Source organism: Oryctolagus cuniculus, chromosome 3 (assembly GCF_051225735.1).
Source record: "Oryctolagus cuniculus isolate XC-2025 breed Fujian yellow rabbit chromosome 3, ASM5122573v1, whole genome shotgun sequence".
NCBI classification, from domain to species: Eukaryota; Metazoa; Chordata; class Mammalia; order Lagomorpha; family Leporidae; genus Oryctolagus; species Oryctolagus cuniculus.
In genome coordinates, this window is record NC_142869.1 from 57,402,373 (window position 1) to 57,463,320 (window position 60,948).

General features: G+C 39.7%; 1 protein-coding gene across 3 annotated transcripts; it reads right to left on the reverse strand.

The window, feature by feature from the left end:
- Positions 1–14,929: 14,929 nt before the first annotated feature.
- Positions 14,930–59,849, reverse strand: NUP35 (nucleoporin 35). 3 transcript variants are annotated; one of them, XR_016231484.1, is made up of 10 exons: positions 59,756–59,849; positions 55,167–55,337; positions 51,631–51,758; positions 48,849–48,906; positions 23,073–23,214; positions 21,558–21,665; positions 19,786–19,855; positions 18,230–18,358; positions 17,119–17,283; positions 14,930–15,586 (listed from the first exon to the last, which is right to left on the reverse strand). XR_016231484.1 is itself a non-coding variant. In XM_002712326.5 (9 exons), exons 1-9 carry the CDS (start codon positions 59,793–59,795, stop codon positions 15,509–15,511), a joined length of 981 nt encoding a protein of 326 aa, XP_002712372.1. In that variant the 5' UTR covers positions 59,796–59,849; the 3' UTR covers positions 14,930–15,508. The 3 variants fall into 3 exon arrangements, 2 of the variants coding, with proteins under 2 accessions (XP_002712372.1, XP_089185161.1); XM_002712326.5 differs by lacking the exon at positions 21,558–21,665; XM_089329035.1 differs by lacking the exons at positions 14,930–15,586; positions 17,119–17,283; positions 18,230–18,358; ... (1 more) ...; positions 21,558–21,665; positions 23,073–23,214 and adding an exon at positions 30,445–31,653.
- Between the last annotated feature and the right edge of the window lie 1,099 nt (positions 59,850–60,948).

Below are 60,948 nucleotides of genomic sequence, written 5' to 3' on the forward strand. Positions count from 1 at the left end.
TGTGAAGAGCCTTTGGGGGAAAATTGCAAGCACCATGCAATGCAAGCCTTGGAAAGCAACAGAGAAATTTTCCTCTAAAATCATGAATAAGGCAAGGATGCCACCCCAGATACCACCCCCTGTTCTATAAAAGGATGACCTTGGATTTTATTAATTGAAGCTGTCTACCATGAAGTTGCCCATACTCCCATCTGACTATGTACTTTCCATTTGCCTAAAATATCTTGCTTTCCTGCTCATCTCTATTTCTCCACATTGAATTCTTTCACACATGAAGACAAGAACTTGGACCAAGTCTAGCCAGGAATTCTCCCACATTTCTGCTTTGTTCCTGATTCACATTATAAAACTAACAGTGGCAAGTAACACTCACGCTGCAGCCTGAATATTTGTTGCCTTGAATTCTCCTCTGCCAAAAAAAAGGCCCACCATCTTTAAGTTCAGTTTTCCACAAAGTCTCTGGTCATGGATACAATGAAGATAGGTTCTTAGCCAGCACATAAAAAAAGAGTAGTCTCTACTCTAATTCCAAATAGGTTTCCATCCGAGACCTTATCAGCATGGCCTTTATTGTCCATTTTTATCAGCATTCTGAGCTTTAATGCCACACCAGAAACACCCATAATGCTCTGCTTACAGTATTCTAAACTTTCTCTAGTCTGTTTCTCCAACAATTCCAAAGGCTCCTCCACATCTTCAGATATAGCTAATATAACGACCTCATTCCTTGGCACCAATTTTCTGTATTAGCTTTTTGTCATAACAAATGCCCAAGACAAGCTACTTATGAAGGAAGGTTTATTAGGGCTCACAGTTTTGGAGGTTTACAGTTTGAGACCACTTGATTCTCACTGGTTCAGCTGCCTCATGAGGCCAGAGGATGGCAATGACAAGTGTGGAGTGTGGAGAAAGAAATCACATGACAAGGCAGAAAGGGAAGACAGAGAGAGACAGACAGCTGACTTAGGCTTATATAACCAACTTTCTCCCAAGAATTATCTTCTCAGAGTAGCTCCCAAAGTCTTAAGGATCTCCCACTAGGCCCACCTTTTTTTTTTTTTTTTTTTTTTTAATTTGACAGGTAGAGTTATAGACAGTGAGAGAAAGAAAGGTCTTCCTTCCATTGGTTCACCCCTCAAATGGCCCCCACGGCCAGAGTTGCGCTGATCCGAAGCCTGGTCTCCCATGCTGGTGCAGGGGTCCAAGCACCTGCACCATCCTCCACTGCCATCTCGGGTCACAGCAGAGAGCTGGACTGAAAGAAGAGCAGCTGGGACTAGAATTGACAACCACATGGGATACTGGCACTGAAGGCAGAGTATTAACCAAGTGAGCCACAGCGCAGGCCCCCAAGCTCACCTTCTAAATGTTATAATTGGTTCAAATTTCCACTGTCTTTAGTATTGTTAAGCTAAACTTTGAGATCTAATGTCTGTATAAGTGGGGACGTCAAATTATGTTCAAACTTCAGCAATATCTGTGTGATCTTATGTGACACTTATGTATTCAGTGTTCTTACCTTGAGTTACAGTTGCTGTGTAATTGACTACCCTCTAAAACTTAGTAGTTTAAAACAACCACTTGCTACATAACAAAATCTTGTGAATGAGTAACACAGGGAAGGCTTGGCTGTATAGGTGCCCTGCTTCACATGACATGGAATGGGTTGTTGTTCTGATACTCAGCTAGAAGCTCTACAGCTGGTGCTCAATGGTCTGACAACCCGTTCACATGCTTGGTTTCTTGGCTGTGTTCAAGTCCTTCTCGCACTTCTTGTAGTCCCCTACACTTCGTGTAGTTTCAAGCCATCTCTCCCACAAGATAATAGATTTGGGCTTCAAGAGATCAGGGTCAAGGAGCCAGCATTATGGCACAGCAAGTTAAGCTGCCACTTGTGATGCTGGCTAGCATCCCGTATCAGTTTGTTGGTTCAAGGCCTGGCTGCTCTGCTTTTGATCCAGTTTCTGCTAATGTGCTAAGGAAAAGAGCAAATGATGGCCTAAGTGCTTGGGCCCCTAGCACCCACATGGGAGATCTGAATGAAGTTCAGGGCTCCTGGATTTGGCCTGGCCCAGACCTGGTTGTTATGGCCATTTGACAAGTAAATCAATAAATGGAAGATTTTTGTCTCTCCCTCTCTCGTTCTATCAGTCTACCTTTCAAACAAATAATTTAAAGAAAAAAAAAAAGAACAATAAGAGATCAGGTGAAAGTTGCCAGTCTTATTGAAAACTAACTAAAGCATAGCATCATTTCCACTGTACTACATTGGTTAAAAAAAAAAAAAAAAAATCACAGGACTGATCATGAAGGGTGTAGAGGCTACCTTCTCCCTGTTCCATCCAGGAGGGGATAGTCATTTTATGACCCAGCCTGGGGTTCCCTCTGTGGTTTACCATTGTAGTTACTTGAAATATATATATATCCTTTTCAGGGGAAAAAAACATTCATAGGGAAAGAGAAACAGATCCCACTTTTCAAAAAAAGGAATGTTAAAAATTTGTAGCCATCTTCATATACATCTTTTGAAATTAGGCCAATAGCAAATATATTAACTAACCTAGCTTACTACTTAATAATAATGATTAATGATTAATGTTTAATGGGTTCCTAGTAAATGCCAGGTATGGTTCTAATTAATGTATACATATTAATTCATTTAACCTAGTAATCCTATGAATGATTATCATTATCACTATTTTATAATGATGAAAATGAGGCACAAAAAAGGCTACGTAACTTGCTCAAGGTTAACAGCAGGTTAACAGGTTAACAGGATTTGAAAATAGTCTGAGTCCAAAACTCATGCTTCTAACGTTGAGTTTTCATAAAATTTCTAGTCTACTAACTTTAACCAGCACTTTTTAATTAACCAGTTACTAGTACAGTTAATATGAACTGTATACATTATTGGACTGTTTATTGAACATTGACTTCACAGTATGAGTTTTATAGTTAGATAACCACTTTGGAAACCCATTCAAAACTATGTCACAGGGATCACATTCATTTCAAATTATTATCTTTTAATGAACTAGCTAAAAAATAAGAGTAGAAATAATTTTATTCGATTTATGTACATACCTGTAATTAATTTCCAAAACCAGATCTGTTATAGTATCCACATCTTTCCTTCTTTAGCATTCAGAAGTCTTACAAACTCGTTAAGAACTTCAACTACAATTAGTTTTCTACATCAAGTAGAAATTCTGACCCCTCTAGAAGCCTGTCTAGCCTGAAGCGTCTGCAAAACATTTACCTAGTCTACTCTACTTCACCGGTTGCTGTACGGATGGGAAATGTATTGCCAAGTACTTGAGGTTTAAAGGGTAATTCAGATTTAAAACTAACTTTCTAATTTATGAGAATGTCTTCACACCCTAAGTCACAGAGCTATTGCCAATCAACTAATAGGAAATGAGAGAAACAGAGACTCACCATTCCCATACTACCAGAACATGAAAGTATCCTGCAGTATTATGAACAGAAGAGAGGAAGAAGTATTCTAAGTGCCTGTCACTTAATTTCCGTTGGATGTTTGAGATACAGATGAGCTAGAAAACACAAAGCTGAAAAACAAAACATGAAAACACAATGTCATCTAGCTCAAGATTTATTCATAACCATGAACTTTCCCTTTAGTTTGAATTAGATTAATAAAGTTATATTTCAAAACATAATAGGTCAGGGGCCAGGGTTTTAGAGCAGTGGGTAAAGCCACAGCTAACGAAGCCAGTATCCCACCTCAGAGTACCTGTTCAAATCCCCATTGCACAGCTTCTTATCCAGGTTCCTGCTAATGTGCCTAGGAAGGCAACATAAGATGGCCCAAGCGCTTGAGCCCCGTCACTCATATGGGAGACTACGATACAATTACTGGTTCCTGGCTTCAAAAAGGCCCAGACCTGGCTGATGTGACCATTTGAGGAGCAAACCAGTGGCAGAAAGATCTCTTGTGTCTCTTCCTCTCTCTGTTGCTCTGCCTTTCAAATAAATAAATCTTAAAAAAAAAAAAAAGTTAAAATTTATCTCTACAAATCACAATGTAATGGAATGCATTCATTCTTTCCATTACTCTTTCTTCACAGTATAGAAAACAATGGGAATGAATACTCAAAAGGGTTATGTGACTAAAGGAAGAATATGGTAAACTCTGAGTAAACAGAAGTAAAGTAAAAACAGTGGGAGAAGATAATAAGTAAATCAATCATCTTGAATCTCAGACAAAAAAATAAAAGCCCCATGTCTATTTCTGCCCATTCTCCAGAACCTAGCATAATGAGCAGGACATAATAAACAAACATTAGGCAAATGAATGATCAAGACTTTTAATCAAGATCAAGCAACAAAGGAAGGCAAGAAGGGTAAGGGCTCTCTAAATAAATTGATAACATTACATAAACACTTGATTTACCTTTTGGAGGAAAGGCAAAAAACATTTCTGTTTTTTAACTGTATATTTTCAAGTTACAAATTACTATATTTTTAGTCAATAATGGGTTCTTTGTAGAACCTTAGTTCCTAAATATACTCCTACATTTCTACACACCAATACTAAAAAATACCATTAGGAACAAACATTATGGTTCCCATATGCAAAAATATATCTGTTCTTGTGTGGCTGCCCACACACACTCCTACATCTTCTCATGCTGGGCAAGGTCAGTTAATAGGGGGCCCTAAAGCCATAGCTTCACTACATACCTTCCCATTAGGAATCCATTTCAACTTTGTGACATTCCCATATGAATAATTTTCAAATTTCAATGAAAGTCTCGAAAAATAATTTATCATAAGGATGACTGGGTAAAATGGATAAATTTGGCCTATTATCAAACACATATCTGAGTACAAGCTGATGTTACCATTTATATTTGAGTTGAAACTATCTCACATGAATTCAGGTCTGATTAGTATTGGAAGTGGAAGTGTGTATGTCTTTGTAAAACGAAAGACTAGTTCAAGGCAACAGAATAAACACACACTTGTGCTTCACCCACTTCCTTTTAGCCAACCTAATTAATGGCAGGAAAGGAATAAAAGATTAAAGGAGTAACTGGTATCAACAAATTTTAACAAACTGCAAGCTCACAAGCAGATGCAAGTACAGACAGATATTAATAGCAGAACATACAAACACATGGACCTCAAAGAAACTGGAAGTCATTTTTCAAAGCAGAAACTTGGTGTACACATTACTTATTTCCTCTCAGTTCCAAATCCACTCTTCTTTACCCTACTTTGTGATGATGCTGGAACTGGCTTTGCAGACTATATTTCTCTTTTTCATTTAGTTTGGTAACCAAACTCTACCAACAGAGGGTGCAGGTGGAGCAACGTAAGGGGAGAAGAAAAAGAACTGTTTGCAATGCAGTTGGACTGAAATCAAAATTGAACAGGATAATGACAATGGATATAAACAAATGAGAAGATTCATTTAAAATTGGAAGAGTGTAATTAGAGCCAGAAAACAGCAAAAAGCAAGCTGCCAAATTTCTTAAGAAAATATCAGAAAAGGAACCACTGTAAAGTTTTAACAACGTCACTGAAACTTACCGTTCCTAAAAGTTCAGGAAAATTAATTTCACATAAAAATGAGCAAAAGCCAAGTATTGAGTTCAAATACCCTCGAAAAGATGAAAACTGTAACCTTTTACTGGAGCTCAAAGATACCAAGAAAATGACACTAGCATGGAAGAGTAACATAAAACAGAATTACAAAACTAAGAAATGAGAAACAATTTAAAAAAAATTGATGAAGAAAATCAGTTCAAAATAAAGACTAAAAGGACACAGGATGAACAAATACAAGAAACAAAGCCTTAAAGGGAGTAAAAAGGAATATTGAAAAATTTAGTATGAAAAAGATAAAAATTATTTCTTAGTTTCTCCTACTTTCCATTAATTTTTCTCTTTCCTACTGAAGTGGACAAGATTATATACCCCAAAAATGTTCAAGACATATGGTTTGGATGCAGCTTGTTCCCTAATAATCCATGTATTAGAAACTTGGTCCCCTGTGTGGTGGTATTATGTAGTGGAAAGACCTTAAAGAGATAACTGGGTAAGATTGGGCACTGCCCTTGGAAAAAAAATGATGTAGTTCCTGTGGAATCATGGTTAGTTTAAGAAAGCACTGTCATAAAAGAGCAACACCAGCCCTACCCACCTGTCTTTCATCATGATCCTGCTGATGACATCCCCCATGGTGTAATGGAGCCAGAAAGGCACTCTATAGTGCCAATGCATGTTATTTGCACTTTCAGCCTCCAAAACTGCAAGTTAAATAAAGCTCTTTTCTTTATACATTACCTAGTCTCAGGTATTTCATACACCAATGGAAAACAGGCTAGTACCGTGCTTTACATCTTAAAATTTAAATAATAAAATGCATTTCTTGGATTACCATTCTTTTCTGTGCTCCCAAGCACTCCCGTATTGTCCAAACATTAGCAACCAACTTATCAACTTCAAATACTACCTTTTTTAAAATTTTTCAAAACACAGGTATTTACCTAGACTCTATTTATCCTTTTGTCAAGAGAACAAATTTATGTAAGAAAAATAATTTTTCCTAAAATCAACCCACTACTCTTTATTGAAGTTTAGTAGAAAATTAATTATATTCCTATGGAAGTTAATAACACTAACGAATTATAAAACAATGTGGAAATAAATGTATGCAGCAGTGGTGCAGAGATATATTGGAGCGAATGTGTAGACCATCTTTTTTAAGCATGTATTTAAGAGAAAATGATGGAAGCAGTTATTTGCTACAGCAGTTAAGCCAGTGCTTAGGATGTTCACACCCCACATCAAAGTCCCTAGGTTTGAGTTCTAGTTAGCCTTCCAATCTGGTCAATCTAGTTCCTGCTAATGTGCACTTTGGAAGACAGATGCCTCAGGTTCTTGTGTCCCTGCCACCCGTAAAGGAGATACCAGGCTCCTGACTTAAGATTGGTACAGCTCTGTCACACACACTTAGGGGAGTGAACCAGGGGATGGAAGATCTCTCTTTGTCTCAATGCCTTTCAAATATATATTAAAAAAAATAAATAAAAGGGAGGGGCTGGCTCCATGGCACAATAGGTTAATTCTCTGCATGCAATGCTGGCATCACATATGGGCGCTGGTTCTAGTCCCAGCTGCTCCTCTTCCAATCCAGCTCTCTGCTGTGGCCTGGAAAGCAACAGAACATGGCCCAAGTCCTTGGGCCCCTGCACCCACGTGGGAGACCAGAAAAAAGCTCCTAGCTTCGGATCGGCGCAGTTCCAGCCGTTGCAGCCATCTGGAGAGTGAACCAAAGGAAGGAAGACCTTTCTCTCTGTCTCTTCCTCTCACTGTCTGTAACTCTACCTCTCAAATAAATAAATAAAAATCTTAAAAAAAAATAAAATGGAGAAAATTATGAATATCAAAAGATAGTCAAAAAAAATCCTACATATGAATAATATGGGTTTCTGAAAATGAAGGCTACAGAACAAGCATAAAAAAAGAAAACAATTATTTGAAGCTGTATAAAAATCTTCTGGATCAGTATTCTTAGAAACAATATTAAAGATTCTTATCAACTGCACGGTGTATCTGAGAATACTGACCCAGAATAACAAATACCAAGACACATTCTAGTTAAATTTTTTTAAATATTTTATGCATAACAAACACCAAGATATATTCTAGTAAAACTACTAAATTTTAAGTTTAAAAATATTTTTTGTGGCCAGCGCCATGGCTCAATAGGCTAATCCTCTGCCTTGCAGCGCCGGCACACCGGTTCTAGTCCCGGTTGGGGCACCGGATTCTATCCCGGTTGCCCCTCTTCCAGGCCAGCTCTCTGCTATGGCTCGGGAGTGCAGTGGAGGATGGCCCAAGTCCTTGGGCTCTGCACCCGCATGGGAGGCCAGGAGAACCAGGGGCTTCTCCTGGCTTCGGATCAGCGCGGTGCGCTGGCCGCAGCGCGCCAGCCGTGGCGGCCATTGGAGGGTGAACCAACGGCAAAAGGAAGACCTTTCTCTCTGTCTCTCTCTCTCACTGTCCACTCTGCCTGTCACAAAAAAATAAATAAGGAAAAAAAGACTGACTTATAAGAAAAACTAGATCATCAGATGTTTCGACAGTAAAATTACAAGCGACAAGAAAATGAAGCAATGTATTTAACACACTCAAGCATACACAGATCAGAACTTTACATTAAACAACACGATTTTCCAGTATAAAGAACAAAAACATAAGTCACATGTAATAATTCAGAAAATTCAGATTTCAAGCTTTTGCTAATGTAAGACAGATTTCAACCAAAGTGAATGAGGAGCTTACATAAGTAAGCACACTGAATAGTTATTTGCATAAATGACAGAAAAAGTTAAAAGAAAGAATACAGTACTGTAACAGCAAAATGCCCAGATAACATAGATACACTACAACAATAACAAAAATGGGTTGGGGGAAACAGGAATGGGGAGAATAGAAGCAAAAAAAAAAAAAAAAAGCTTATAACCATTCTCAAAAATCCTATCAATAGATGCAGTTGTTATTCTTAATATAGGGAGAACCTACAGACCTTTGTGTATGAAAAATGAGAATTGAATTACTAATAATCGGACAAATTTTGTAATTACCTATGTCATAAAAAAGTTAGACTTCCATTCTTATAACAAATGCATATACATAAGAACTTCAGTTTGCAAAAAACAACTGGAGTCCCCTGATTTTGATTTCTATAGGTAAAACCAATTTAATCAGAAAGAGCAATTCCAAGCACTCAGATACTGATACTGAGGAATGCTTTTCCCTAAAAGAAGAGGCAGGGCTAAGTGGAGAAATGCCTCATTCTAGGCAGGGACCAGAAAATGTAAATAAGATGTCCATACAGTATGTTGTAATAAAAAAACTGATCAAAAATTACTAAGGTCAAAGCTAAAAGGATAAGGAATTGACTTGTGCCAACAAAGAAGCTCCGAAAGTTGGTATGATTGGACCTTTCATATGTTTGTTTATCATAATGGACTGGAACCATCAAATCTGTTTTATCTCAAGAGTTCATAGGAAACAAAATTATTGGTCACTTGGGAATGAGAAAGCATGAAAGGGAACTCTAAAGCTTAAAAATCAAGTATTCTTTTTCCCCTAGGAATTATATCATTTGATCACAAAATATCAGAGCACTAGTGTCATTTTATAAAAACACTGTAAAATAGAATATTATATTTCTGTAAAAATTAACAAATTATCAAATTAACAGTTCATGAAATAACACAATACTACTAAAGACTCCAATAGATCAAATCAGAATTGGATCAAGCCTCTGGATCCAGCTGACAATGTGTACAATACAGGGGCAGAATAACATGCAGAATTGTGCCAAAAGTACACAATCAGCAAATCCTCAGTGTGGGAAACTCTACACTTCAGCTGACATTGCTTTCTCAACAAAATAAGGAAACAGAAAGAATACAGGGAGAACCTATAGAATTAAAAGAGAAAAGATACACATGAATTTTTAAGAGAAAAACTATATAGTCTATGAATTTACATTTGGAAAATATAATAAATTCATATTGTTTGTGGGGCAGAAGTCTGAGTTTGGAATGGGACACATGGAAAGAAATATTAAAATACTATTTCTTGATTACATAGTAGATATAAGGTTCATCACCTATAATTTATTAAGCTATGTTTAATTTTGTATATGTTTTATCTATTCTGTAATTTGAATGTTTTTCTTAAAGTAGAAAGGGGAGAGCAACCACCAGGTATTGCTTGATTTTGAAAGATCAAGAGTGAATACATGGAAGATTGTCATCACCTGCTACACAGAAAAATCACAATCATTTGCTCAATTTCCAAAAATGTGTCAATTCTAAGACTAAAATGGGAGCCTTATTTTCAAAGGAAGGAAATTTGAATACCACAACAAGTATACATGGTACAATTCTCTCAAGTCTTCCTCATTTTTCAGAATAACTACACTAAAGAAGACAGGTATTTCAACATCCATGTATTAGATGAGTCTTGGTTGACATTGATAAAACAAAATGTTCATTGTTCTTGTAAGAGTGGGGCCAAAAGAAAACCAGGTGATAAATGGAGTCTTGCCCATATCTGTCTCAGAGTAGGCAAATCACAATAAAAGTCAAAGAAATCTTGATTATCTAGATATTCTGTAGGATATCATGCTGGTTCACTCCATCATATTCATTGAACCAGTAAGAAATAAGCAGCAAGAAGATTCTGGGAAGACTGTGGAGTAAGAAGTACCAAAAATCTGTCTCTCCAGATAAGAAACAACTGTGTTACATGAATTTGACATAGTAATCCCCCCTTATCATGGGAAATACAGATCCCCCGTAAATGCCTAAAACCACAGATAGTACCAAACTCTTTATAGTTTTTTTCTATAACATATTTATGATAGTTCAACTTATAAATTAGGCAGAGTGAGAGATTAATAAATAAATTAAATAATATACAATAAAAATTAGTTAAAATTTATGAATATTTCTGGGATTTCCCATTAAGCATTTTTGGACTGTGGCTCACTGCAAGTAAACTGAAACCACAGAGAGTAAAATCACAGATAAGTGGGACTGCTGGACATAAACTATTTTTAAAAATTGTGCCATCTATTGAAGGCTTAGAAGCTAATTTTGGTCAATTTCAGTCTGAGTCACTAAAATTGCAGGAAATACATTGATGGTTTAGTAGGGGTACTATAGTACAAATAACTATTTTGAAACACTGGAGTCTACTGAAGGCTTGCAACTTTTAGGAGAAGGCATGGAAGGCAATTTTGGTCTATTTTAGTTCCTTAGTACAGTAAGAGCTACCCATTCCTCACTACCAGCCTCATGGCAGGCAGCTGTGCCTGTATTTCTCAAACAAATTACAAACACTCTGTAAGAACAAGTGTGGACAAAAAAGAGGCCCTGTCCTCTTCATATCAAGGACCTGCATTCGGATCACTAACAACTACTTCTGATCACAGAATTTCAAAGAGGGAGTGGCTACTATTGTTGCACCTCCTCCTCTTGCACACAAGCCCCTTGTTTTCCAGATGATGTGACTTCTAGAAGGGGGAATTAAGGAGTAAGTACTCCTTTCCCCTCAATTTGTTTCTTCTTATCCTTTAGGAAGCCAAACATTAAAGACTGGGACATTCAACTACAACTGAAAACCCAAGGAAAATTATAAAGTGAACATGTATGCCCAGGAAAGGTGCAAACTCAAAAAAGTCCTGAGAAGAACTTCTGGCACTGAGAAAAAAGCAACCAACTTTGGGAAAGAGAAAAAACTGACTGCCAGAGTGTACACATTATAGATTCAAATGTCCATGTCTCAACAACAAAAAAAGAAATTACAAAGCATATAGACTGGAAAGCATGACCCACTCAAAGGAAACATAAATCAACAGAAGCTGTTACTGAAAAACACTAGATGGCAGATCTGCTAGACAAATATTTTAAAACAACTGTCTTAAATATACTCAAAAAAATAATGATGTGGAAGAAATTTTTTAAAAATGAAAGTTTCAGTAAATAGAGAACCTAAAAAGAAACCAAACAGAAACTCAAGATGGAAAGTACAAGTGAAATGAAAAACCTGCTAGAAAGATCTGAGCAGACAGAGTAATAAATAAGCATGAAGACAACAATGGAAATGATGAAGTTTGAGAAAGAAAGATTCAAGTAAAGTGAACAGAGCTTAAGAGACCTGTGGCGCATCATCAAGTGGACCAACATACACATTGTTCAAGTCCCATAAAAAGAGAAAGGGGCAGAGAGGATACTAAAGGAATAATGGTTGAAAATTTCCAAAATTTGATAAAAGTAAAAAACAGATGGTCTCTAATGTACAATGATTGGACATATGATTTTTCAACTTTCTTGTTTTTTGATTTGTATTTATTTGAAAGGTAGAGAGGGAGAGAAAAGAGAAAGAGACAGAAGATATCTTCCATCTACTGGTTCACTTCTCAAAAGCCTAAAAATACCAGAGCTGAACCAGGCCAAAGCCAGGAGTTCAGAACTCAACCCAGTTCACCCATGTGGGTGGTAAGGACTTAAGTTCTTGAGCCATGATCTGCTGTCTTGCAGAGTGCACATTATCAGGAAGCAGGAACTGGATATGGAGTACCTACAACCAGGTACTTCAAAATCAGTAAACACTCATTCCAGATGCTACGCCAAACAGCTGACCCTGAGTTTTCAACTTTATGATGATGCTAAAGCAATATGCATTCAACAGAAATCATATTTCAAATTTTAAAGTTTGATGTCTTCCCAAGCTTGTGATATAAACTATGATATTCTCTTGCAATGTTGGGCAATGGCAGAAACTGCAGCTCCCAGTCAGTCACACAATCTCCAAAGTAAATAATTGATATTCAAGTATACCGTGTTGCTAGGTTATGATGTTCAGTTAGATATTTTAAATAAATTTTCAACTTATAATGAGTTTACTAGGACATAGATCATCTGTAAGCTGAAGAGAATCTGTATAAACAAGAGCCCAACAAATTTCACAAAAGAGAAACTCAAACCCACATCCAGTCACAATAGTATCAACTTTTCAAAGACAAAGATCTTGAAAGCAGCAACAGATAACCAATTAATTGTATAGAAGAGAGTCTCTATAGAATTATCAGCAGATAGCTCATTAGAAACTGGAGGCAAGAAATAAACAGACTGATACAGTCAAAGGGCTAAAAAGAAAAAAACCCATCAAACGAAAATTCTGTATCTGGCAATACCATCCTTTACAAGTAGGAGGGTGGGACAGGCCTTGGCACAGAGGTTAAGATGCCATTCAGGATGCCCACATACCTGGTTTGAGTCCTAGCTCCACCACTTCCAAACCAGCTTGTTCCTTATGCCCTAGGAAGCATAAGATGATGGCTCAAGTACTTGCGTCCCTCCAATTCATATGGTAGAACTGGGTTGAGTTCTGGATTCAGACTGGCCCAACATAGCTTTTGTGGGCATTTGAGGAGTAAACTAGGAGATGGGAAATAAATTTCTCTCTCTTTTTCAAGTAAAAGTGAAAATAAATTTTAAAAAAATGAAAAGTTAAGATGTCTGCAGATAAACAAAAACTGAGTAGTCTGTTACCACTAGAGCTGCCTAGCAAGAAATATTCAAGAAAGCCACGCAGAATGGAATCAAAGAAACCAAGACAGTAACTCAAAGCAACAAGAATTAAAGATCTTAATAAGGGTTAAATACACAGGCAATTGTAAAAACGGGCACTGTAACAATCGTATGTAACTCCACCTTTTCTGTTCCACATGCCTGAAGACACTATGAATATATTTTTTAAATTATGCATCTAAAACCTAGTATTATTCTAATTTTGATTTATAAGCCTATATATTTTGTTTTCTTCATAATTTAAGGCTAATGTATGTAGAAGAATTTACCAAATCATTATGCTTTAGGGCACACAAAGTACAATGATGAATTTAGTAACTCCACAACTGAAACAGGTGGGGATAGTATTAAATGTAATAATCCCAATAATAAACAGAAAGAGCTATATATAGAACAGACACAAATGGAAATGAAAGAGGAATTTAAACATTTCACTATAAAACTCATAAAATACAAGAGTATTTTGTATGAAATGAACAAAAAAAATTATAAAACAAACAGCAAAATAACAGAAGCAAGTTTTAGGATATGGAATAAATGGTAAAAAAGAAAACAACTGTGGTAGCCAGTGCTGTGGCATAGTGGGTAAAGCCGCTACCTGCAGTGTCGACATCCCATAGACGCCGGTTCAAGTCCTGGATGCTCCACTTTCAATCAGGCACTCTACTATGGCGTGGGAAAGCAGTAGCTGATAGCCCAAGTCCTTGGACCCCTGCACCCAAGTGGAAGACTGGAAGGAAGCTCCTGGCTTCTCATCAACACAACTCCAGCTGTTGCAGCCATCAGGGAATGAACCAGCGGATAAAAGACTCCCTCCCTCCCTCCCTCCTCCTCTCTCTCTCTCTCTCTCTCTTTCCACCTCTGACTCTCTGCAACTCTTGCCTTTCAAATAAATAAATAAATCTTTAAAAAAGAAAAAGAAAAAGAAAGAGGCCGGCGCCCTGCCTCAATAGGCTAATCCTCTGCCTTGTGGCGCTGGCACACAGGGTTCTAGCCGGATTCTGTCCTGGTTGCCCCTCTTCCAGGCCAGCTCTCTGCTGTGGCCAGGGAGGGCAATGGAGGATGGCCCAAGTCCTTAGGCCCTGCACCCCATGGGAGACCAGGAGAAGCACCTGGCTCCTGCCTTCGGATCAGCGTGGTGCGCCGGCCGCAGCATGCTGGAGAGTGAACCAACGGCAAAGGAAGACCTTTCTCTCTGTCTCTCTCTCTCACTGTCCACTCTGCCTGTAGGAAGAGAAGAGAAGAGGAGAGAGGAGAGAGGAGAGAGGAGAGAGGAGAGAGGAGAGGAGAGAAGAGAGAAGAGAGAAGAGAGAAGAGAGAAGAGAGAAGAGGAGAGAAGAGAGAAGAGAAGAGAAGAGAGAAGAGAAAGAAAACAGCTGTGGACATAAGACATGGACACTCACAGGGCTCCGGAGTGGAGCAGAGAGGAAATTAATATAGATTTCAAAACATTTAAGAAACAAAACAACAAATTATATTGTGGGGCCCTAGTTCAGACTATGATTTGACCAAATGAATTGGATACTAGATATTAATATGTTACTAAATCTGCTAGATGAGATACATTATAATTATGTATAGAAATACTTTGATATATTCTCAACTATCTAAAGTAAAATGGTATCACATCTGAGATGTGACTTAAAATAAGAGACAAGCATCAAGTACTACAAAGCTTAACAGAAACTAGATTACAAATATATGGAGGTTCATGATGTATTTTCTCTATTTCAACTAACATTTAACACTTTTGTTAAATAACAAATCACTCCTTCAAAAAAATGTTCAAAACACATCATTGACAAAGTTTATTATCAAGAAATTTTAGTAGTAGAGTTTTTAAAAGAATGTTACAGCTTCAGGATACTGAAAAATGACAATCCATGACAGGACATATACAAAGATAATTAAAATATTAAATACGATCTAAATTAAAAGACCATAATTCAAATCTCTAATTGTAATCTTTGTGTCTTGGGAGAAACAGCTGCAGTTTCCCTTCATGAAATTCACTCCACCTTCTCAGAAGACTAAGAGACCTCATGACAAGTTTAATTATTTAATTTTCAGTGATCAATGCAGAGTTTCTTTGCTTAAGCATGCACTATCACAGAAAGCACAAAATCCTATTTATACGGATTTTTAGTTTTCTTCAAAATGTCTCGAGCAGCTTTTAGAGTGCAAGCTACAAATAGCCTTATCCTTTAAAAAAAAAAAAAGCTTCTAAAAGAAGTATGAGATAGATATCCAATACTGCCAAGAGTGGTTATATAACTAACCGAAGAAAACTGGCAGTACTCTGCTAACTCTGTTTTAATGTAGCAGCCTCCTCTTCAGTAGCTGATTTCTTAGTTCTTATTATACTACCAGCCGAACATGTACTCCATTGCTTTGGATACAAGACTTTCATCTTTTTTTGGCGTCTGTCTGTCAGAAATAACCTATCAAAAAAACACACATACACACAAAAAAACTGTTAGTTGATGATTTCTTCACTGTCCTAGTCAATTCTAGAGTTAATGGCTAAATAAAAAGAGAAATATTAAAATGTATTTATAGCATTCAATTGTCTATTCTTAAAAACAATGTTATGCTTTCAAGAATAGCAAAATTAGGGGGTCGACACAGTGGCACAGCTGGTTGGTACCAGTTCAAGTCCCACCTGCTCAACTTCCAATCCAGCTTCTTGCTGATGCACCTGGGAAGGCAACAGAAGATGGCCCAGATACTTGGGTCCATACTACCCATGTGGGAGGACAGGATGGAGCTCCTAACTCCTGGCTTTGACCTGGACCAGATCTAGCTGTTGAAGCCATTCGGGGAGCAGAGCAGTAGATGGAGTACCTCTCTTCTCTGACTTTCCCTCTCTCTCTCTGACACTCTTTCAAATAAATGTTAAAAAAAAAAAAAAAAAAAAAAGAGAGAGAGAGAGAGAGAAAAGAGTAGTACAAATCATAAATCGTATTCCTTTGACAAAGCATCTGCTACTTAAGTTAGATATCTAACAAATATAACAAAAGCTGTAAGCAAATGGGGACTTTAAAATATCCGTAAAAAAAAAAAGAAAAAAAAATGTCCAGAACAGTCTCCAAATCACAAGGGAAATAAAAAACTGAACTAATACTACCGATCATACTTAAAGCACCAGGTGCTTTATGTACTATGTTTCAGGTTCTGTGTCAGAAACTGATTAAGTTCTAAACCCGAGGCTAATATTCAGTAAGAGACAATAAATACTGAATCACATAGTTCTACCATTCTTCAAGGAATATAATCAGCTTCTTTACATTTTCTTAAATTAAAATTTTTTTCTCTCTGAATAATGGGAGCTGATCACTTTCAATAACCAAAGCTACCACCACCTATGATGATACCATCAGATTTACTCATCAATTTAATAGTTTTAATGCCTGAGATGTAAACCACAAACATTCTATATATATGAATATACAACTAAGAAAAAACTGTAACTTTCAAAATATTTAAGAAATGATTTTTTTATCACTTCTCGGCCTTTTGGCTAAGATCAAGTGTGTGAAGAAATGATGATTATTTTTAATTCAAGATAACTCTTCAATGGCCAAGATTCTAACTTTAAAATAAGAAATTTGAGAAGTTTAAAGGTTTCATCAAGGCAACCACTTCCACTGTTAATAGCATACAGACCAATCCAGTGAAAAAGTTACAAATGCTATATACTCCACATTTAAAATACAACTTTTTCCTTTTTTTTTATCTTTTATTTAATAACTATAAATTTCAAAAGTCTAACTTTTGGATTACAGCAGTTTTTTTCCCCCCAAACCACCCTCCCACCTGCATACCATCCCATCTCCTACTCCCTCTCCCATCTCATTCTTCATTAAGATTCATTTTTAATTATCTTTATATACAGTATATACTTAGTATATACTTAGTAAAGATTTCAACAGTTTGCATAAGGTACAACTTTTTCACACAATGCTTAAAATACCTGATAATCACTAGTAGAAGCTTTATATGCTGTAGCAAGAGGTCTCATGGTAGAAATTCTGGGAGTACTCCCAGGCTGTGTTGGTGTACCTAAGGTTTTGATTGGTGGTGTAAAGGCTAAAGATGGGGATGACAAGGCGTATCTGTCACTGTTTTCCATAACGCTCTGTGGAAACAAACAATTCCTTGTTTATAAGTGTAATACATAATTTACAAAAATACATCCAACTTAGCAAGAAAATTTTATCCCCTAGCCTCTGCAAACATCTGATGTACCATGGATAATAATACAACCAACAGTGACAACAAATTTTAAGAACAGCAACCATCTCTGCTATGTTCATTGGGTATATACCAGTTATCAACATAGAACCATTTCCCATTATTTACATAAAGAATGTTCACAATGATCTTTACAAGCCACAAAGAAAAGATTAAATTGTACTCATTATGGGACCGGCGCTGTAACGTAGCAGGTAAAGCCGCCACTTGCAGTGCCGGCATCACATATGGGAGCCAGGTCCCAGCTGCTCCACTTCCAATCCAGCTCTCTGCTATGGCCTGGGAAAGCAGTAAGACGGCCCAAGTCCTTCAGCCCCTGCACCCACGTGGGAGACCTGAAGAAGTTCCTGGCTCCTGGCTTCAGATCAGTGTAGCTCCGGCTATCGCGGCCATCTGAGGAGTGAACCAGTGGATGGAAGACCTCTCTCCCTCTCTCTGCCTCTCCTTCTCTCTCTGTATAACTCTTTTAAGTAAACAAATAAATCCTTAAAAAAAATTGTACTCATTCTTTATTAAGTATATCTAATTTTCAAACATTTTAAATAAAAAAGACTAACAAAAACCCATCTGAGCAGTGAACCAATGGATGGAAAATCTCTCTCTCTCTCTCTCTCTCCTCTTCTCTTCTCTGTCTCTCTGCCTTTCAAAAAATAAATAAATGTTACATAAATATCTGGCTATCAGAAAGATTACTTTAAATGTCATCACCAACTACAAAGAAAAAAGAAAAGGCACAATGAAGCCAAGTGATATAAACCATCAATGTCAATACTTAGTCTTGTGTTCTTCACATAAATAAAGCTATTTGGCTTACATCACCAATAACTTACTTTGTCTATACATGGCTTCACACCAATCATGATGGATTCTCCAAAAATTCTCCCATCTTTGCTTAAGGCTTTCCGGGCCTGCAGTTTAGATTGATAATGAATATGCATCCAATTTCCTGTGTTAGACATCTGCAAGAAATGAAGTGGTCTCTTAAAATACAAACATAAAAAATGTATACCTAGTGAACCCGACTGGAAAATAGAAACGTAAAAATAAAATTACATTTCCATTTTTTATTTGATGCCCTGTACAAAGTTGTACACTAGGGTTGAGCAAAAATCCTATGGAATAGTTTCAATAATTTCTACGTAGCTCTCAATGCTCTAAAATAAAAAACATATGGCAATATTCTCTGATACCAAAATAACTCTCCAAAGATAATTGTTTCTAATTAAAAGGGTATATCAATACTTCCTATAAATTTTTTAAAATTATAGTCACTAATCTGATTTTGTATAGCAGTTAACTAAGTCAATTCCTAGTAATCAAAAAAAAATTACTTATAACTTGTACTAAGTAATCTAATTAAGTAATTATTTTTTTTAAATATACAAGGTCCTAAAAACTCAAACTCAGGCACTTCTTCCTGTTCCTTTATCCCCAATAACATAAGATCAGGGTTGGCAGTTAGTCTAGTGGTCAAGACACCAATTAGGATGTTCACATCCCACACTGGATGCCTGGTTTTGATGTCCATCTCAGGCTCCTGACTCAAGCTTCTTGCTAATGCAGACCCCAGAAGGCAGTGGTGATGACTCAAGTGGGTTCCAGTCATCCATGTGGAAATTGTAGGTTGAGTTCTGGCTCCTGGCTTTAGCCTTGGCACAGCCCTGTTGCAGACATCTAGGGAGTAAATCATCAAATGGGAGATTTATCTTCCTCTTTCCCTCTCTCCCTCACTCAAGTGATTAATTTATTTTAAAAAACAAGTTCAGATTAAACACAGTAATATTTGATATAATTCATCATTTTAAAGAGTCTATAGGGTCAGGCGCTGTGGCACGGTAGGTTAATCCTCTGGCCTCCAATGCCAGCATTCCATTTGGGCGCCAGTTCGAGTACTGACTGTCCCTCTTTCAATCCAGGTCTCCGCTATGGCCTGGGAAAGCAATAGAAGATGGCCCAAGTCCTTGGGCCCCTGCACCCACGTGGGAGACCAGAAGCTTCTGGCTCTGGCTTCAGATCGGCTCAGCTCCAGTTGTTCCAACCATCTGGGGAGTGAACCAGGGAATGGAAGACCTTTCTCTCTGCCTCTCCCTCTCACTGTCTGTAACTCTAACTCTCAAATAAATTAGCAAAATCTTAAAAAAAAAAATAAGAATCCATAAACTATTTAGAAGTGGGAAGTGAATCCCAAAACTCTCAATCTTCTTCCTTATCTTGTCATTATCCCTTATTAATAAGCATGATGTAATTTTCAGCCTTCCAGACCAGAAGGACCCATTGTATCAAATCTCTAAATTTTTTTAAGTTTAGAAAAAACAGACAAAATTCAGAAGCGGTTTCCTTCAATTCATACTGAATTCATCTTGAATTGAAAAAGTGTAAGCCTTACCACATGTTTTAAGATATTTCCATATTGAGCAAACTGTAATAATATATAGGAAGCAGATGCTTGAGGAAATCTGAAAAAGAAAAAAAAGAATTGTCCAAACAAACCAGTCAACTGCCACTGTGAACAGGAATGCAAATTAACATTCTAATATGTGTTTAGATAAATTCATCCAACTGTCCAGAAAATTAATGGGAGATTCCTGATTGATTAACCAATTTTCTTCTTTATGGCCAAATGCTACCAATCACTCAAAAGCAATTGTGTTAGTCTTGACTCAAGATGTTCTCCAGCTCCAGGTTCTACTTTTGAGACCTCTAAAAACTCCCCTCACTACTATTATCATAGTTCTTCAAAAAGAATTTGAAACGTTCTTCAAATAGTTCTGTACATATTTTACAGCATGTTTACATTTAGGTATTCTATGGTTATTAAAAAGGAATTATAGGTTATAGAGTCATAACATTCTGCATTAAGCAGTATCTAAAAATTCTGAACTTTATCACTGAAAAAAAATTAAATTCAGCACCAATATCAATGATACAGAATCATCTGAAGGGATGGTTACCAAAATTTTAATAGCCATATATTTGTATGGGAAAATTCTAAGATTTTTACTTTCTTCCTTATGTTTTCATGACTTGAATATTTCAGAAGATATGATTACTTTTACAGTCCAAACAATAAAGTCTGAACAATTTACAAACATTAATAGCTGTCAACAGTCAAGAAAGATGTATCTAGAGGTTCTTTGGTCACTGACTTCAGTTAATCTAGGGCTCAGGTTAGAAAACTAAGCAAAAAATTCAGTCATAAAAATAAATAACTGGGGCTGGCAATGGTAGCACAACACATTTAGCCACTTCCTGTGATGCGCACATCCAGTTTTTAGTCCTGGCTGCTCCATTTCTGATACAGCTCCCAGCTAATGAACCTGGTAAAGCAGCAGAGGATGGCCCACGGAGGATAGTCTTGCTTGCACTCACATGGGAGACCCAGATGAAGCTCCTGACTCCTGGTTTTGGCCTGGTCCTGCCCTGGCCATTGCAGCCAATTAGGGGAATGAACTAGTGGATGGAAGGATGGAAGATCAAGTTTTGTCTCCCCTCTTTCTGTAACTCTTTCAAAAAAAAATTTTTTTAAAAAGCAAACACACTAAACACTAAATACAATCTATATGGATATTTGCTGCATTCAGAACAAGAATTCAATTATGCTTATGTAACTACAAATATGTTATTTTTCCAAATAACAATGTAAATGAGGCAAAATGTCTAAAAAGCAGAGGTTTAAAAAAAAAATAACGGAGGCGCCAGCACTGTGGCATAGCAGGTAGAATCACAGATTCAGTGCAGGAATCCCATGTGGGCGCCAGTTTGAGTCCTGGCTACTCCACTTCCAGTCCAGCTCTCTGCTATGGCCAGGGAAAGCAGAAAATGGCCCAAGTCCTTGGGCCCCTGCACCCACGTGGGAAGACCCCAAGGAAGTTCCTGACTCCCAGCTTCAGATCAGCGCAGCTCCAGCCAATGCGGCCAATTAGGGACTGAACCAGCAAATGGAAGACCTCTCTCTCTCTATGTAACTCTGACTTTATTTAAAAGCAATGTATATAATGTATTTATATAAGTATTTCCCTACAAATAAAATGAAATGTTTCATTCTTAAAGAATGCTTCAGTTCTCAAAATTAAGCTCACATAAAGGTTTACTAAAACATGAAAATAGCAAAAAAAAAAAAAAAAAAAAAAAAAGGAAGTGGCAGAATGTATATCTTACATATTAAAAAAGGGGTTGGCATTCTGGTGAAGACTTCTGCCTGAAACACCGGTATCCCATACGGGCTCCAAGACCAAAAATACACAAAAAACAAGTGGCAATCATGCCCTAAAGAAAAAAAATATAGCTGAGGACTAAAGTAGAGTAGAATATTTTTTTCCACAGTTTTTATGTATACATTTGAATTTTTACATTTTGAATACATAAAATGCACAAAATATTAACTGTGTGTTATTCTTCCTTCAATGAATCTAAGTGTTCTTTTTATATTTTTATTCCAAAAATAAATAAACCACACCAGTATTAGTTTGAAAAGTCAGAAGACCTGAGTTTTTAATCTAGTTATTAACTAGATATGAACTTCTGAACAAATAACTTGTTTATACCTCAGTTTCCTCATCTGTAAAATAAAAAGATTACATAATATTGTCTCTATAGTGTTTTAAAGTACTTTTTTGGCCACAAACAGCTATTCAAAATGCATCTGGAACTATAATCCTTTGTTTCTAATAATACATGATATTTGGTTAGAAAGTTTCATTCCCGAGGCCGGCGCTGTGTCACAGGGGGTTAAAGCCTTGGCCTGAGGAGCTGGCATCCCATAGGGGCGCCGGTTCTAGTACCGGCTGCTCCTTTTCCGATCCAGCTTTCTGCTGTGGCCTGGGATAGCAGTAGAAGATGGCCCAAGTCCTTGGGCCCCTGTACCCATGTGGGTGACTCTGAAGAAGCTCCTGGCTCCTGGTTTCAGAACAGCGCAGCTCCAGCCGTTGCAGCCAATTGGGCAGTTGTTGTTATTTTATATTTATTTATTTATTTATTGGACAAATAGAGTTAGACAATGAGAGAGAGACAGAGAGAAAGGTCTTCCTTCCGTTGGTTCACCCGCCAAGTGGCCACTACAGCTGGCACTACACCAATCTGAAGCCAAGAGCCAGGTGCTTCCTCCTGGTCTCCCATGCGGATGCAGGGGCCCAAGCACTTGGGCCATCCTCCACTGCACTCCTGGACCACAGCAGAGAGCTGGACTGGAAGAGGAGCAACCGGGACTAGAATCCGGCGCCCATGTGGGATGCCGGTGCCGCAGGCGGAGGATTAACCAAGTGAGCCACAGCGCAAGACCACCAACTGGGGAGTGAACCATCAGATGGAAGACCTCTCTCTGTTTCTATGTCTCTCTGTAACTCTGTCTTTCAAATAAATAAAATAAATCTTTAAAAAATAAAATAAAATAAATACTACACACAAATAGCAAAGCCTGGGTAATAATACACATGTTGAAGTATCAGGGTGTTATGTACTAATACCTACAACTTACTATGAAATCCATTAACAGAAAGTTGGATTGATGGACAAATAACACAAAAAGCAAATGCACCAAACTATTCACATCTGTACAATATAAGTGGTAGGTTTCTGCTGTGTAAATTCCTTTATTTTTTCTAAATGATAATATTTATTCTCAAATATTGAGGTGGAGGTATTTTTTAAAAAAGGTAAATGATTCAACAACCTTACCCAAACACAGTCACCCAAGTGTCATCGAGGTGATCTTCTGAAGTCAGAGAATCTCCTTGAGTATAAAAAGGATCCAACTGGGCAGGAGACAATGTTGTCTTTCGTGGCTGACCAATATTTGCTGGACTAAACATACTCTGTCCTATATTAGTATATTTAGTAAGTTAATTACCAATATAAATACTTGGTTTAAGTCAAAGATCTTAGTTTTAAATTAAAAAGTGTATTAAAAGTTGACAATTAAATAGCTCAAAATATACAACTGTGATCAAATGATAATTTCATAACCAAATAATGAGTCATAAAAATTGGGAAGTTTATGATTTTATAAATGTTGATTTTATTTTACATTATAAATTTGTTACATACTTTGTTAATTTCTGACTAACTGTATCAGAAGGACTCTCCCAATCAACCTCAAGAATTTCTGTTGGTTTCAACTTCCAAACCCACCACTTTCATCACAGCACCTCTGCCTTAAAAATATTCAGAAACTCCTCATTATATACAGACCAAAACCCAAATGCCTTAGCTACCTTAATATGGTTCCAACCTCATTTTTCCAGTACACCCTAAGCAATACACACTGCTTCCTAAGATGTGAATGCAGCTTTCTTTTATTCAGATCATTCTATCTAAAATGCCTTATACTAGTGCTTTTTATCCTTCAGTGGCACTGCCAAGTAGTGAGTACTTCTTTGTGTAAAATGTGCTATGCTAAACAGTTTACATGGTTGTGTTTTTCTCACAGGTGCTATTCAATTAAGACCATTCATTTCTGAGGAATAGAGACTGTTTTTCCTTCTTTTTTTGTGGCAGTAATGATTCATTTGTTCAATTATTCATTTATTCAGCACTAATATGTACCAAGCATCATTCTAGGTATTGAAGACTTAATAGGATATTATAGAAAAAAAAGGATATAATAGTAAAAAAGTCAGTCAAAATGAAACACTCATGCTTAATAAGCCTAATTTCTGGAGCAGGAGAGATAAATAAGTAAATAACTAGTGTAGAGGAAAGCAAAGTCCTATTGAGAAAATAATAATAATAATAATAATAATAATAATAATAATAATGTAGAAGGGTTAAATGAAAATTCACAAAAAGTGCCTTTAATGGGAAAGACTGAAAGAGATGGGAAACAAAACATGTCGGTGACTCCAAAACTAAATATGAGATGGAGATGACAAAGTGCCAAGGTCTTAAAAAGGAAATGACCGGTATTGGATGAATACTAAGAAGGCCACTCTTCACACAGTGAGAGATCTCAAGTAAGAGCCAACATGAGAGTAGAGATCAGGAGGACTAATCTTGTAAGCCACTGTAAAGGATTTGGCTTCTCCTCAAGTGAGGTTCCCAACCAACAGAAAATTCTGAGCAACAGTGACCTAACAGCATTAAAATTTTGAAATGATAAGAGGTAGCAGCATTTTACTATGTGCTGATTATTATACTATTCTTTACATTTGTATTTTTATTTCTAACAAACCTATAAGGTAGGCTCCATTTAACAAATTAGGAAGCAGGAATATATTAAAAATCAACCAGAATGGAAGTTGGAATTCCAGTCCAGATCTTCAGAATCCAAAGCCTGAGCTCTTATTAAACAGCAACTTAGTTAACATTTATATTTACTTTAGCACAAGTACTTAAGAATGGTCCACAAATCTGATTCCCAAGACCCACTGATGAATTCAGCCAAATCAAAATTATTTTATGTGGCCAGTACTGTGGCATCACCATGCTAGCATCCTATATGGGCACTGGTTTGAGTCCTGGCTATCCTACTCCCAATCAAGCTCCCTGCTAATGCACCTGAGAAAGCATTACTTGAGCCTCAGACACCAATGTAAGAAACCCAAATGAGACTCCTGGCTCCTGGTTGGCTTAAGCCTGGCCCAGCCCCAGACATTGCAGCCATTTGGCAAGTGAGTCAGCTGATGGAAGATCTCCCTCCCTCCCTCCCTCCTTCTCTCTCTCTAACTCTACCTTTCAAGTAAAATAAATCTTAAAAAAAATTTCATAATTATGTATAGTCCATTTGTCCTTTTTTAAAGATTTATTTATTGGGGCCCGCAACTTGGCGTAGCTGGTGAACCCGGCGCCTGCAGTGCCGGCATCCCATATGGGCACTGGTTTGAATCCCAGCTGCTCCACTTCCCATTCAGCTCTATGCTATGGCCTGGGAAAGCAGTGGAAGATGGCCCAATTCCTTGGGTCCCCACACCCCCGTGGGTGACTCGGAAGAAGCTCCTGGCTCCTGGCTTCAGGTCGGCGCAGTTCTGGCCGTTGTGGCCAATTGAGAAGCGAACCAGCGGATAGAAGACCTCTCCCTCTCTCTCTCTCTCTCTCTCTGTCTCTTTCTCTCTCACTGTCTAACTCTGCCTGGCAAAAAAAGAAAAAAAAGAAAGAAAGGCAGAGTTACAGAGAGGGAGAGAGAGAGGAGATTTTCCATTCGTTGGTTCATGCCCCAGATGGCCACAACGGCTGAAGTTGGACCAGTCCAAAGCCAGGAGCAAAGGGCTTCATCCAGGTCTCCCATGTGGGTGGAAGGGCCAAGCACTTGAGCCATCTTCCACTGCTTTCCCAGGCCATAGCAAAGAACTGGAAGTGGAGCAGCCAAGACTCAAGCTGGCACCCATATGGGAAGCCAGGGCTGCTTTACCTGCTATGCCACAGCATCGGCCCCTCATTTTTCACTCTTGCTCTCTAATGAATGTACAGTGGACTCTTCCTCTGACATGACTCAAAAGACTCAGGTTGAATGCAGAAGCAGATTCATGAGAACTCAGCTGCTATTTTATCAAGCAGATATTAAACAGATGTGAAAAGCATAAAACGTCATTTAGAAAAACCCTTTTTTTACAAATAGTTTTCACTTTAAAAAAGTTATTATTTGAAACAAGTTTTTTTTTAAATGAATTAACATAGACTTTAAGATTTCATTTTAATTTTTCTTTTTGAGGCGATAATATGAGGATCTACCATTATCTTTAAAAAGTTAGAGTATGTGCCTGTGTAACAACATACATCTATCTATCTTACCCAATGGTTCAATAACCTCTGGTACACTGGCCATTCCAGCCCACTACCAAACAGTTACATATTCCTCATGCTTAATACTGAAGACAACAAATTGACTGTGAGATACTGACTGCACTACAGGCCCAGGAGCAGTCACAGATAGATCCCAAGTTCAAAGCTGAATCCTAATAAATACTAGTCTGAAAAACACCATCAACACAGAAGCATGAGTGCACACACAGCACTTTCACCATAAGAAACCTGTATGTCAAACCAAAAGAAAACAAAATTTCAATGGTTTCCCTTCTTCAAGGGAGCAAGATGTTCTTGCATACCTGGGAAAAGCTAGTTCAAGGATAAATTCATCAAATTCACAGAAAAAATTTCATAATTTTTCTGCCAGAATTTTGAGATGGATGATCTTGAAATCCAGTTTAAGTATCTTTAGTTTAAAAAAAAAAAAACTATTTCTCATTTATGGCATGGCAATAGTATTATCTTCACTGACATTCATTTACATGTTAGTGAACAGTATGAATTCTGTAACTGTGAAAATGGCTCAATGAGACACCAGTGGTGTTACTGGTGACTGAAGTTAGATTCCTCAGAGACTAGCAACTATCACGGGGACTTTCACAACCTGTGTGCAAGGTGGCCTTGAGTCCCCAGCTTTCATTTGTAATACAATAAATATTAATAGCTAAAATACACATAAACAAAAGTTCTTTGGTTTTCAAATTCTAAAGACTGTAAAGAGGGTCATAAAACCCAAGTAGAGAACCACTATTCTCCAGGGTCATGCAGAAGATTCACATTCCACTTTTACTGATTTTCTGCTATCTACTTGCTCAATACATTCTAAATACAGTATACATGTACTGCCTTGTCATTTATCCTGAATTCCCAACAGACTTGAAAATCACACTAAATCATTCCAAAGTGTTTATGTTAAAATGGGTTTCTGAAAGTATGTTCTTAAGAAATAAAAATGATTCTCTACAGATAAAAGGAAAAAGCTATTATGGTAAAGTTTTTATAAAAAGCTATATACTATATTATCCTAATGGGAGATTTATAATGCATGGAACCGTGGCAAAAACTGTAAGAGATCATCTAGCAAGGAAATCTTTATGACCTCATCCAACTCAAAATTTCCCATTTACAACTTAACCACATTTTACCCTCATAAAACACATATGTTGCTAATACTGATCTTATGTCAAAAACCTCCTTATAAGTTCAGAAGAATTCACAGGAACAAAACCTATTAGGAAATGAATAAAAAAGCCACTATTCAAATCCAAAGCTGAGGTGCAAAAAAGGCTGCCAACTGAGTTTTAATTTCCTATTTATGAATAGAAAATGATTTCCTGAGAGCCATAAAGAGGTTTAACAAACAAGTTATACTAAACGGCCAGATACAATGACACATTATTAATCAATCACAAAGAAGAACCAGAAAGTCAAATTACCCAACATTTTCATAATACATAAAAGGTCAAAGTAAATTTTAAAACAAACAGCCAAACAAAACTGTCCCAATGGTCCCCAAAAATCTATTTGGGGAGATTATTTTATTCTATTTCCTTACATTCCAACTGCTACTGAATCACAATAATCACATCTTTAACATAAAACAGGGGGAAATGCAGCACCATATGTTGCTTTTTTGGAAGGTAACAAGTATTATGTTAGGAGGCACCCAGAACTGGATTGATCTGGATGACAGAAAGGTAATATTGCTAGCCCTGAACCATTTACCACCACAGACAGCATCATATAGTAGAAAGAGAATAATTATTTTCTAAGATTTACTTATTGGAGCCAGTGTGATCTGGTGTAGTAGGCTAGGCCTCCACCTGAGGCGCTAGCATCTGATATGAGCACCTGTTAAGTGTCCCAGCTGCTCCTCTTCCAAACCAGCTCTCTTGCTTGTGCCCTGGGAAAATAAGAGGAGGATGGCCCAACTGCTTGAGTTCCTGCACCCTCTGGGGAAGCCCAGAGGAAGCTGCTGACTCCTGGCTTCCAATCGGCCCAGCTCCAGGCTGTGATGGCCATTTGGGGAGTGAACCAGCAGATGGAAGGCCTTTCTCTCTATCTCTTCGTCTGTCTATAACACTACCTCTCAAATACATAAATAATTTTTAAAAGAAAAGACTAATGCTATACACAAATTTTCTTAAAAAAAAGAATTTAAAATGTTTAAAAAATTTTATTTATTTGAAAGTCAGAATTACAGAGAGAGAGGGAAAGAGAGAGATATCATGCATCTACTGGTTCACTCCCCAAATGGTTGCAATGGCCAGGGCTGGGCCAGGCTGAAGCTAGGAGCCAGGAGCTTCATCCAGGTCTCCCATTTGGGTGCAGGGGCCATTTGGGCATACTCTGCTGTGTTCCCAGGCACAATAGCAGGAAGCTAGATGGAAGTGGATGGAAAGTGGAATAGCACCCATATGGGATCCCGGCACTGCAGACAGCACCTTAACCCACTGTGCCACAGTGCTGCCCCAATAATAAATTTTGTAATTTGTTAATGTTGGAATTCTATTAACTGCTGTCAAAATTAGAGCACATTATTGAGCCTCACTTCCCAAATATAACAACAGAACAATAAAAACAAAGATAACATTAATGATGATGACTGCTGGCATGTGTTGAAAACTTATGGTATTATACAAGATGCTAATTTAGGTACTTTACATGTATTTATGTTTAACAGAGCTGTAAATTCTGTAAAATTCAGTAAAACAGACACTACCATTTTCATTTTGTGTATGAAGAATGCAAGGCATAATAGCTGGAGATGAAGTGAGAGAGAATGTTTACAGGATTCAGTGTTACTTCTCCTTAGTTATTATATCTAATTATATCTAATAAATCTTTAACATAAAAACTTACCTGTTACTCTAAGAATCAAATATGAGAGTATATAAGACAAAAATTCACAAAGGTTGACCGTGTTAACAGTATATAACTTTACAATGATATAAATGAGGACTCTGATACAATTATATTTGACATCAACAGCACAAATACAAGCATAGAGGCAAGCCTACAAGATTTCCAGAAATGATGTTCATCTCTTTCCTCCCAACAACATCAAAACAAAGCTAAACAGGATCAAAAGTTAAAATTGCCGGTCAGCGCCATGGCTCAATAGGCTAATCCTCCACCTTGCGGCACCGGCACACCGGGTTCTAGTCCCAGTTGGGGTGCCAGATTCTGTCCCGGTTGCCCCTCTTCCAGGCCAGTTCTCTGCTGTGGCCTGGGAGTGCAGTGGAGGATGGCCCAAGTCCTTGGGCCCTGCACCCCATGGGAAACCAAGAGAAGCACCTGGCTCCTGCCATGGGATCAGCACCTTGCGCCGGCTGCAGCACGCCGGCCGCGGCAGCCATTGGAGGGTGAACCAACGGCAAAGGAAGACCTTTCTCTCTGTCTCTCTCTCACTGTCCACTCTGCCTGTCAAAAATTTGAAAAAAAAAAAAAAAAAAAGGTTAAAATTGCCAAGTAAAAATTACAATACAACAATGTGATCCTGACTGAAGAGAAAAATATGGTCACCTAAGGATTTCAAAAAATCTTCTTCAAAAAAACTTTTATATATGCATATATATAAATATATATAAATATGTATATTTATTTATATTATATATATTATATATATTTATCTCCAGTCACTAGACTTGTCTGTACTCAAGATTAGAAACCAGAGCTAATCTAAATTAACCTACTAACCTAACTATTCCCTCAGGAAAGATATGTTTCGGATCACCTCAGGTCCACTAGGTTTATCAAAGAACCTAGAGCAGCCCCTCCTTTATCTGTGAAGGATACATTCCAGGACTCCCATTGATTGCCTAAAACCACAGATAGTACGGCACCACAAATTTAGCACTTAAAAATCCACTGTTGAGGGGCTGGGGCTGTGGCAGGTAAAGCCACACCTACAGTGCCGGCATCCCACATGGGCACCAGTTCGAGACCCAGCTGCTCCAACTCCGATCCACCTCCCTTTTAATATGCCTGGGAAAGCAGCAAAAGATGGCACAAGTCCTTGGGGCCCTTGGACTCACATGGGAGACTCAGATGAACCTCCTGGCTCCTGCCTTCAGCCTGGCCCACACCAGCCATTGCAGCCATTTGGGGAGTGAACTAGTGGATGGAAGACATCTCTCTTTCTCTCTCTCTCTCCCTCCCTCCCTCTCTCTTCTTCTGCTTCTCCTTCTCTGTAACTCTGATTCTCAAATAAATAAACAAATAAATCTTTAAAAACAAATGCACTGTCGCTGTAACATTTTTTGTGGTTTGAGGTGTGACAACAAAACTAACACAAATTTCTTTTCCCTTCTTCACAATTTAACAGAAGATTCATTCTTGCCCTAGAGTGAATATAGGCAACCTCAGCATACAATTTTATTCTTCCCTTATTAAGTTGAAAAGTTTCACTTTTCATGTAATGGAAGTACTTTTTCTCCACATCCTTTTGGCATATCCAAATTGCCAGCATCACTACTCTTGTGCTTTAGGGCCATTGTTAACTATAATAAAGATTACTTGAACACAAGCAACATGAAACCACAACAGTAGACCTTATGGCCAAAATGGCTTCTAAGCGCCTAATGGATGGGTAGCATATACAGAGTGAATACAACGGACAAGCAGATGACTGTTGGGAGAGATTCGAGCAGGGACAGTGGGAGACTCCACCACACCGTTCAGAGCAACACAATTTAGAATTTCCAAATTATTTATCTCTGGAATTTTCCATTTAATAATGTTGCACCTTGGTTGACTATGGGTAACTGAAACTGTGGAAAAGTGAAGCCACAGGGAAGGAGAGACACAAAGTGGTCTACTGTTTTTAAACTAGAACACTGTTTAATCTAGAACCCTACTAGAAAACTACTTCTGTTTACATTCAAATAGGAATCAAATAACCAACCTAAAATACAATTTACCAGACTGAAAGTTTGAGAAGCCAATCTTCAAATGTTCCTTACAAAAGCAATCAAGCAAATGAAGATACGCAACAATTACTAACTCTAGAGAAAAGAATGGAATCCCAACATATTAAATGACTGTCTTATAGAATTATCAGACTTTCAAAACTGAGCTTCAGTTTATCACTGATGTCACACATAAGAGTGTTAGTTGTTAAATTAACAACAAGAGTCACTGTGCCCTTACCTCCCATGCAGGACCTCTGTCCTCAATGAGTTGTATTATGTGAATTAACTATAAAACTTGTTCGCGGGGCCAGTGCTGTGGCTCACTTGGTTAATCCTCCACCTGCGGCGCCAGCATCCCATATGGGCACTGGGTGCTAGTCTCGGTTGCTCCTCTTCCAGTCCAGCTCTCTGCCGTGGCCCGGGAGGGCAGTGGAGGATGGCCCAAGTGCTTGGGCCACTGCACCCGCATCGGAGAGTGGAAAGAAGCACCTGGCTCCTGGCTTCAGATCGGCGCAGCTCCGGCCGTAGCGGCCATTTGGGGAGTGAACCAACAGAAGGAAGACCTTTCTCTCTCTCTCTCTCTCTCTCACTGTCTATAACTCTACCTGTCAAATAAATAAAACTTGTTATCAAACAGTTTGTGTGTGTGTGTGTCTATGCAAATTGTTGAAATCTTTACTTAGTATAGAGTTGATCTTCTCTGTATAAAGTTAATTGAAAAGGAATCTTATTGGAAAATGGGACTGGGAATGGGAGAGGGAGGGAGTGAGGGAGCAGGAGACAGGGTGGGAGTAGGGGTGGGAGGGCAGGTATGGTGGGAAGAATCACTATATTCCTAAAGTTTTCTTATGAAATTTATACTCCTTTAATAAAAGGTTTCTTGGGGAACAAAAAAACTGAGTTCAAGTTTAATTAAAAAAAGACAATATAAAGTAATGCTAAACTAAATACACACCAAGAAACAATTATTCTCTTTGCTCATCAGCACAGATACATTTAATAGGCATAGCATATTTCCAAAATAAAGATAATTTAAAATGAAACACCCATATTGACAAGTGTCATAAGCATGTTTTAAAAATATCTGCTTATTTTTCACCTCTCACTTCAGGAAATAAACAAAAATACACACTTACAAAAAAAAAAAAAAAAAAAAAAGATACCCTTGGGGCCAGCACTATGGCATAGCAGGTATGCTGCTGCCTGTAATGCTGGCACTCCATGAGCACTGGTTCAAGTCACAGTTGCTCCATTTCCAATCCAGCTCCCTGCTAATGTGCCTGGAAAAACGGCAGAAGGTAACCCAAGTGCACCTATGTGAGAGACCAGGAAAAAACTCCTGGCTTCGGCCTGGCCCAGCCCTGGCAACCGCAGTCATTTGGGAAGTGAACCAGCAAATGGAAGATCTCTCTCTCCCTTTCTGTATCTCTTCCTTTCAAATAAATAAAATAAATCCAAAATAAAGCCCTTAAATAAAGTTTGTTCTTGTTATAAAGACAAGCCAAAGATAGTAAATGGAATCTGAAACCAATTCAAATTTTGATGTTCTGTATTATGATTACGAAGGTACAATTTATTTATGCTACATCAAGTAATAACCTTCAAGCAAGAAATTAAATGAAGGTTCAAACTGGGACAACCACTATATAACCTTTAAAAATCAAACGAATCAAAATTAAATCTGGAACGAATAAGCAATTCAACTTTTACCCTGTCAACTACTCTGAAAAACATAATTACTTACACATAATATAAAACTATTTACATAACTTCAGCATAATTGCCCCCTACCTAGTTAATCTTTAATTGCTCCACTGATTTTACTTCCTTTCAATCAGACTTTGGGTACCCACACACTATGCTTTATAAGATGAAAATAAAACGTGCCTATCAAACCACATCAAATTGAACTGTAACGTGTCTCCCTTGGTAAATCACTATTCAAACATTCTTTGTTAGATTAAAGTAGAGGGCAAAGACCTAATTACTCTTTATGAAAATGTCTTCAACTAAAGCACAGAATTTAATCAAAACAGACCACTAACTTATATAAAAACAAAAGGAGGTAAAAAAGGGAACAGCACATTTGAAACATATATATGGCAAATGAAACTTGGCAAAAAGAGGTTCTTAACAGTGTTATGTTACTTTCTTACCATAAAACAAAATAGCACACCTAATGATCAAGAATATGGCCTCAGTCCAATACTAGGTATTGGTCTTTGGTTTCTGGAAAGTAACCTCTAAACCCTGGCAATTTCCCCAGCAGTAAGTTATCTTTCATATTCAGGACAGCCCCTCAGATTAGACTGCACACTTTATGCTAATCAAGTGAGTGATGGTGGAGGTTGAGAATTCCAGAAAAATCAACTTAGTGATAAAAAAGCTGGAGTTTCTGAACGATCATCCAGCCTCTAGGGAAAAGAAGAGGACTACAGATGGAATCCAGTCACACAATCAATAATCAATCATATCTGCACAATGAAATTCCAGACACAGAAAAAAACTCCGAACACAGAAGCCCCAGTGAACCTCTCTACCTGGTAATATTCTACATCATCAGAGCCAGCAGTAAAAGCTGCCGCCTGCAATGCCGGCATCCCATATGGGCGCCAGTTCGAGACCCAGCTGCTCCACTTCCGATCTTGCTCTCTGCTGTGGTTTAGGAAAGCAGAAGATGGACCAAGTCCTCTGGCCCCTGCACCCGCATGGAAGACCCAGAAGAAGCTCCTGGCTTTGGATCAGCCCAGCTCTGGCTGTTGCAGCCATTTGCGGAGTGAATGAGCAGACAGAAGACCTTTTTCTCTCTTTCTGCCTCTCCTTCTCTCTCTGGGTAACTCTGACTTTCAAATAAATAAATAAATATTTTAAAAACAAAAAAATTGGCCGGCGCCACGGCTCACTAGGCTAATCCTCCACCTGCGGCGCCGACACCCCAAGTTCTAGTCCTGGTTGGGGCGCCATATTCTGTCCCGGTTGCCCCTCTTCCAGGCCAGCTCTCTGCTGTGGCCCAGGAGTGCAGTGGGGGATGGCCCAAGTGCTTGGGCCCTGCACCCACATGGGAGACCAGGAGGAAGCACCTGGCACCTGGCTTCACACCGGCCGTGGCGGCCATTTTGCGGGGGTGAACCAACGGAAGGAAGACCTTTCTCTCTGTCTCTCTCTCACTGGCTAACTCTGCCTGTCAAAAAAAAAAAAAAAAAAAAAAAAAATTCTACATCATCAATACTGGAAGGATAATATTTCCTTCAATAATAGAACGAAAACTTTGTACGTGGACCCCTCTCATACTTTGTCCCATTTGTCTTTTCCTTTGGCTAGTTCTAATATGTATCCTTTTGATGTTAAAATTGTAATAACTGGGATTGTACTTCCAGTGGGTTCTGTAAGTCTTTCTAGAAAATTATCAAACTTTATAGTAGTCTTGGAAAGCCCCAAATTTACAGTCAGCTAATCTAAACTGAAGGATGGGGACCAGGACCGTGGCACAGTAAGTTAATCCTTCACCTGCAGCACTGGCATCCCATATGAGTGCCAGTTCTAGTCCCAGCTGCTCCTCTTCCAACCCAGCTCTCTGCTGTGGCCTGGGAAAGCAGTAGAAGATGGCCCAAGTGTCTGGGCCCCTGCACCCGCATGGGAGACCAGGAAGAGACACCTGGCTTCTGGCTTCCGATAGGCGCAGCTCCAGCCATTGCTGCCATTTGGGGAGTGACCAATGGAAGGAAGACCTTTCTCTCTGTCTTCACTCTCACTGTCTGTAACTCTACCTCTCAAATAAATAAATAAAAATCTTTAAAAAATAAATAAACTGAAGGGTGGCACTGGGGACCCTAAACTTGTGGCTAGTATCTAAAGTTGAGGACAATTATCTGGGAGGTCTTTCTTCAGACTTTGCAACCTGACACACTTAAATAATGAGGAATAATGAATACAACATCCAATAAGGCATAGAAAACTGACTGAAATAAAGAAAAACTAGGGGCCAGCACTGTGGCACAGTGAGCTAAGACTGCCCGTGGCACTGGTATCCCATATGGGTACCAATTCATGTCCTGAAGGCTCCTCTTCCAATCCAGCTCTCTATTAATTTGTCTGGGAAAGCAGAAGATGGCCCAAGTCCTTGGGCCCCTACACCCATGTGGGAGACAAGAAGCAGCTCCTGGCTTTGGATCAGCTCAGCTCTGGCCAGTGCAGCTAATTAGGGAGTGAACCAGCTGATGGAAGACTTTTCTGTCTCTCCCTTTCTCTAACTCTCTAAAATAAGTAAATAAAAATCTTAAGAATAGAAGAAAAGAAAAGGAAAAGGAAAAGAACAGCTAGTTTTAGGGCCAGCATTGTGGTATGGTGGATAAGCCACCACTTGCACTCTGGCATCCAATATCAGAGTGCTGACTGGACTCCTAGCTCCTCCACTTCTGATTCAGTTCCTTGCTAATGCACCTCGGAAGGCAGTGGAAGAAGGCCCAAGTTCTTGCATCCCTACCTCCCATGTGGGAGACCAAACAGAGTTTGTGGCTTCTAGCTTCTACACGGACAAGCCCTGGTTGTTGTGGCCATTTGGAGAATGAAGCAGCAGATGGATCTCTTTCTGTTTCTCCCTCTCTCTCTCTCTGATGCTCTGCCTTTCAAATAAATCAATCCTTTAAAAATTAAATAGAAAAATAATAGTTTTTATAAAAGGAAAATAGTTTACAGAGTATATAGTAAGGGATGAAATACTAGCCCCCTCCTGATTCTCAGGATACAAGTAACTGCCACTCTCCCTCGCCACCTCTAAGGGACCAGAAACTTTGTCTCTTAAGAAAAGGAGAGAATGGCAGTGTGGCACAGTGGGTAAGGCTGCCGCTGCCTGCAGTGCCAGCATCCCATATAGGCACTGGTTCGAGTCCCAGCTGCTCCACTTCCGATCCAGCTTTCTGCTATGGCCTGGGAAGGCAGTGGAGGATGGCCCAGGTCCTTGGGTCCCTGTACACATGTGGGGGACCCAGAAGAAGACAGTGGCTCCTGGCTTCAGATTGGCTCAGCTCCAGACATTGCAGCCAGTGGGGGAATGAACCGGCAAATGGAGGACCTCCCTCTCTCTCTCTCTCTCTGCCTCTCCTTCTCTCTCTGTATGACACTGACTTCCAAATAATAAATAAATCTCAAAAAAAAAAAAAAAAAAAAAAAAAGGAAAGGAACCTGGGGCAGGCACTGTGGTGCAGTGGATTAATCCTCACCTGTGGCACCAACATCCCATATGGCTACCAGTTCTAGCCCTGGCTGCTCCTCTTCCGACCCAGCTCTCTGCTTGTGGCCTGGGAAAGCAGTAGAAGATGGCTCAAGTGCTTGGGCCCCTGCACCCATGTGGGAGACCCGGAAGAAGCTCCTCGCTTCAGATTGGTCCAGCTCTGGCTGTTGTGGTCTTTTGAGGAGTGAACCAGTGGATGGAAGACCTTTTTATCTCTCCTTCTCTCTGTCTGCAACTCTACATCTCACATGAATAAATAAATGTAAAAACCAAAAAAAAAAAAAAAAAAAAAAAGGAATCTGAATGGCTCAAGAGTCAATGAATCCAAAAACAGTAGAGAACAAGTAGAAGGAAGAAATGAAAATCTGCACACCGAGGAAGCTTCTCCTCGTCTATACTTGAACACTAGCACTTAGTTAAGGCTGGATACTGAAAGATTCTTCCTTGGAAAAACTTAAAAAGAGGGGGCCAGCGCTGTGGCGCAGTGGGTTAACGCCTGGCCTGAAGCGCCAGCATCCCATATGGCCACGAGTTCGAGACCTGGCTGCTCCACTTTCAATCCAGCTCTCTGCTATGGCCTGGGAAAGCAGTGGAGGATGGCCCAAGTCCTGGCCCCTGCACCTGCGTGGGAGACACGGAAGAAGCTCCTGGCTGCTGGCTTCGGATTGGTGCAGCTCCGATTGTTACAGCTAATTAGGGAGTGAACCATCAGATGGAAGACCTCTCTCTCTGCCTCTCCTCTCTCTGTGTAACTCTGACTTTCAAATGAATAAATAAATCTTTAAAAAGGAAAAAGTTACGTGTGCTGAAATTAGATTCTCCTGACAAAAAAAAAAAAAAAAAAAAAAAAAAAAAAACTTACTGTCCAATCACCTTACAATGAAGTCCAGTAAAAGATAAAACAGCAGGCCGGCACCACGGCTCACTAGGCTAATCCTCCGCCTGCGGCACCAGCACCCCGGGTTCTAGTCCCGGTTGGGGCGCCGGATTCTGTCCTGGTTGCTCCTCTTCCAGGCCAGCTCTCTGCTGTGGCCCGGGAGTGCAGTGGAGGATGGCCCAGGTGCTTGGGCCCTGCACCCGCATGGGAGACCAGGAGGAAGCAACTGGCTCCTGGCTTCTGATCGGCACAGCGCACCGGCTGTAGCAGCCACTTGGGGGGTGAGCCAACGGAAGGAAGACCTTTCTCTCTGTCTCTCTCTCTCACTGTCTAACTCTGCCTGTCAAAAACAAAAAACAAAGAAACTAAAAGATAAAACAGCTTCTCTTCTCTAATCCTCCACCTCTAACCCCCAGCCAAGGTGGAACCCTACAACACACAGATTCCAAGTAGCTTTTTAAAGCTTCACTCAACAAACATATATTAACCAACACGACAGAAAGAGGAGGAGGAACAGAAAAAATAGTAATTTGAAAGGAACAAACAGTAAGAGCCAACATTTTAAAAAGACTATTATAAACTGTACTGCTTAGACAACTGACTTACAAAAGAACGAAACACTGCATTCCTAAGTACATTCACAGATCAAAAAACAGGCTGGCATTGTGGCACAGTGGGTTAAACCATGGTTTGTGACACTAGCATAACAAGTTAAGAGTTCCAGCTGCTCTACTTCCTATCCAGCTGCCTGCAAATGCACCTGAAAACAGAACAGAATTCAATCCAAGTACTGGTGCCCCCACCACCCATATTAGAGATCCAGATGGAGATCAGGCTCCTGGCTGCAGGGGTTGAAGCCATTTAGGGAACGAACAAGTAGATGAGTCCCTCTCTCTACCTTTCAAATCAATAAATCTTTTCTTCGAAAAATGAAAAAGAACAAAAAAGTTCTTGGAAATTTAAATGGAAGACAAAATTAAAAATTATTCATTGAGAAAATTTCCCAGAAAGAACAGATATGAATGACAATGTAAGAAAGATTAAGCAGAGGATCAGACATCTCTCAGTGATCCAACATACAAACAAAAGGAATTCCAGGAAGATGAAACAGAAAAAGCAATGGAAAGCAATTATCAAACAAATACAGGGAAGTTTCCAGAACTGAAGAATGTGTCTTGATTAAGGATCAACCAAGTCCCCAACAAAACAAATGAAAATGTCCCACATAAAGGCACATTTGTGAAATTGAGAATGACAACCCTGATATATTTTTTTCGAAAAAAGGTCACATACTAATTCTTAGGAATCATCACCACAGAAGATTTCCACGGAACAATGGAAGTTGTAAGACAATGAAATCAAGCCTTCAAAATTCCAGCCTAAAACAGGATACTCAGGCAAACTATCAGTCAAGTATAAAGACAGAAAAAAAGACATTTCTACCATGAGGTCTTAAATTTTAACTTCCCAGCCGGCGTCCGGCTCACTTGGCTAATCCTCCACCTGCGGCACCAGCACTCCAGGTTCTAGTCCCGGTTGGGGCGCCGGTTCTGTCCTGGTTGCTCCTCTTCCAGTCTAGCTCTCTGCTATGGCCTAGGAGTGCAGTGGAGGATGGCCCAAGTGCTTGGGCCCTGCACCCGCATGGGAGACCAGGGGGAGGTGCCTGGCTCCTGGCTTCAGATCGGCACAGCACGCCGGCCGTAGAGACCATTTGGGGGGTGAACCAACGGAAGGAAGACCTTTCTCTCTGTCTGTCTAAATCTGCCTGTCAAAAAAAAAAAAAAAAAAAAAAAGTAACTTCCCATACAAGTTTTCTAAGAAAGATATTCAAATATTTTTTTCACTAAAATGAAGACATGTGAAACTAGGGAGGAAAAAGCACAATGTTAGACACTTGCTGAGGCAAATCCTAGGATGACAGTTGTGATAACCAAACAGAAAACAGCCAAGATAGAGTAATTCTCAGCTTAAAACAAAGAAAAACGTGTTTGAAACTGTTTGAGAATTCTAAAATAGATATGTATCATAGCAACAGAATGTCTGCTTGGAATAAAAGCAGCAAATAGCACACAAAAAATTATACTAATGAAAAAAAAATAATGACAATTATTAACTACTGGAAAATCAAGAGTTTTACAAGGATAAAACACAAAATACTAATTGGTTCAGCATTAAACAGTTTTCACAGTCTCATAATACAAATCCTGACAAAAGAATAAAGTATATATATTATATTTAGATTATGGGTGGAAGAAGGTGATAAATATAGTATCTTTAATTACTGTAAGAGAAATATAGAAAAATTGAAAACTTAAAGACTTTACAATATGATCATATATGGTTGGTTAACTTAACAGCCCTCTAAATGACCACATCCTAATCCCTGAAACCTGTGCACCACCTTAAATGATAGGTGTGACTACCCAACTTTGAGATGTAGAGATGGTCTAAGTGTGCCCTGAAAATAAAAAATATCTTAGTAAGAGAGAGGCAAAAGTACTTTTACTACAGAAAGAAGGGGATGTGATGATGGAAACAGAGACTAAAATGACAACATCTTGAAAACAGAGGCATAATAGAGTCACAAACTAATGGATAAATACAGCTAAAAAAAAATAAGTAACTGATTTCTCCCTCGAGCCTAGAGAAGGAACCAAGCCTATCAACACTTTAACTTTAGTCCAGTGAAACTGATTTTTGACTTTTGACTTCTAGAAAGGAGAAGAAATTTGTTTTAAGCCACTAAATGGTAATTTCTCACAATGACAGCAGGGAAATAATACAGCATTATATATATATGGAAGCAAATTCCTAAAGGAATAAGGAATAGCTTTAACATTTGGATTACTTAGTTCTTGTGAAATAATAAGTATTTAATACTGTTTTAAATGATATTACATATCTACACCATAACTGGCAACTCCTTATATCCCATGACTAGTCTGTCACTGATTAAAAATAAGAATATCCCAGATTAACTGAGTGAGTCCAAAATATATCATAAGGATCCTTAAATGAGTGAAATAAAAAGACTGACTGGACATTGCTTGCTCTGAAACAAGGAATGCAGGCAACCTCTAGAAGTTAGAAAAGGCCATGCACATGGACACACACATAAAGTAAAAAAGATTCTCCCCTAGAGACTGCAAAATGAATGGGGCCCTGCCAATGCCTACAGTTCAGTCTATTGAGACACTACAGACTTCTGACCTACAGAAATGTAACAGAAAATTTAAGTTTTAAGTCATTAATTTGTGATAATATAGCTCAGCTGCAATAAGAAATTAATATAACCTAGGAAAAAAGTGTTTCCTTAATATTATTAAAGAAAAACCATGCCTTGCCAACTTGGAAACAAATACTCCAATCCTTTTATTCAGTAACAGATATCAGTGTTACGACGTCATTCTCTCAAAACACTATATATACAAATATTAGTTTCAAACTACCACAATCTGGTTGGCTTAAGAAAGAAAATTTAGGCCAGCGCCGCAGCTCAATAGGCTAATCCTCCACCTAGCGGCACCAGCACACCGGGTTCTAGTCCTAGTCGGGGCGCCAGATTCTGTCCCGGTTGCCCCTCTTCCAGGCCAGCTCTCTGCTGTAGCCCGGGAAGGCAGTGGAGGATGGCCCAAGTGCTTAGACCCTGCACCCCATGGGAGACCAGGAGAAGCACCTGGCTCCTGCCTTCGGATGAGCATGGTGTGCCAGCCGCAATGCGCCAGCCGTGGCGGCCATTGGAGGGTAAACCAATGGCAAAAGGAAGACCTTTCTCTCTGTCTCTCTCTCTCACTATCCACTCTGCCTGTCAAAAAAAAAAAAAAAAAAAAAAAAAAAAGAAAAGAAAGAAAAGAAAGAAAAGAAAGGAAAGAAAGGAAAGAAAGGAAAGAAAGGAAAGAAAGGAAAGAAAGGAAAGAAAGGAAAGAAAGGAAAGAAAGGAAAGAAAGGAAAGAAAGGAAAGAAGAGAAGAGAAGAGAAGAGAAGAGAAGAGAAGAGAAGAGAAGAGAAGAGAAGAGAAGAGAAGAGAAGAGAAGAGAAGAGAAGAGAAGAGAAGAGAAGAGAAGAGAAGAGAAGAGAAGAGAAGAGAAGAGAAAAAGTGAATTTACCCAGGGGCCTATAAGGCAGCACACCAAGTTAAGCCACTGCCTATGACACCTGCATCCCATATGAGCACCAGTTCAAGTCCCCGCTGCTCCACTTCTGATTTAGCTCCCTGCTAATGCACCTGGGAAAACAGCAGAAGATGCACCAAGTTCTTGGACCCCCATGTCCCACATGGGAGTACTGCATGATATTCCAGGGTCCTGACTTCGGCCTGGCCCAGCCCCAGCTTCTGTGGCCACCTAAGGGTTGAACCAGCAGATGCGAGCTCTCTCTACATTCCCCACTCCATCACTCTGCCTTTCAAACAAATAAATAAATCTTTTAAAAAAATTTTTTGGACAGGAACGTTACTTCTCTTTAATGAGTATTTAATGAAGAACTACCCAGGCGTAATCTTTGTGGATGGTTAAAGTCTCTGACGTTAAAGGTGGGTGACGAAATTGTTAGGGCAGCAATGCCAGCAGGACACCCAGTGACTAATGCCAAGCCCTCGATGATGTTAAGTAGTAATGTCCAGGACATACTGGTAGAGGCAGCCGTGTCTCAACCAGTAGAGCTTGCCAGTTCTATGACATGATTTCAGGAGCTATTACTAAGATGCATGCCTCTGAGCCTGACTCCCCTTTCCTTTTATATAAATTCCTTTTCTCCTTCAAATGGTCATATCTGTTGCTTGTAGTTAAGTAGCCTGACTGCCACAGATACTACAATAAAGAGGCACAAGGGCCAGCACTGAGGCTCCGGCCATTGCAGCCATTTGGGGAGTGAATCAGCAGATAGAAGACCTTTCTCTCTCTATTTCTGCCTCTAACTGCCTTTCAAATAAATAAATAAATCTTAAAAAAAAAAACTGTCCTTAGTGGGCACAAAAAACTTAACTATAAAACAGTACTAGGACCTTTATATCCCATGGCCTATCTTTATAAAAAGCTGAAACTTACAAATTACCCAAAAATTTTAATCTACATAACATGGAATTTAGGAACTAGAAAAGTAGCTCTAACTAAAGTCTAGATTTCCTCCTTCAATTTCCCCAATTTCCATGTAGGACAAGTCCCCACAACTCTCACATCTTTTCAAAAATATTCTTTTTCATTCATGACCCATTAAAGAATGTCTATATATAAACGCCTTTAGCTCAAACTAGAAGCAGCAGTGGCTCCCAGTGGCCAATTTATGATAGATATTTTCCCTACCACAGCTCTTACATTTTCATACATGATTTTTACAAGAACCTCACAGAAGTTATGTTAGAAAAAAACAAATTAGCAAAATTCTAATTTACTTAATTTTAATCCTGTGATCTTCCACTTGATAACAATAAGAAGTATAATGTATGCTTTTCAGTCAACTAAGACGGTCTTTCAACCAAAATACTTCATTGTGTGTTTCTGCATTTTCCATGTCCCTGTGATCACTTATTGACACAATGCATTGTCATCCACCTGTTTGTTATGGAAGACTGATCAGGTGTGATTGCAAGGCCAGAACTAATCCCACTAGGAATCCTCAATTATTCAGCTGAAAAAAACTGACACTTTTATTTTTTTTGAGATAATATTTTAATTTACATTATAGTCAATGGCTTATTTGCTTGTCTTCGAGGTTTTTCAGTTTTACTATGACACTCTATTTTTGAGCATGGTACAAAGCTTTCCCTCAGTAACCTTGAGAGATTGATTCCAGGATCCCTGGAGGATATCAAAATGTGCAGATGCTCAGGGCCGGCACTGTGGCATAGTAGGTTAAGCCTCTGCCTCCAACACAGGCACCCCATATGGGAACCAGTTTGTGACTGGCTGCTCCACTTTTGATTCTAGCTCCCTGCTAATGTGCCTGGGAAAGCAGTGGAAGATAGTCCACAAGCTTGGGCATCTGTCACCCACATGGGAGACCCAAAAGAAGTTCCATTCTCCTGGCTTCGGCCTGGCCCAGCCCTGGCCATTGCAGCCATTTGGGGAGTGAACCAGTGGATGGAAGATTCAGTCACTCTCCCTCTCACTCCCCTCTCTCTGTAGCTCTGTCTTCAAATAAATAAATCTTAAATAAAAATGTGCAGATGCTCAAATCCCTTACACAAAAGGACACAGTACTTACATATAACTTACATACATCTTCCTCCATATACTATAAATCATTTCTAAATTGTTTATAAGGGGTAACATTGTGGCACAACAGATTAATCTGCTGTTACCTGCAATGCCAGCATCCCATATGCACAGGTTGAGAACTGGCTATTCCACTTCTAATCCAGTAAATTGTTAGCAAGCCTGGGAAAGCAGCAAAAGACAGGCCAAGTGCCTGAGTCCCTGATATCCATGTGGGAGACCAGGATGGAATTCCAGGCTCTTGGCTTCAGCCTGGCCCAGTCCTGGCCATTGCAGCCATTTGGGGAAACAGTGGATGGATGATCTTTCCCTTTGTCTCTACCTCTCTAATTCTGCCTTTCAAATAAATAAATATTTTTTAAAAAATAAAAAATAAATTAACTATAATACCTAATAAAATATAAATGTTATGTAAACATATTTGACAGGAAGAGTGGACAGTGAGAGAGTGAGAGAGAGAGAGAGAGAAAGGTCTTCCTTTTTCCATTGGTTCATCCCCCAAATGGCCGCTACAGCCATTTGGTGCTTCTCCTGGTCTCCCATGCGGGTGCAGGGCCCGAGCACTTGGGCCATCCTCCACTGCACTCCCGGGCCACAGCAGAGAGCTGGACTGGAAGAGGAGCAACCAGGACAGAATACGGTGCCCCGACCAAGACTAGAACCCGGGGTGCCGGTGCCGCAGGCAGAGGATTAGCCTATTGAGCCATGGCGCCGGCTTAAATATTTATTAAACTGTATCATTTAGGGATTAAGAAAAGGAAAAAGTCTGTACAGGTTCAATATAAGCACAATTCTTTTTTGATCTACAGTTTGCTGACTCACCAGATGCAGAACCAGTGGTTAAGGAGGGCCAACTATATGTGGTAGACATACTTTTAAAGATGTCTCCAACACAGAAAGACAAATATATGTGGGAGCTAAAATTAAAATACAGGTGAGAGCTAAAGCTATAAAAGAGAGAAATAGCTGTGTGTTAGTTTTGTTGCAAAAACAGTGCTTTGTCAAATTTTGTTTTAAATGTTTGTCAAACAAACTAACAGTAATTATACACTATTATAGTATTAATAAAAAAGATATCACTAAGATTTCTATACCTTCGTTTGATAATTCAAATACTGATCTAGGTATTTCCGTGAAGGGACTTAGCAAACAGAATTAAGGCTACTAATCAGCTGACCTTAAAGAATTATCCTAGATTATCCCATGAGCCCAGTGTAATCAAATGAGCCCTGTTAATAGCAGCAGAAGGGACCAGCGCTGTGGCATAGCAGGTAAAGCAGTCACCTGCAGTACCAGCATCCCATACAGGCACCGGTTCGAGTCCCAGCTGCTCCACTTCCAATCCAGCTCTCTGCTTGAGGCCTGGGGAAGCAGAAGAGGATGGTCCAAGTCCTTGGGCCCCTGAACCCATGTGGGAGACCTGGAAGAGGCTCCTGGCTCCCGGCTTCCGATCAACACAGCTCTGGCCATTGCGGCAAATTGAGAAGTGAACCAGTGGATGAAAGACCTCTTCCTCTCTCTCTGCTTCTCCTTCTCTGTGTGTAACTCTTACTTTCAAATAAATAAATAAATCTTAAAAAAAAAAAAAAAGCATCAGAAAGTAGAAAAGACAAGTCAGACAGTTATGAAGTACAAGAGGATGTGAATGGCCCCTGCTGACGTTGAAGGTGAAGGAAGGGGAACCAGAAAGGCAACCTCTAGAAGTTAAGAACAACCCTGAGGTGATAGCCAACAAAGAAACAGGGACCTCATTCCTGCAACCACACAGAACCAAATTCTGCCATCATCCTGAATTAGTATGGGTAGATTTATCCCCAAACCTATAGAAAAGAACACAGCCCTGTGAGATAATAAATCTGTGTTACTTTAAATCCCTATGCTTGTGATAATTTATTACAACAGTAATAGGAAACTACAACACAGATTTTAGTATGAGTCAGGTGATGCTATGAACAAACACCTAAAAATATGAAAGTAGTTTGGAATTAGGTAGTAAATGGAGGCTAAAAGAAATTTTGAAAAGCATTGACAGAAAAAGTCTAAAATGCCTTGAACAAACTATTAGCAGAAATCTAGACTTCAAATACATGTCAATCAGTTCACTCTAAGATCAGAGATTGCAAGATCAGAGGATCTAACTCACAGTTGTATGCTGCTTCTGTTACCACTTCCAACAATCTTTGCTTTACCTGGAGTGTTTGGCATATTTCATGTCATGAAATTGTTGATTTGGGTAGCTTTAAATGTAAAGTCTTAAATTGTTTCTTACATTCCATCTCCTTTTTGCTCCCTTCCTGCCTTCTTTTCATGTCACTACCACTCTTAACTGGATTACTTACTATAGTAGCCTCATTTTGTTTTGTTTTGTTTTGTTTTGACAGGCAGATTTAGACAGTGAGAGAGAGAGAGACAGAGAAAGGTCTTCTTTCCGTTGGTTCACCCCCTCAATGGTCTCTACGGCCGGCGTGCTGTGCCGATCTGAAGCCAGGAGCCAGGCACCTCCCCCTGGTCTCCCATGCGGGTGCAGGGCCCAAGCACTTGGGCCATCCTCCACTGCACTCCCGGGCCATAGCAGAGAGCTAGACTGGAAGAGGAGCAACCAGCACAGAATCCAGCGCCCCGACCAGGACTAGAATCCGGAGTGCCAGTGCCGCAGACGGAGAATTAACCAAGTGAGCCACGGCACCGGCCCTACAGTAGCCTCATAATTTGGCTTTTACTAACCTTAGCCCCTGACATTCAAACTATTCTCACTTTAGCATCAGTCTCATCCTATTTTTTTCCTACTTTTTCAGGGTAAAGACAAGTTGTTACAATGACTTACAATGCTCCATCGACATCTGCCCCCGTTACCTCTCAGAAATCATTTTTCTACTACTCTCTGTTCACTCCTTCCATTCTAAAAAAGATTAATTTGAAAGGCAGTGTGACAGAGAAAGACAGGGAAACACGTAGAGAAATCTATCCACTGACTCACTCCCCAAATCAGCCAGCCCAAAGAGAGGAATCAGGAACTCCATCTGGGTCTCCCACACAAGTGGCAAAGGGGCTAAGTTCTTGGGCCATCTTCCACCACTTTTCAAAGAACATTAGCGAGGACTGGCAGAAGCAGAGCAGCTAGGTCTCAAACTGGTGCTCCAATATGGGGTAGTAGTGTTGCAAATAGTGGCTTAATCCACTGCACCACAACACGGACCCCTAGTCATACAGACCTCTTATTCTTCTTTAAAATTCCAGATATCCTCTTACCAACCAATAGGTCTTTAACCTTCTGTTCCCTCTCTTCATAACACTTTTTTTTTTTTAATTTGTTTATTGTGATTTGAAAGGCAGGGCAACAGAGAGCAAGCAAGGGAAAGATCTTCTATCTGCTGATTCATTCCCTAAATGACTGCAATAGCTACTGCTAAAGCCAGAAGCCAGGAACTCTATCCTGTCTCCCACATGAGACAAAAGGCTCCAAGTACTTGAGACATGATCTGTTGTCTCCTAGGCTAAGTATTGCAGGAAGTCAGATTAGAAGCAAAGGCAGGGGCCGGCGCTGTGGAGCAGCAGATTAAAGCAGCAGCCTGCAGCGCCGGCATCCCATGTGGGTGCTGGTTTGCTTCTTGGCTGCTCCACTTCCGATCCAGCTCTCTGCTGTGGCCTGAGAAAGCAGTAGAAGACGGCCCAAGTCCTTGGGCGCTTGCACCAGCATGGGAGACCTGGAAGAAGCTCCTGGCTTCGGATCAGCTCAGCTCTGGCCATTGTTATCATTAGGGGAGTGAACCAGCAGATGGAAGACCCCCCACCCTTCTCCCTCTCTCTCAGAATGAACCAGCATATGGAAGCTCGCTAACGCGCACGCACGCGTATGTGCTCCCGCGCACCCGCGCGCGCTCTCTCTCTCTCTCTGGCTCTACCTCGCTTTGTAACTCTGTCTTTCAAATAAATAAAAAAATAAATCTTTTAAAAAAACAAAGAAGCAAAGGCAGGCCTGAATCCCAGGCACTCTGATATGAATGTAGAAGTCCCAAGGGATGACTTAATCCAGTGCACCATAATGCCTACCCTGCTCAAACACTTTTTCCTACTTCTCTTAGTTTTTCAACAAAATATTACTTTTTCCCTAACAACCCATGGCAGACAGAATACTGGCTCACAGAATATATTCCTAAATTAATTCCAGAACTTGTAAATTTGATGCATTACATGGCAAAGGGAAATTGAGTGAAGATGAAATTAAGGCTCTGTCCAGGGATGGGGAACATACAGCCAGTAGGCAATATAAGGCTTGTGAAATCATTTGGTCTGGCCCTGCCAAGGCAACCACAGGAAAAAAAAATTCAATAAATAAAGCAGGCTAATTTTTAAATTGATAATTTTGTATGGCCCACAAATGATGTTATAAATGTTTATTGGCCCTTGGCACAAAAAGCATTCCCCACCTCTACAGTCTATATTGGTGATCTTAAGATTGAGATTACCCTGAATGATCCAGAAGGGCACAATGTATTAACAAGAGCCTTTAAAAGACAGAGAGATGTGACTACAAAAGAATGGTTGAAGAGGTACAAAATTGCTGGCTTTCAAAATGGAAGTAGGGTGCCACAAACCAAGAAATGTGAGCAACTTCTAGAGATAAAAGGAAAAGCAATAACCAAAACAAAACAAAACAGGGAGAGAGATGATCATCCCCTAGAACCTCCATAAAAGAACACAACCTGACCAAACACTTGATTTTAGCCCACTGAAGCTCACTTCAAACTTTTGACATCCAGAACTTTAAGGTAGTACACTTGAGTCATTTAAAGCATGTTTAAGTTTGTAGCAATCTGTTATAGCAGCAAGAGAAAACAAATACCAGACTGACTTAGCACTTTTTAGAGTATTTTCTAAATAAGAGGTATTAACTTTTTTTTTGGATACAATTCTATTCTGCACTTAAATAGCCTACAGTATAGTATAATATAAAATTTTTATGTGCTAGGAAACCAAAACATTTGTGTGGCTCACTTTATTGTGATATTTGCTTTACTGTGGTGCTCTGGAACCAAACTCACATCTACAAAATACACCTGTATATCGCCCTAATTCAAATCATAAGTCTCTATGCCCTACTACTCCCCATTCCTGCCTAATTTTTTCCTCCATAAAATCGTTACCTTCTAACGAACTTTACAACGTACTTATTGTGTTATAAATGTAAACCCTGTGAATAAATACAAGCATCATGAAGGCAGGGATCAGCTGCTGTGCTGTTTCCCAGACTCTGGTACATGGCTGGGTACTCAAACATTTGCTTCTCAACTATATATACTCTTCTAAAAAAATAAATATAATCTTTTAAAAAATTTCCCATGAATTCAGAAAGAATCAAAACACTAAGTATTTCCTTCCTGAATGAAGTCTGAGAAAATCTCCAAGTCTGAAATAAAGAAAAAATTTTTTTAATTATATTTTCACTCACAGCAGAGAATAGTCTTTGAAGTTAAAAGTTACCTGTTCCTGGAGTAGCTGTGGTAACTCCAACAGGACTCTGCATTACCGAAATGTTCAGCTACAGGAAAACAGAAGACAATGTTAAGTAAAAACAAAAAGTTCTAATCCTAACAAACACATATAGTGGGTGCTGAAAGGCTTTGTTCAATAGTTAACTGAATTTCTGGCAGGTGCTAAAGATGTCTCTAATTAACATCCAAAGGTATTCTCTAACGTTTTTCTGGTTGAGCAGTATTAACCCAACATAAGTTAGATTCTTTAGCATATTATACTTGTCACACCAGGTTAAAAAAAAAGATTCTTTTATATACGGTAATATAGTGGCTATTTGTTTTCAGTTCCTAATATACAATATTTGAAGTAAGAAAGCTAATGGTAATTCTTCAAATCACCAAGTTCACACAGAAAAACAGAAAAGTAACAATTTTATTTTTAAATAAACACTAGGGGCAAGCGCTGTGGCGTAGCAGATAAAGCTGCTGCCTGCAATGCCAGCATACGGGTGCTGGTTTGGGTCCTAGCTGCTCCACTTCCAATGCAGCTCCCTGCTATGGCCAGGGAAAGCAGTAGAAGATGGCCCAGTCCTTGGGTCTCTGCACTGGCAAGGGAGACCAGGAAGAAACTCCTGGCTCCTGGCTTCAGATCCACCCAGCTCCAGCCACTGCAGCCCTTTGGAGAGTGAACCAGCAGATGGAAGACCAACCAACCAACCTCTCTCTGTCTCTTCCTTTCTCTCTGTAACTCTGCATTTCAAATAAATAAAATAAATTTTTTTAAAAAGCTATTAAACTTCCTACTTAAAAAATCCATTCTACCTTTCAACTGACAATCAAGAATTATCACAGTATTAACCCAGCATGGCCCTTAAAATCACTAGCACTAAATTCAAGACTGCCTGGGATGGGGCAGGAGTTTGACCAAGCAGGTTTCTGTTTTTTTCTTAAAGATTTATTTATTTATTTAAAAGAGTTTATTTATTTATTTGAAAGACAGAGACAGAGACAGAGAATCGATCTTCCATCTGCTGGTTCACTCCCCAAATGGCCACAACAGCTGGCCAAGACTGGGCCAGGCCAAAGCCAGGAGCCTGGAACTCCATCTGTGTCTCCCATGTGGGTCACAGGAGCCCAAATCCTTAGGTCATCTTCCACTGCTTTCCCAGGAATATCAGCAGGGAGTTGGATCAGAAGTGGAACAGACAGGACTTGAACTGGTGTCTAAACGGGACATCAGCACTGCAGGCGGCATCCTAACCCACTCTGCCACAAAGGTGGCCTAGACTAAGCAGTTAGGGTGACAAGCTGAGATGCCCCCATATGGCAGTGCCTGGGTTCCAAACACACCTCTGGATCCTGAATCCAATTTCCTTCTAATGCAAACCCTGGGAAGCAGCAGGCGATGGCTCAATTAACTGAGTCCCTGCAACCACATGGGAGACCTGGACTGAATTCTCCGCTCGTGACTTCAGAAGTCGTGGGCATCCGGACACTGATCCAGTAGAGGAGAACCAGCACATGTGCACTCACTCTCTTTCACTGCCTCTCAAATAAAAAGTGTCTATGTCTGAAGCCTGGCTCTGCTATAAACTGACTACCCCACCCTTGACAAATTAAACTTCCCCTTGCTCTAGTTTCATCAGTGATAAAATGAAGGTCGTGTAAGTTAACTCACAAGATTCATTCTGAGGACTAAATGAAATAATACATTAGAAGTTATAAGCTCAGGGCCTGCACATAGCAAGTATTTCCTGAGTATTAGATATGTTCTTATTGCTGTCAGCGTCATCAAAACAGATACTCTCTACCTGGAATATAATCCATAATGGAAAAAAACACTATCAGACCACCTACACAAAATAAAACTTAATACCATCATCAGAACACCTACACCAGTTAACACACTCAGCTCATAAAAATGTAGGAGGCAGCTCTTTTCGGTTAAAAGATAAAATGTAAACAGTGAATACAGCTCTAAAAGGATACTGATCTTAACAAAACCACTAGTAAAACAGTTTTCAATCATTACCAAGTGTTCTATATCAAGATAAAATCTAGAATCTTCATTTGTTCTTTCACAAAACTATGTATAAAATATTTGGTGACTTAAACAATTAGAATAATAAACATAATCATATTCCACATGTATATTAAGCAGGTTGAGCACAGGCAGGTATAAAGACATACAGGTGGGGCCGGCGCTGTGGCTTAGCAGGTTAACGCCCTGGCCTGAAGCACTGGCATCCCATATGGGCACCAGTTTGAGTCCTGGCTGCTCCACTTCCCATCCAGCTCTCTGCTATGGCCTGGGCAAGCAGTAGATGACCCAACTCCTTGGGCCCCTGCACCCGCATGGGAGACCCAGAGGAAGCCCCTGGCTTCGGATCAGCGCAGCTCCAGCCGTTGTGGCCAATTGGGGAACGAACCAGCGGATGGAAAACCTCTTCCCCTCTCTCTGCCTCTCCTCTCTCTTCTCTGTGTAACTCTTTCAAATATATAAAGAAATATTTTTAAAGAGACATACAGGTAAAAAGATAAAGCATACCTATAAAAGAAATCACAGAATTACCTATATGGAATACAACGTAGAGTCCTATTATATTTCTAAGCACATTTCATAACAAACGCAATGTAAGCAGATTCTATGATAAATGCACTTAATGCTTATTCTGTGTAACACTATTACACTAAAATAAATCTCAAGAAATTTTTAAATTACTAATCCTAACTGTTTAAGCCACAAAGAAACTTAAAATTAAAGTGAACTATAAGGACATGTCTATCACCTGTCTTCTTGAAGTTAAAGGTGTTGATCCAAGTCCTGGGCTGGAAATGTCATCATATATACTTCTAACTGGTGGAGCTCCACTTTTATCTTTATGAGCAGGCACAACTGGTTGTGGTGGTGACCCACCTACAATGTACAAAAATACAGTCAGGTAATAAAGTAAAGGAATCTTCCATCTCCTGCTAAGATTCTTAATTATATAGTTCTGGAATACTAACTTAAACTGTCTCCTAGTGCTTTTCAAACTTGAATAAACATAAGAGTCACCTGGGGATCTTTTTAAAATTTGTACTAATTCACAAGGTATGAGGTGGAGCCCAAGATTATACAGGTCTAACTAGTCCCCAAATGATGCCAATACAGCTGATGTATTTACCATACTTCGTATAAAAGGCTTCAGAACAAGTACTTAATATAAATTGTAGCTTTTAGAAAACACATGCAATTCTTACCTTTTCTACTTAACATTTCAATACAAAATTTGACCCCATTTCTCAGAGTAACTATCTACCATATAGATATATAGTTCTAATCTATCTATACCTAAGCATATAATCCCCTAATGTAAAAACTGTCAATAGACCCCATTCATGTTTCTCACAGGAGAAATATATTTAAGTACATAATAAAGATACAGAAAATGGACTTTTGGCCAGAGCCGCGGCTCAAAAGGCTAATCCTCCACCTGTGGCACCGGCACACAGGGTTCTAGTCCCGGTCGGGGTGCCAGATTCTATCCCAGTTGCCCCTCTTCCAGGACAGCTCTCTGCTGTGGCCCGGGAAGACAGTGGAGGATGGCCCAAGTGCTTGGGCCCTGCACCCCATGGGAGACCAGGAGAAGCACCTGGCTCCTGCCTTTGGATCAGCGCGGTGCGCCGGCCGCAATGCGCCAGCCACAGCGGCCATTGGAGAGTGAACCAATGGCAAAGGAAGACCTTTCTCTCTGTCTCTCTCACTGTCCACTCTGCCTGTCAAAAAAAATAAAAAAGAAAATGGACTTTCATCACATAAAGATATTTTTTAAGTCAGAGAACCTGCAATGCAAACAGTGATGCAGCCCAGGGCCTCAGTAAGAATAGTGTCTAAGCCTGGAGAGTAAATCCTAAGTTATGTAGAATACACACTATGGAACAAGACCACCTGGACCTTAAAGTCCTACTCTGACACTAACAAATGAGTTCTAGCTAATTATTTAACCTCAGTATCCTCTTTTGAAAAATGGAAATCCCAACTACTAAAGTTGATTTAAAAAAAAAAAGACATAAATAAAATTATTAGCACACTACATGACTCAAAGGCATTTAATATATGGTGGCTACAATAATACATTTGAAATTTTTTTTTAAGATTTATTTATGTATTTGAAAGACAGAGTTACAGAGAGGCAGAGGCAGAGAGAAGTCTTCCCACTGCTGGCTCGCTCCCCAAATGGCCTCAAAGGCCAGAGCAGGTCCATCCAAAGCCAGGAGCCAGGAAAGAGCTTCTTCCGGGTCTCCCACACGGGTGCAGGGGCCATCCTCTACGACTTTCCCAGGCCATAGGAGAGCTAGATCAGAAGTGGGGCAGCCAGGACTCAAACCAGCACCCATACAGGATGCCGGCACTGCAGGCAGCGGCTTTACCCACTACGCCACAGCACTGGCCCCTGAAATTTTAAAAATCTGTCCAAAAATGGTGTTCTTAAATGAATAACTACAAATATAATTTACAGTAATTCTCTTTGATCAATTCAAAAAGATAATAAGCCAAGTCCAATGTTGTGCCTTAGTGGATAAAGCTGCCACTCCCAATGCTGACACACAGTGCCAGTTCACGGCCCAGCTGCACCACTTCCGATCCAACTCCCTGCTAGTGCACCTGGGAAAGCAGTGGATGATGGCCCCTGCCATCCACATGGGAGACCAAGATGGAGTTCAGGACTCCTGGCTTCAGCCTGGACAAGAACCAGCCATTACAGCCATCTGAAGGGAACCAGCAGACAGATCTGTCTGTCTCTCTCTCCCTCCCTCTCTCTCTCTCTCTCTCTCTGTTGCTCTGCCTTTCAAATAATAAATCTTGAAAAATAATAAAAAAAAAAAACACTTTAAAACAAATCATACTTTACAGGGCAATTAGGGTAACAAGGGTCTCCATTTAAACATCTGTTAAAAGGATATTAGCTCACAACTGGAATTCCAACACTCTGTAGCTAATCCTCACTATTCAGTCAAAACCTCACAAAGTTATCTTTTAAAATAGTTCTTTCCTAAAGAAGACCCATAAGAACTGCAGGTTGCATTTAGGTTACAACACTTTGTAATGACAACTGTAAATTCTATGTAAAAAAAAGTTTCCCGCTAGTTTTCAAAGTATGTACTTTTTAGTGAAATACACTATACGTAAGATCTTACTGTGACTGGAAGTAGAATTCATATCTATAAAACTTCAAATCAAACTCCTTTTGACTGTTTTTCTTATATGTTAAGATGAATTATTTAAATTGAAATCAGTTGAAGTTAAAGGACCATATTTCATTCTAAGAATTTTAACACTGCATCTCACTTTAATATCTCTAAAATAAGGGGTTAAGCCACTGCTTGCAACACTAGCATACAAAACAAGTGTCAGTTCCAGCTGCTCCACTAACACACACAGGAAAGCAGCAGATGATGGCCCTGCCACCCATGAGAGAGACTTGGATGGAGTTCTGGGCTTCTGGTTTCAGCCCCGGTCCAGCCACCAACCCAGCCAGTACAGCATTTGGTGAGTGAACCAACAGATGGAAGATCTCGATATCGCTCTATTTTTGTCTCTCCCTCTCTAACCTTGCCTTTCAGATAAATAATTTTTTTAAATATCTCCAAAATAAGGAAATATTTTACAAAGAGTGGCATTTTGGCATTGTATCATATTTAGTGTTCTTCCTTCCTTCTGGAACTTAACATAATGGTAATGTTTACAATCAATGGCATCTTAGAAAATTCAATTAAATATAGTATGCATATTTATAATGAGTGGTTAATGCAATTATAACTTATACTGCTTACACCTGTATTCAAGAACATTAAAATCATGGCTCTGGGGCCGGCACTGTGGCGTAGCAGGTAAAGCCACCACCTGAAGTGCCTGCCAGCATCCCATATGGGCACCAGTTCAAGTTCCGGCTGCTCCACTTCCAATCCAGCTCTCTGCTATGGCCTGGGAAAGCAGCAGAAGATGGCCCTAGTCCTCAGGTACCTGCACCCACGTAAAAGACCCAGAAGAACCTCCTGGCTCCTGGCTTAGATTGGCCCAGCTCTAGCCACTGTGGCCATTTAGGGAGTGAACCAACAGATGCAAGACCTCTCTCCCTCTCTGCCTCTGCCTCTCTATAACTCCTTCAAATAAATAAATAAATGTTTAAAAAAAAAAATCATGGCTCTGCTTTTATACTGACACTGTTTAATTTTTTAATTATTAATTGTATAGATGAGGATGAATATTGTACCAACACTCTGCAAAAGTCTACTATGCATATTAACATACTACAAAACGTATTCAGAGCAATCCAAATACCTGCAAGTAAAGGTGATCTCATTTCCATTATTCCTACTGAAGGACCACTAATTGATCGAGGTTGTGGAGTCACAGGAGCCGGCAAATCCCCCATTAAAAATCCAGGCAGGAACTGGGCATTAACTCCTGGCTTTGGAGATGTAGGTGAACCCAGCATCATTGGTTCAGATCCTAAATGAATTAAATATATAAAACAAATTTAAAGTATTTCTGTCATATAATAAAATGGTGTAAGAATCCAGCATAATTTTAAAAATGTACTCAAAACTCTTACATATTATATAACCATAGTTGAATTTATTTTAAAAGCCAATGAAAATTAATTCTAGAAAAATACAAAATTATCTTGTATTCACAGTACTTGACAGCTAATTTTGATTACATTAACAGGTTGAAAAATCAGCACTTATTTTTAAATTAAGTAAATTTAGCTTAGTATTCAAAATTATCCCTAAAATACACAGAATAATTTCTATTTCTAGATCAGTTTCTACCATACAACAACTAAAAACAAGGACAGAGTGCACCAATTATTTACACAAAGTCTTAGTAAATCAAACACAATGGTAGTTAGCTTCCTAAATGGTCCATTTCTTCTTTCCCATCCACAAAAAAGAGAATCATTTCTGTGATAAAAGTGTAATTATGCAACCATCAGTAATGGTGATAACTAGCATCCTAACTCAGAAACATTGAAAAATTGGGAAAATTTATTTTTTGAGTCATTTTAAAAACCATTCAAGAGCAGCCAGCATCAGGATGCAGCAGGTTAAGCCTCTACTTATCACACCAGCATCCCATATAGGCACACCAGACTCAGTCCTGGCTGCTCCACTTCCAATCCAGCTCCATGCCAATGCACCTGAGAAGGCAGAGGAAGGTGGCCCAACTACCAGGGTCCTTACCATGAATGTTGGAGACCAGGATGGAACTACTGGCTCCTGGCTTCAGCATGGCCCAGCCCTAACTATTACAGTCATTTGGGGAGTTAAGCAGCAGATGAAGTTCTGTATCTCCCATGTGCACACTTTCATTCTCTCAATTTTTTTTTAAATCATTATTGGGGCCAATGCTGTGGTGAGGCAGCTTTATGAGTGCCAGTTCAAGTCCTAGCTGTACCACTTCTGATCCACCTCCTTGCTAGTAATGGCCAAGGAAAGCAGAGTAAGATGGCCCAAGTGTTTGGACCCTTGCACCCAAGTAGGAGACCTAGAAGAGGGTCCCGACTTCAGATTGGCCCAGCTCCAGCTGTTACAGCCATTTGGGGAGTGAACCACTGGATAGAAGACCTCTCTCATTCTCTCCCTCGGTCTGTAACTCTGCCTCATAAGTAAAAATAAATAAATCTTTTTAAAAAAAAATCATTATTTAGGGGCCAGCATTGTGGCATGGCAGGTAAACCACCACCTGCAACACCAGCATCCCATATGGGCACCAGTTCGAGTCCCAGCTACTCCACTTCCCACCCAGCTCCCTGCTAATCCACTTGGGAAAGCAGCAGAAGAGAGCCCTAGTCCTTGGGGCCCTGCACCCACATGGGAGACTTGGATAAAGCTCCTGGTTCCTGGCTTTGGCCTGGCCCAGCCCTGGCTGTTGAAGCCATTTGGGAAGTGAACCAGCAGATGGAAGATCTTTCTCTCTTTCTCCCCTCTCTCTGTCTTTCAAATAAATAAAAGAAATCTTTTTTAAAAAATCATTATTTAGAAATACTGTAATCAATAAAGGTTTCCCTTATATAACACCAACTTAAAGAGAGAACTGATACATCACAATCATCTATTCAAAATTAATTTCACAATTTCCAGGGTAAATATTCCCACAATGAAGATGAAGAAGCTATAATTCATTCTAATTTCAGAGCAAAATAGCACAGTAAGGGAAACAAGGGCTATGGACTCAGAGACATGGGTTCAAGGTTATTAAGCAAAATGGGCCTTAATGTGGCAACCACTTATAAAGCTTTTATTACAATTATTGCAAGTACATCACTCAACCCAGTACATAATAAACAGTAAGTATTCAATAAGCATTAGTTATTATGCTTCTACTAGTTTCTTATAACAGCAGAAATCAAGTATTTAATCTGCAAATGTAGAATTAAAAATTTCTGCTTATGAAAATTTATTTTTTCAATTAGATGACAAGCCTAAATATGATTCATGGCACTCAGATCCCATTTTGGCATGTAACTTATATGGATTTTATTAACTGCTATTTAACTTCTATCCTAAATAATCTAAAGTTTATTTCTTGCTATCCAGAAACTGTCAATTATTCTTCATCATAATTCCCATTAAGTTATTTTTTTTTTTTGGACAGGCAGAGTGGATAGTGAGAGAGAGAGACAGAGAGAAAGGTCTTCCTTTGCCATTGGTTCACCCTCCAATGGCCGCCGCGCTGCGGCCGACGCACCGCGTTGATCCAATGGCAGGAGCCAGGTGCTTCTCCTGGTCTCCCATGGGGTGCAGGGCCCAAGCACTTTGGCCATCCTCCACTGCACTCCCTGGCCATAGCAGAGAGCTGGCCTGGAAGAGGGGCAACCGGGACAGAATCTGGTGCCCCGACCGGGACTAGAACCCGGTGTGCCAGCGCCGCAAGGCGGAGGATTAGCCTAGTGAGCCGCGGCGCTGGCCTTTCCCATTAAGTTAAAAAAAAAAAAAAAAAAAAAAAAGCCAAGTACTTAGGAAAAGTATAAAGCAAATACTGAAATAAGGTGTGAATAACTATAATTACTTTGTAATTATTTTACAAAATGCTAGTTACTATGTTACATGATACCACTATACACTTCTAAAGAACATACATTAAACTCTAATCAGAAGTCTAACAAAAGCATAATTCTGGTTTTTTTTCCCCAGAAACCTTTTATTTTGTGTTCCACAAACTTCATATATTTCATAATTACAACTTTAGGAACATGGTGATTCTTCCCACCATACTCTCCCTCCCACCCATACTCCCCCGCCTCTCCCTCGTCCCTCTCCTAGTCCCATTATTATTTTCTACTAAGATCTATTTTCAATTAACTTTATACACATATGATTAACTGAACAGCTATTTAAAAAATTAATAAAATACAAAATTTTTGATAACAGTACAAACTACCTTAACTCTCCAATCCCACCCCAAAATTATGGCAAACACAGTAGGTTAAAAAAAGTTCTTAACATTTCCAGACATATGATACCGTAGAACGTGCCAGAGAGTCAAGAGAACACAAGAGGCTCTCAATAGAAACTCGAGGAATTCTGTCACTAATCACTGCTGAGGGCAAAATTTCACTTAAAGACCAAGCTTAATCAATGGATCCCTAAGTCTAAAGTTCCATTTCACCATCTGTTCTCCTAAATGGTTAAAAATTATAAGTAAACCCTTATTCTTCATATTCCAATAGGTGCTGGAAAAATCTTACACTGGTAGGTATCGGGAGTATCTGCCATATGTGGACTTAGTATCAGCTAGTGTCAGATTTCCGGCAAGGCAGTAAATAAGGATGAGTTTACTACTGACATTTATAACCCCAACAAATATGCACTCGACAATGTCTTTGCTGAACAGAAAACTTTGGAACTGGAAATGAAGCTTTCCTAGCTCCTAAATATATTAAAAATAAACACACAGATCAACAGCTGTACATAAATTTTAATGTAGCAGAATATCTGCCACACTGATGTCCCGCATTTAGATTTTTATGACACACTGAAACAAGTCACTCCAGTCTCAAAAGAAATTTGCAATTATTTTACCAAAACATAGCAGACTTTACATTCTCTTAAAATCTAAAAAAAACTAATCCTACAGCAAAACTCAGCAAGAAAAAAAGGCGAAGGAGATGAACAGGCTGTTAACTTGGTATATTTTTTCAAAAACTGTGTTTCAGCAAGGCTTCCTCTAAAGTAGAATGAATTTTTGAAAATCATAACGTGACTAATAACAAGAAAAGTCCTCCTACAATAGAGTCATTTTCCAAGATAATGGCGGGGGAAATCCTGAGAACTTAATATCTTGTTTACTATGAAGGCCACTGTCTCAATGGCTAACGTCACTGGGCTGATTATATATCGCACGACGCAAGCTTTCGTTAGCAGGTTCCTTGTGCAATGCCTGGCAAAGGCAAGGAATCGCAACCGCGCAAGCACAGGTGACGAGGGAGCAGCCGGCTACACCACACACTCCTGGACACGCCCACCCACGTGTACGCCGGCCAGCTCCTTCCCAAGGACGCCGCAGCGGGTGTGTGAACGCCACGACCCAGCTCCGCGCCTGAGAAATTAGGGGAGGGGTTTAACCTCAGGCAGGGGCCGCACCGCGCGGCCGGCGTGTGGCGGCCCGACTCTCAGCTAGTGCCCAACCAGATACCCGGTTTCTCACCCTCCCAGCGCTCGCAGCTTCCGGAGCGGCACTGGTAGCAGCCAGGTTACGACGGCTGGAGCTAGGACTGATTAGGGATCTGGGGAGAGCTAGCAGCTCCCCCTTACGCAAACGAAAGCAGCAGACGAGAAGCTGACGACTGCCTTCCAGTCTTGCCTGCTTCCAGGCCTCCAGCGTGGATGGCAGCGCTAGCAAAGGAGAAGCAGTATTTTACTCACCCAGCGTGGGCGCCTGGGGTTCCACAGCGAAGGCTGCCATCGCCGCGGCGGCAACTGCACTTACTCCGGAACCCTCCCAATTTTCAAAAATGGCGGAAACTGTCCCCACGGACAGGGGCACGTTACCCTATGGCGTTACGTAACTTCCGGACACGCGCCCTTCTCCAACTGTGGGTGCCGGAGCCATTTTGGAATAGGGCAAAAGTCTGGCCGTCCGGAAGTTTGTGATGGAAGCTTTGCCCTGGGACCGTGAATTCTGGAACCGAATTGTGATAGGAGCAGTGTTTTTGGTCACAATGTGAGCCTTTTCGTTGGTGTGTGGTTGAGTTTCAGAAGAGCACTGAGCCTTTTTTACAATATGTGTTTCCCAGTATTTTGTCATCTGTCAGTTTTTCAGAGCAACGCCTGGAGAATATGGCTTAGTGACAGAATTGGTGCCTCTCTTCAGTATCGATTTCTGGGCTTAGTACGTGACTCAGCGCGTTTTCTAACTTTCTGTCTAGCATTTCTTTTCATGTGTATGCTAGGTGGCCACAATTTTACTCTAAAGGTCAACTTACAAAACGCTCTTTTATTACATGTTAATACATAGGAGAATAAAAATAGGAAATTTCTATGTAAATGTGTAAATAGGAGGATAGCAACAAAAATAGTAATAAACACTTGTGTATCCTCCACGCTGCAGAATCCTGTGTACTCCTGCCAGTGCCATCCACAATCCCTCACTTTGCTGCTTTTCATAAAAACAAGTACAAATTCCTGACATACATTCTATACAAGTATATGTGTATGCAAAAATGCTTGTTTACCTTTGCTTGTTTACTAATTATAAAAATATGCTATGATGTGTATTCTGAGATGCTTTCTAGTCTGCATCAAGTTCATTATCCTCAAAAATCCACTCATCTTTTATTTGCTCTAGCACTCCCTAAATCCCTAATCCACCAAGAGTCTTGTTATTGGAGTGAGGCACTAATTCCATCAAGCTATGGTGTAGTGGAGTAGGCCTCTGCCTGAGTTGCCAGCATCCCATATGGGTGCCAATTCAAAGCCCAGCTGCTCCTCTTCCTAATCAGCTCTCTGCTATGGCCTGGGAAAGCAGTACAAAATGGCCCTAGTGTTTGGGCCCCTGTACTTGCGTGGGAGACCCAGAAGAAGCTCTTGGCTCCTGGCCTCAGATGGGCCAAGCTCTT

Excerpts from the sequence above, each read along its gene's own strand:
- NUP35 (XM_002712326.5), bottom strand. The coding sequence starts at position 59,795 with ATGGCAGCCTTCGCTGTGGAACCCCAGGCGCCCACGCTGG. Across the intron at positions 18,359-19,785 it reads GAAATATCTTAAAACATGTG|ATGTCTAACACAGGAAATTG; the intron begins GTAAGGCTTACA and ends CATTTCTTGCAG. Across the intron at positions 17,284-18,229 it reads TGAAGCCATGTATAGACAAA|AGCGTTATGGAAAACAGTGA; the intron begins GTAAGTTATTGG and ends TTGTTTCCACAG.